Source organism: Typha latifolia, chromosome 8, assembly GCF_019914945.1.
Source record: "Typha latifolia isolate L0001 chromosome 8, TyphaL0001v2, whole genome shotgun sequence".
In the NCBI taxonomy this organism is placed as follows: Eukaryota; Viridiplantae; Streptophyta; class Magnoliopsida; order Poales; family Typhaceae; genus Typha; species Typha latifolia.
The window spans coordinates 6,402,996-6,470,970 of NC_133093.1; the positions used below are offsets into that span (position 1 = coordinate 6,402,996).

A 67,975-nucleotide genomic window follows, 5' to 3' on the forward strand; every position below is an offset into this window, starting at 1 on the left:
AACAATCATGAGAGAACCATGTCATTATATCGCTCCTATAATTGAACAACAGCTACATCGTTAGTCGGTTTTGAAATGGAGCCATCAACAAACCCGAGTTTACTTTTGGCATTTAATGCCATCTTCATGGCACGTTTCCATGTGGAATAATTTTCTCCATTAAGTGGGGTGGAGACAAGTATGGCTCCTGGATGATTTGCAGAATCAAGAAAATAAGGAGATGAGACATCACTAATTGATCGTGATGTTGGAGTTGTCATTAGATTAACAACTAAAGACCGATTGCCAGAATTTTGAGTCTACAAGGGAAGACAACATGGCTCTGATACCATGTTAAAAAATAAAGCACACGAGTTAGAAGAGGAGGAAAAGGGATTACTCTCTTTAATAATTGTCATAGCTATAGTTACATCGTATATATAGCTACATGGAAAATTGAAACAAGGAAAGAGAATCTGTAGTATCAACTACACTATGCAAGGAAAGAGAATATTGTCTGTTATGTTAGTAAATCATAATCTTGACCAAAAGATAATTTTCATATGGTGATCTATCAATCTAAGATATTATAATCAATCTTAATAAACTTGGTGATTTGTTCACCCGAAGGGCCGACCAAGGAAGATAATTTGAGCGGTTTGGTGAGGTTGATTTCGACACACACCCTCGCAAAGTGACCTATAGTGCACGCGAGGGTGTATCGGTCAATTTTTTGAGGTCTTGGCGCCAATACTCACCTGGCCAGTGAGCTGCACCTAGACAGGGGCGGAAACAATCTCCTTAGAGAGGAGGCTAGAGGATAAGATTAAGGATGAGAATGTGGAAGGTCCATAACCCTCTAGTGAGAACCCTAGCCATGTTGTCCTCAAAGGATAACTAAATAAAAATAAACCCGTCATAGTCTATAACGATTTCCATCTCCTTTTAGCTTCCTTACCGAGGTAAGAAAGGGGAGGTGGTCAATTGAGAAACTTACCAATTAGACTTAAATGCCATTAACGACTCTCTTTGACTTTCTTTGGGTTGATGACCTTAGAAGAAATGGCAACCTACTAGATTCTTTACAAAATGGTTCCATAATCGGCAGTTGCGATCGACGGGGCGCCTTGCACTTGAGAGGCTTTACACAGCTGCACCCAAGAAGTGAGCATTTGTATAGCAGGGCCGTTACCTTTGGGGACCGCTTTACTTTAAGTTGGGCAAGGATGGCGCATATTACCTTCATGGTGGGTAGCCACAGAAACTGTCACCGCAGAGATTAATTGAGCATTAACTTCATCAGCATTGGAGGGGTCAGCGGCCTTGGCCAGTGAGGGAAGGAAGATCAGGAGGGTCTGGAGGAAGCCTTGGGGGCAAAGGAAGCTTAGAGGCTTGCTGGGGAGCACTCATAGGCAGAGCTCCTAGCCTTTGAGTAGAGATCACCTACTTGCCAGGATGCCCCTTTCAAGCTTCTTCAACAAGTGCCTATTGTACACAATTTGAAATATGAGCGAGCCATTGAACATCTTATGTTGCGGCATACAGAAAAATTGTAATAAGGATAAAATAAGTACTTATCATGGAATAAGGGATGGTGTTACCTTAATTGTTTTTGATGTTTGGTTTTTAAAAAAATTTAAAATTTAAATTAACTCAAATAATTTAATATTAGACTAATTTTAAAAGTATGAGACATTTCTAATAGTATTATTTTTATTAAAAAATTAATTAGTAAAATTAATTATATACTCAGTTTAACTAATTAAATTATTTAATAAATAATACAAATAAAATAAAATTATTGAATATAATACTTATTCGGCAAATTTAAAATTTTTAAAAACTTTAAAAAAAGACTCCATTTTTCTTGTGGGGGCTGCTAGCTCCAAATTTGGAGCTAACATAATCACCAATAAATACTCTCAAAAACATAACTAGCAATCAACTCCAATTTCAAGTAAATTTTCTCAAAGCCACCGCGAGTAGTTCCCATTCAATACTCAAGTACTTGACTAAAGTATCTTTCGCTTTGCGATTAGATGTGTCGTCTTGCTTAGATACCTGAAAATTTATGGAGCCGGTTTTGCAAATGACAAAAGATGTCTTCCACAATAGGGAGCTTTTGTAATTTAATTACATTTAATTTTTTGATTTGGTATATAAAATTGAGTACATATATTTTTTACAGTCAATCCACATTTTGTTATAATAGTGTATACAATTTACATATAGTGTACACTAGAGTTAATTATTACAAATCAAAAAATTAAATTAAATTGCAAAAGCGACTAAAATGTAGGTGGTGATACGAAAAGAAAACCAAATAGAAAATAATAAATAGATGAGCCTTCTTCTAGTCAACGTACATACAAATCATTTTGTTAAAACTCGTGGGAAATTAATTATGCTATCGACAAAGAAAAAAAAAATACTCAGCATGAACCTTCGTAAAATAAAGTTAAGGTCTAGCAACAAGATATAACACCAGAAACTACAGATCTGAACATAAAACTACTAAGCTAGAAGCTTCTTTTCACCGCATCTATTTTTGCCTGGAGAACAAAATTTTATCACATCAAACAGCAAGGGACAGGTTTAAATTCGATTCCCTTGGATCTGCAAGTAAATCAATGGAGAACCAAATGCTACGACCATCAAACAAGGGCCTTTATGCAACTGCAAATCCATTAATAAAGTAAGTATATTACTTGCTGATCATAGTGAGATTGCAATCACGAGATAATTCTAAAATAATATTTGACTTGACATGGATTCTTTTATAATAAAAGTCAAGTATATGTTGAGATAATTCAATAGATGTAACAGCGTGAAAATGAGTGTAAATGAAAGTTTCTGAGGGTTGAATTCCTATTTTCCGTGCAAGACAGATACTATGGTATAGAACTAAATTATTTGATCATAAGAAGGCACACTACCAGCAGAAGCAGTCTTTCCATTAACAATTGCTTGCCCTGCAATTCACCCTTAAATAGTGAAGCAATGCAAGCGTCCAACCAAATATTCCACCACTATGTATTTGGTGTCCTTCATGTGCTGTCCACCTTCTCTTTTCTTAACTTATTTATATATAAAAAGTTTAAAAAAGAGCTCTATGGATTATTGAGGGCATCAGAATACCAACATTTTTTTTTTCTTTCTGACGTCCGTGACATATTAACATTCCAAAAGGCAGCAACATAAACGTGCAAATACTGCTGAATGAACAAAATGAGAACTTTCCCTTCTGTAACATAAGTTGCAGAAAGCAACATAAACTAAACCCAATGTAATACATTTTCAACAACTAAATCAAACCATCCAATTGAATAAATTACATAATAATATGATTACATTTCAATAGCAAACACTGACCTTTGTACTTTTTAGCCCCCAGAAGCAGTGACTTTAAAACAGTCGATATTGCACAACCCAACCGATCTCATCATCCCTCCAAAGCTGCCACGAGTCGATTACAAGTTAAGAAAAGACAAACTATATCTTGACAATCTGAATCCATAAGCAACTGTAGATATAGCTACTACATAACATATGATAAAACAGTAAAAGAAAGCATTTTTTTATATCAGACCGGTCAATGCTTTTCCTTGGCTTCTCCTGCTGATCCAAGCTCGCCCTTGCTTTGTCAGTACGATCTATGCTCTTCCTTGGTTTCTCTCTCTTATCTGCACTGACTCTTGGCTTCTCTCTCCAATCTGTGCTGTGCCTAGGCTTCTCTCTCTGATCAACACTTGGCCTGGACTTCTCCCTCTGATCGGTGCTTTTCCTTGAAAGCTCTATACGGTCAGAACTCGTTGAAGGAAGATCTGAGATAGCTGAGCTATCTACCAGTTCATCTCTAGTGAGAGGTGATTTTTCTATAGCTGATATGAATTTCTTAAGGTGCCTAATGTACTCTGGATAAAGTTCTAAATTACAATGGTTTCCTCCCTTGATCCAAAGAGGCTCATACTTATCTTTACAAAGCTCCCAAAGACGCTTTCCATGGGAGCAATCCACAACCTCATCAGCTGTTCCCTACAAAAGAATAAAATACTTCAACATCTTTAACAGCAACATGTGTGATTGTATAAAAGTTTCGCAATAATTCAGAGGCTATAACGCACTCCAGATACCCTACATGAACAAAAATGACCAATTCGAGTGAGTTTTAAAATTTCAATTCTTCAAAGCATGAATCCATGTTAACATGGAAACACAAAGAAAAAAAAAAACAATTTTGTACTTATTACGAAGGTTTCATACTTTACATGTTATTGTTTGGTATAATTATTAACTCACTTCTACATTACACAACCAAAGTTCTATCAATTATTTTATTGGGATTTGGCATTCACCAGTTAGCAGATGATTGACATATGGGTTATTCCAGTCATTTCTTACACTTGCTATTTATTTAGAGTTGACATATAGTGGCAAACATTCTTGTTTGAAGAATATTAGAATCCCAAAATTTAATAGAGTGATAAGTCCATTCCAATGGTGAATCTTCTAGCTCAAAATATTGAAGATCAGCTGTAAGAAATAGAAAAGTGCATACAAGGTACTAAAACAAGTAACCCTAAATAGTTGGGGCTAAAGGTGTGGTCATCGTTGTTGTTGTTGCTGTTGCTGCTGCTGACACAAGGTATTAGAATAAAGCATGAGCCGGCAACACAGAGTGATATTTTGACAGAACCTTAACTGCACTGCCACAAGGTTCAATAGCATAAAATGGACCCTACAAAATAATAGACACAGATACCGTAGGGGACAATTGGTTCCAATTCATTCAAAATTAGGAAGGGAAGGTTTAGAAATGACTGTACATATACAAAGAGAAAGAGGATGGAGGAACACCAAAAGAAAAACATCCATTGGGGATCAATTAAGTAAGAAAAACAAAGAGATTCTGAATCCCTGAAAGTGGAGATGCTTTAGTTCAACAATAAATGATGCCAGTTTAAAGATATAACCAGCATATTGATGTCCAATGAAGCATCTATTAACTGGATTTGCACTAGCTAAACTTAAATCCAGGTTGATTGACTTGACCAGTTTAAAGATATAACCAGCATATCAATTTCAATAATAAATAATCATATCTTTAGAAGTCTGATTGTGATTAATTAATTAGCAACATTTACTCCCAATTATTTACATAGTCCAGGCTATTCATCAACATAGTCATGTGGTAATAATTTCAAGTTTTCACCACAATTCAACCCTTTCCAATTGATTCTTTGTATAAGATATGGATTTTTCTGATACTAATTGATTTCTGACTTCGGATGTGCCTGTTTTCATCAACTTCTTACTGAATTAGTGCTGACTTGTTATTTGTCCCGTGCTCAATGGTTGGTTGCTTTTTTTTAGCAGAAAACCAATGTACTGTGTCACTACAGAATAGGAGCATGCCTTTAATCTAGGGGTGAAAACAGATCAGATTTTATCTGATCCAGTCTGTTTACCGGATATAGGTTAGGATTTCTTATCTGTCTTGATATTTGAATTCATATTCATATCTGAGTAGTCTATGTGGATATGGATATGGATATGGATATGCATTAAAGAATAGTATTCGAATCAATAGATGTATATCCATATAATATGATAATGAAAATAGTGATATAAAAGATTGTTTCTGTGCTTCTACAAATATCTCTAATCTATTTTTCATATGTGTTTATTGACTGTGCCATAGATTTCAGTAATATCATATGTTCTAATGTGTTCAGAAAACAAATAATGAAATGCAAATATATATGTTATCTGATCTAAAATCTGTGTCTGTATTTAGCGGATATAGTGATTAAATTCACAATATGTTTACTATCCCTATTTGTATTCACATTTGAGAAAAGATATGGAAAAAGAATATGATTTTAGTATTTTACCATTATCTAATCCATTTTCCCTCTACTAAATCCCCATAAAAATAGGACCACAATTGAACACATATTGACAACTTTGTGAATGATGTCATTTCCTAATGTTAGCCACAATATAGAGTGAAAGGTTCCTTTTGTTCATTTTCTTGTAAGCATGTCTAGAACATGATAGGAATAGAGAACTAGTCATTCCATTCCAATTCACGTATCAAAAGAGTTGGCACCATGCTGCCAATGGAAGCGGTATGATTGGCGTGCAGGGTGCGGCATCCCGTGTAAGGGAACAGCTAGGGAAGATTGAAGAGATGGTGGAGAATCTGAAGATTAAGTCTTTAGTCATCGAGTCGATCTTTAGTTAACGTGTCTTTAGTTGGTTTAGCCTGTTAGTTTGGTTTATTATAAAAGGAGTTGTAATCAGATCTGTTAGTTGGAGTTGTAATCGGATCTATTAGTTTGGTTTATACAAAAGAGTTGTAATCGGGTATTAGGGGCTATCAATCAATTATTCTTCTCTCTCTCTCTCTCCCCCCAAGGTTGACCGAATTAGCCAGGAGGCTAAGGGTTGTCGATTCATCTCTTTCTCTATCCAATTTACAGGTTTGGGTCAGATTCTATCATAATACCACTATATATATATATATCTTCATGATATCTTGGCAATTTCATTTATGACCATGGTTTCCAAATATTCATTGACCACCTGGGAAGCACGGATACTCCAATTTGAGTGGAGTATCCGTATCCGAATCGGATACGGATACGGGCCGGATACGGGTCGGATACGGCCCAGATACATATCCGATACGTTTCGGAGTATCCTAAATTTAAATAATTAGTTTTTATTTTCGGATATGGGGTGGATACGGCTGGATACGTTTCAGATACGTTTTGGATACGTTTTGGGTTTAATTGGGTAATCGGGCGAGTTTAATTTTATAAACCTATTAAGAAACCCGTTAAGAAATTTAACTCCCCCCCTCTTCGTTCCACCCCCAATTCGATATCAATCAAACCGTGCCCTAGCTCTCCCCCTCCCTCTCTCTTGACGACGTCGCTCCCCTTCCTCTCTCGACGACGCTGCTCCTCTCTCTCGACCACGACGACGCCGCCGCTCCCTGTTCTCCCCTTCTCTCTCGATGAACCAGCTAACAACGTTGCCGCTTTTCGTTCTTCCTCTCTCTCTCGACAAGCCAACCGACGCCACCACCGCTCTCCCTTCTCCCCTATCTCTCTCGACGAACCAGCCGACGAAGGTATGTTCTGTTTATTTCTTCTCTCGACGAACTAGCTTTTTTTTTTCTTCAATATCTTCTCAGTTTTTCCTCGATTTCTTCTCTGAAATTTTCATTTGATTTCTTCCACTTCCCCTTCCCCTTCTTAAATTCTGTTTTAAGTTACTTTTCTCAGTTTTTTTTCTTTTTTTTTCCTTTTCTTTTCTCAGTTTTTTTCTCCCTTCTCTGAATTTTTTTTCTTCTTCAATTGTGCAGATTTCTTCTCTGATTTTTTTTCCTTTTCTACTTTGCCTTATTTACAGTTTAATTAATTTTGTATGATCACTTAAGTATTGCGTGTCTAAATATTTTTTCTTCTTCGATTGTGCAGATTTCTTCTCTAATTTTTTTTTCCTTTTCTACTTTGCCTTATTTACAGTTTAATTAATTCTGTATGATCACTTAAGTATTGCATGTCTGAATTTTCAAAGATTTATTGCTTTAAACCTTCTCTAGTTGCTTAAGTATTACAATTCTGAATTTTCAGATTTATTCCATTATTAGATTCCTAGATTAGCCGGTTATATTTAATTTGAATGACATGAATTCATCTTCTTAAATATTAGTATATCAATTAGAACTAATATTAATAGTTAGATTAGTACAGTGTAAATGGCTACTAAAAGTATGAGTTCTAGTACTAATAGTGTGGCGGTAGATGAGAGTGCTCCGCTTTGAAAATATGTAACCAAATTAGAAAAGATGGGAGAAGGAGGGAATATGAGGTTTCAGTGCAATTATTGTCAGCAAATATACAAAGGATATTATTATAGAGTAAAGGCTCATGTGATGAGAATTAGTGGATGTGAAAACAAACCATGCCCTAAAGTATATAGTCAGCATATTGTGGAGATGAAAAGGATAATAGAGTAGGCTGAGTTAAAAATAAAAAACTCTATGCCAAAGTCAGTACCATTGTCAATGTCAACTCAATATGGAACTTCTAGTATGCCCCTTGCAACTTCTTCTTCTAACATGCCCTATGGATCAAATAAGAGAAGGTCTGGAGAAACAGCTCTTGAGAAGTCATTTAATATGGCTTCTCGTAATCAATTACACAGTCAAATTGCTAGAATGTTTTACTCTGCTGGGTTACCTTTTCATCTTGCTAGGAACCCATATTATGTTAAGTCTTATACTTTTGCAACTAACAGTCAAATACCAGGTTATTTGACTCCTAGATATAATATGTTGAGAACCACACTTCTGCAACAAGAAATGACAAACATTGAAAGGTTATTGGAACCCATTAAGAGCACATGGAAGGAAAAAAGGGGTTAGCATTGTGTGTGATGGCTGGACAGATGCACAAAGAAGACCTCTTATCAATTTTTTTAGCAGTGACTGAGAATGGTCCCATGTTTTTGAGAGCTGTAAACTGTGAGGGGAGTATAAAGATAAATTCTTTATATCTAGCTTGATCAGTAAAGTAATTGAAAAGGTTAGAGCACAAAATGTGGTGCAAGTCATTACTGATAATGCCCCTGTTTGTAAGTCAGCTGGGATGCTTATAGAGGCTCAGTATTCAAATATTTTTTGGACTCCATGTGTTGTCCATATCCTCAACCTTGCATTAAAGAATATATGTGCATCAAAAAACACGGAGGGCAATGAGCTTGTTTTTGATGAATGCAGTTGGATATCCATTGTGGCAGGGAATGTGATGTGCATCAAAAATTTTATCATGCAACACTCTATGTGACTTGCCATTTTCAATGAATTTGTAAATTTGAAGTTGATTGCTATTGCTAATACACGTTTTGCCTCAACTATTGTAATGCTGAGGAGATTCAAAACTATCAAACGTGGGCTACAAACGATGGTTATTAGTGATAAATGGAATTCTTATAGAGAGAATGATGTAGGAAAGGCACAATTTGTGAAAGAGAAGATTCTTGATGATATATGGTGGGACAAAATTGAATATATATTATCTTTTACTGAGCCCATTTATTCAATGCTGAGATTTGCTGATACTGACAAACCTTACCTCCATTTGATTTATGAAATGTGGGATGATATGATTGAAAGAGTGAAAACAGCTATATACAGACATGAGGCAAAAAAAGAAGATGAAGAGTTAACTTTCTACTCAGTTGTGTATAAAATTTTTGTTGATAGATGGAATAGAAGCAATACTACTCTTCATTGTTTAGCACACTCATTGAATCCAAGGTAAAGTTGATGCTTAAAAATTTATTACATAGTTAGTTGTTTTTTTTTTATAGTTTTGTTAATTTAACTTTTGTGCTCTTCTTACTAGGTATTATACCAATACTTGGATTAGTGAGGATCCAAACCGCACTCCTCCACACACAGATCTAGAAATTTTTCGTATGAGAAACAAGTGTTTGAAGAGGTTCTTTCCAAACGGAGAAGAGAGGAGAATTTTAAATAATGAGTATGCCAATTTCTCAACTGCAACAGAGGGTTTTGATAACCATGACTCTATTGAAGATAGAGATATTCTTGATCCAAAGAAGTGGTGGGCCATTCATGGTGCTGTTGCACCTAACCTTCAGAATTTAGCATTTAAATTACTCGGGCAACCGTGTTCATCATCATGTTGTGAGAGGAATTGAAGCACATATTCATTTAGTCACTCAATGAAAAGAAACAAGATCACTCCACAACGAGCAGAGGATCTAGTTTTTGTTCATAACAATCTTCGTCTTCTCTCTAGAAGATCGACCGAGTATATGGAAGGGGAGACCAAAATATGGGATGTTGGAGGAGATTCATTTGATTCATTCGATGGAGCGGGTATTCTTGAAGTTGCTGACCTCTCGCTTGATGAACCTGATTTGGAGGCTATTGTATTCACTGATGAAGGCAATGAGGAGAATGACTTAGATGGAAATGAATAATTAATGTCATTGCCAATTACACTACTAACTTATTATTACTCTCATTTTGGTGTCATACAAATTGTGAAATGTTGGTGGATACTTTATAAACTTTAGTGCTATGACCTATGAGTCTATGAGTTACTCATATGGAATGCAATGATACTACTATTCTCATTTTGGTGCATTATTTGTTAAATGTTGATGCATTCTTTGCCTAATTGTCTTTGATATTTATTACTCTCATTTTTGCTACTAAATGCTTATGTAGATAATAGATGTATTAAAATATTGAATGCAATATTATGTATATGTTGTCATTAGAATATAATATTTTTATATAATTTTTTAATTGCCGTATCCTAAACGTATCGTATCCTGTTTTTTGAGAATTTGCTGTATCCTCATATTCGTATCGTATCGTATCCGTATCCGTGCTTCATAGTTGAGCATGCATGAAACATCATATTCAGCCTCAAATTATTCTCATGAATTAGGAAATGTGATATATGTCATCATCTCAGGAACAAGGTACGCATTTGAATTCAGCTTAATTTAACATGCAACTTATCCAATGCTTTCTTATGTTTTTGGAGAAATTGATCTCTCTCGAGGAAAAGATCAAGACCATCCTACTTGCATCTCGTCCAAAAAGTCTCAATCTTGTCTATCTTCATCCTAACATACGCCATTTACTTAAGAACTAACCGACTTCTAGTCAAAGCATGCTGCAACATTTGATAAAAAGACACTTGAATAGTTGTAAATCATGGCTTAAAGTTCCGATTTTGGTCTTGGTTTCAGCTCCATTAAAAAAATGAAACAATTCAGTTGATTTTGTATCTAGTTTCATTGTGTCAATTTCAAACATCTTTTGCTAAATAATTTTTTTATCTTATTTTCTAAATGTATTACTCAAGATCTAATAGCATGTAAGCAATGAGGTTGATACTTGGTCAAGTACAAGTTGGATTCAAGTCAACTCTAGCTTGGAAAGCTAAAGCATACTTTAAAAAAGTTGTTAATAGGGTCGTTTCAGTTGGATGCTGGTTTTGGAAAGTTTTAGATTGGATAGAAGCAATAAACATTTTGGTGAAAACTTTAATGTTTCAGCGAAATGTGTCAGTTTCTGACGAAACTTCAAACCATGGTTGTAATGGACAAAGTAAAGACTTGATCTATTATACAATATAATGAAGTGTTGTCAAAATTCTAATCCAACAACAGCAAGTTAGTCTAAAAAAGGACTGCATTTGTACTAGCATATTCCAAACCTGGGTGTGGTGCCCCAACAATGGTAAAATTCGTACAACAATGATTGATTTGGGTAGATGCACAAACGTTGTTTCAGATAAGCAAACTCATCAAAACCACATCCAAATCCGTACAAAATTGACTTGGGTCAACAACACTAATTTGAAGGTCCATGAAAGTTGCCTTGTTACATATAGGACACTTAATTGACACTGTTCACTCTTATGTACTTCCAATTAAACATTGTGGTTTGCCGATGACATATCTACCAGGTAAACATTGTGTTGAACTCAAAGGTGATGTTATTTTGGGTCATTTCCCCAACTCAACAGGATCAGTTCTTTTCAAAAGGGAAGAATTGATGGTGCATCAAGAGAGGATCGACTTTTTCATGGCAAAGGATGTTGCAATGAACGCAAGTCAAGCTACGAAGCAAGCTCTTCCTTGCACACAAACATGATGGGCTTGATTACATAATCTAGTAACTGGAAAGGAGTGTTATGGCCACATTGGACTATCTAGTTTGTTGGTCAAGCTGGTCAAGCTTTTCTTTAGATTATTGGTTTGAATTCTAGTTTGAGGATATTTGGGGAATTAATGAATAAAAATTCTATGTGAAATTATTATTCATATCACTGTAGCACGTGAACAGTGATCAAGGGTCAAAAGTAACTCATGGTACTCTTCTAGCCGTACCAAGGTGTGCACCGAACTACAGATAAATTTGAGAAAAGTAAAGGCTCAAAGATATGCTTGCATCTTCTCCCATCGTAGATTTTCTTTCTTATCGTTCAACCCATACCAATTTTAGACACTAAAAATGTATTTTCCTTTATGTCCTTATTTCCTGCAGTAGGACATCCAAGAATATTGACTCAAAATTCTAGATTTCTTCATCCACAGGCCCATCATCACATTGTAGGACATCCCCTATTATGTTCTGCATCAATGTGACATGGCAGTACCTTATAGGAACAGTGGAGTACTACTATCTAAGCTCTTTGATCATCATCATTTAAGATGAGCTAACCCTGTTTACAAATAGTGGATATACTCCTAGACATCTTGGTAATGGCAGAAAGTAACAGCAAAATAAGAGGCAAGGATCATTAGTTCTCTGCAATATGAAATAACAACATATATAAAACTAGAAGGGACTTTGTGAAAGTGAAACTACAAACATCTAATAGCATCACAGAGATATTGGCTGTTGTGTGTGAAAATTGGCAAGGTGAAACTCCGTATTATTCTTCTTCAGACTTATTTTCCTTGGAAAAGGTAGACAACTTGTATTTTGGTGTTGGCTATATGAATCATTTCATAAATTCATCTCTATTTAGTGCATGGATTTGCATCAAATAAAGTGCTATTATATCTTTCTTACTGATTGTTCTCACACTAGCAATGTGTAAAAATCTGCACAATCCTTTCACAGAATTTTTTGAGCCAATCTGACGTGATACAAAACAATGACCAACCATTTGACAAGAAGGATTAAAAAAGAGAACCAATTTTTGTAAAGAAGAAAAAAGGAAAGGCTATTCAACTAGCAAAGAATGTTTTGCTTCTAGTAAATTATTACCATACAAATATTTCCATAATTAATTTCATTCAACTCTCATCACTTAAATCTAGAAAACACCAATCATTAGATAATACAATATAAGAGAAGTGATTTAAGTCTCATGAGATATACAAGGAAACAATTAGTACTATCAAGTATGAACTTTCTCACTAATCTTCCTTTCAATTCCCAAACCAAATATCCAAAATATAACCATAGCTACAATCTTGTTATTCTATGTGTGGACAATATTTAACTTTTTTCAATTCATAGGGTGGGTGAACCACTAAATGAAGCTATAAATTACATAATTAATCAGATTATAATTAATTGCTTACAGAACTTGAAATTTTTAGCATGCAACCAAGAAAATTCATTCAAACCAAATAAACCAGGATAAAAAATGAGCTATAAAGAAGTACGCTGCTTTATAAGTCTTCAGAGCAAACTGCTGCAAAAGGGTACCAGAAGTAGAATAAGACGGAGTACTTACATGAATAACCAGCACAGGACATTTAACCAACAGAATTTTATCAATGTTCTGTAGGAAAAAAGAAACAGTAATCAGGTAGTAGTAGTAGTAAGAGGGAGATCAGAATGTATCTGATAAAGTACAACATAATAACCTTATATATGTCAAACCAATATGTATGCTTCACAGGATACATGACGCGCAGGCCAGACAAAATTGGGCTATGTAGAACTACTGCTCTCAAACGAGGAAACCGAGAAGCTAAATCCAAGGTAGGGCCACTACCAACTGACTGACCATATAGAATAATATCCTCCTCGCAAGCTCCATAAGTTTCTATAAGGCACCGATAAGCAGCCGCTATATCAGCATATGTGTTCTGCTCAGTTGGCTGTCAGATCAAAGACGAAATGACGAGATCAGTTATTTTCTTCAGAAATACCTTTAATAAGAGGCAAGATGGTCATTAAAGCTCTACCTTCCCAGAAGATTGTCCATATCCAGAATAGTCATACCTGCCGAAAAATATATAAATTGCAATAATTACACACAACATGATTAGGACAGAGCAATAACATAATAAGAATACACTTAGAGAGGGAGGAGACATTTATCCATCATATAGGTCTAGTTAAGACATGTCATAATTTTTTGTCTGGTCAAGTTCCAAATGGAATAAGTCTTAGTCTTACTTTTATCTAGATACTTTAGCTACATTATTTGTTAATAAAATTTAATATTTCTTCAATGTTGTGAGTATTTTCACAATATGGACGTCACATTCTTCATAGCAACGATGACCGTGCCACAGGCACGGACCGTGCCAACCACCGGCCGTGCCGTAAGAGAATGAGAGAAAGAGGTAAGGGATACTCACCTTTGCCATTGTAGTCGTCGTCGCCATCTCCATCGCTCGCCGATTGCCGCCCGATCTGAACCCGCAACTTAAATTTTAAACCCTCTCTCTCTCTCTCTCTCTCTCTCTCTCTCTCAATCTCTCTGTCTCGATCTCTCTTCTCTCTCGGAGGCTAGGACACGAAGCAGACGGCGATCGGCGATCAGCGACGAGGTCGATGGTGAGCGACGATGCATTAGGAGGAGTGTCGTGCGGCACCCTCATGCCATATGCCGGTACGCCACCAGCACGGCAAGTGCCGACCGGCATGCCCCGTGCCAGTCGGCACGGCCATCCTTGCTTCATAGCACCCATCAACAGCATAACTTCACATTTCAAAATAACTTTTTAGTTACACACTTCAACAACATTGTAGGGGATTGAGAATTCTTCATGAAGAATAGGATATTGTTTTTAGCAATCTATCAAGTGCATTCAGCCATTCCTCCTTTACTTACAAGCCTAGGTAGTTTCTTGGTATAAAAAAAATCCCAAAATTTATTGATATTTGGAGCCTCTTGCCAACTTTCATCACTTTTTTCTCTCAAACAACACTCCATTTATTTCCGCTTCTCTATATCTTTTGCAAATCTCACTAAATAAAACATTAACCACTCACTGAATGAGATATCAACAATCAAATTATAGTATGTTGTTTCATGCAAACACAGAAGGGTGAAGATTACAGAAACAAGAGCAGTAATTGTGTTGATTGTGAATCTTCTCCAAAAAAAAAATGTATTTATTGGGAACATAAAAAGATGATGCTAGACCTTTAATCTGGAATTTAGGAATTAAAGCACTTTAACAAAGAACTTCTCTCATGTACCTAGTCACAAAGGAGAACAGCTGAACAGAATCAACAGATACCTCTACCAAATATGTTAATAAATCTGGCATCATAAAAAAGGTAGATGGATGAGGATTATACAAACGAGAGCAGAGATTAAAAAGGTAGATGGATGAGGATTATACAAATTTTATGTAATTAAAAAGTTTGATCTGGTCCAGACAACCGATACGACCGATTTGGCCGAATCATATTATTTTTTCGGAAGGCCAATCCCAATCCCGATTTTTCAAACATTTCTTATAACACAAAGCATCCTTTAGCATTTAATGTTTTATAATTTTATATCACAAGAAATTCCTTCCGTTTGGCACTCTACATTGTTTAAAGGAATGCTTAAAAGATGATAATGATAGTAATGACGATGATCATCCTTGGTTATCATCACTCATCAATATAGCAAACAAACAAAACTTGATTAAGTCTAACAAAGTTTTGAGGACCGTCAGTGATAGACAGGTAGACAAGGGATCATGTAGTGTCTAGACACTAGGCAGGTGCCGAGGTGCACGCCTACAATACAAGACAGCTAAAAAATAATAGTTAGAGAAAAAGTTAAAATTAATACATACAATCAAAATAATATACTAATACATTCTTGTTAAGAACTATAGTAAGCTATTAGAATCAACATAATAATTTTGAATTTCAGAGTCAATCTACATATTAAAATATGATACGAGATCGTAAGATGGTTACATAAGCAGGATCTAAGTGGAATCTAGTTATATTCTATCTATGGCAAGAGCCTAGGCATTAAAGACAAAGTTCTTTAAAACAATGAGTCTAAATGGAAATGGCTCTCCCATCATATCAAGTTTTATCAATGTATACTACTGTCCTGTGCTACTTTACTGTTCCTTTGGCTCATCTAAATCACTTTTCTGATTTGAGTGAATAAGATAATATAGGTCGTAGACCGATATGAATAAGGTGATTTTCCTTATTGTACTCTCCACTTATCTGCATACTTCAACTTCCATCACAAATAACTTACAAAATGTCTTCAAATTTATGCCTGTCTAGGTGATTCCCCAGAAGAGGACAAACACTTCGGCCTAAAACTTTATAAGAAACCTAACAAACATCTCAGTAGCCTTTAACATATTATGTTTTTCTGCTCTTTCATGCACACATAAAGGATGTTCTCGCATTGCATTTGCATCCTCCATCACTTCATTCTAATAGATACTGGAATGCCTTGATTAAAATATTGTCACTATAATAGAAGACCACAGAATCAACTTTTGTTCTTTGCCCAATTGAAGCTGCTTCAGGAAACATAGTGCTATCCATCAAACAGAATTTCTTATTCTGACACTTAGATGAATATTCCAAAGACCATTGTACATAAAATGCATTAACAGTTAGACTAACCTATCAGGACACCTTTGAGCCATTAATTCTCTAACAGAACAGATATTATCAGCTGCAATTCTTACTTGCATGAAGCAAGACTAACCATCCAAACTGATATTCAGATTGAAAAAGTTTCTCTTAATCTTGATGAAGAGGAAAGATGAAACATCATAATTTTGAAATGTATTTCATACTCATGTAAAACACCATAATGAAATAACAGATTGTGTCATGTAACACTGTTTTAGTATACGTGATGATCAAAGGACCCTGTGTAAATGGGATATGAAAGCTGTTAGTGCAAAATGCTGAATTGCCCCGAGTAGTAGCCAGAGAAAAGTACCAAGAACTTGCCATTCGTAATAATTGAATAACCACATGAACCACATTTCCTCCATTACTTCACACAAACCCTTGACCCTTATTCCGCTATACAACTAACAGATTTAACAATTTAACCCTAATAATAAAGAAAAAGGGTTGCCCAATATTACAGAAGATAACACAAACATTTAAAGGCTTCAAAAGAAAATTGACCATTGCAAACAAATCAAAAAAACTTTATAGAACCTACGAATCATCTTCTAGACCCGTGGCTCACAACACAGAAGTTTAAACTAGCTAAGACTGAATCAACAATTAGACTGGGCCCTCCCTCCCTCCCACAGACACACAGAGATTGTTTCTAATGATTGATCCACCACATCAAGATCCAGAAATCCAGATCACAAGAGCACAGAGATTATCAAATCAATCTTATCTCATAGCTCTATCAAAATGGCTTCTACAGCAATGGCAAAAAGAATAATCTAGACACTGTACCATAAAAGAAAACAATTGAGTCAACTTTCCCAACTACCAAATTATTCTTATCCCACGCTGCCAAATCCAAAATCCCGCCTTTCTCTCAACCATAACCCCAATCAAATAGAACTAAAACGCAGAACAGTCCCAAAAGAGAGAGAGAGAGAGAGAGAGAGAGAGAGACGTCCTTTACCCCATGAGATTGACGCCTAGGTGGGAACTGAGCTCGATGAAGAGCTCATACATCTGTCCAAGATCAGCAGCGTTGCCATGGGAGTAGAGCACGGTGAGTCTAGCGGCGGGATTCTTCACGTACATCGCCACGATCTCCGTCCCTCTCTTCGTCGGGAGCCGCCGCACCTCCACGTTTCTCCGTCCCGACACCTCCGTCATCTTCACCCTCCCCTCCTCCTCCGTCTCCACCAATCCGTACGACGGCGGACTCGGCGGGAAGAAGGCAAACTTCGCCGCCACCGACGACGCCACCCCTCCCATGCCCTAATTATCTTCTTCTCCCCCTTCGATTTGGATCAGATTCCGCAGCGAGAGTTCAAATTCGCGGTGGAAAGTGATGAGAGTCGGAATTTTTGGTCGTGGACTCGGTCGAGATCATGTTAAGATTAGGGTGGATTTCTGGGACCGGAGGAGGAGAATGGGGAGAAATGCATAGATTTGTTGCTAACTTTGAAAAGAAAAGAGAGAAAAAAAGAATGGGCTCGTTAACATAATACTTTAAAAGGATTTAATTGAAAAATATTATAATGTCTGGAGGGGATCACGGCGGCGGAAAGGAGAACTGTTCACGTGAATTGGATCCGTTAGATCACGTGCAAGCCGGTCATTACGGTAAATCTGCAATAGTACCCTTTTTTTAGTTCTTAACCTCTTAGGAAGTGAGAATTTGCAAATATTTCCTTCTGTAATCCATATTTTTGGATTGATATGCAAGTTTTGATCCTTTTGAGGCTGCAGAGTATGCCTGTCAAAATAATTAAGCCAGCTCGAGTTCGGCTTATTAAAACTCGATTCTAAGCTCAGTCAGATATATAGCCGATTCAAGTGAAGTTTGTTAAGCAGGCTCGATCAAACTCGAAAATAATAATAAAATATATAATATATAAAATAATATAAATCTTTAGTTTTATTGGTTATCAAATTGGTGTTGCTTGTAACCGGATAATTCTTGGTAAAAATCTCATTTTGGGGCTTGTCATATAAAATGCATCTGTACTGAGATCAATCATTTAATATTTTTAATGTTTGCCACAACAACACAGTTAAATACAATAGATGCTCTTGTATTTACATTTTCTGTAAAATAAGCATGATAAGAAGTCAACTATAAAGTCATTGCATAATAATTCTTTTAATAAATGGATTTATTATTTCACTACTTTTAATACAGATGTTTTCATTATGAACTTCAAATTTTTGGCATAATAAATGAGGATGACAATTTCTTTCTAGAATTTGGTACAATAAAGTTTGGCCAATGAAATTTTTTGCACAGCATACTTTGTTGTGCACTATTTCCTTCTTTGATTGCATTTACTTATGTGAATCGATTACTACTGCTTTCTTATGGTTTTTTTTTTATTATTGCATTTGCTTCTTTAATTGCATTTGCTTTCTATTATTACCTCGGGGCAACATAATTTTATCAATTTTTCTTTCTTATGAATGTTATATTGAGAGCTAGATTATTTAAAATTTATGTTAATATACTTTGATCAAGATACTATGTAATTAATATTGACTAAAGATGTCGAGAAAAGAACAGGATTCAAGCAAAGTCATAATTACTCCGACTATGACAGTGTCGTGCTACAACAACTAACATCTCACTTGATAATTATACTTCCATAAATAAAAAGTAATTGATGAAATCAAAACCACATCCTAATTTATTATAATGAAAGCTAAATTTGTAAAACAATGAAATTATATTTGGAAATAGAGTTCTAAAATAACGAAACTATATTTTGCCATACAATGGGAGAGTATTTAAAATACAGATCAATATGTATTTATTTGCTTACAACAATGGAGTATTTTGATATATAATATATATAATCTATAGATGTTATTTTCTAAAATTCATAGATGTTTGTGTACAACAACAAGTTGTTTTAATATATAATTTATATAATTCTATAGTTACTATTTTCGGATTTCACATATACTAATTCTATATTTTATAGATACTAACTCTAAATTCTAGTGTTACTAACTATGGATTCTAAAGATACTAACTTAAGATTTCATAATACTAGTTATAGATTCTTTACTTATTAATTATGGATTCTTAAGATATTAGTTACGGATTCTAGAGATAATAATTTTAAATTCACTCTATTATATATAAATAACTCATTTCATTAAACTCAATTTTATATACATTGACCAATAATTAATTACATAGATACTAATTGCATATTTCATAGTTTATATCTTCAGATACTATATATCCTAACTCTAAATTTTCTAGATACTAACTCAAAATTTTATCATTATTAATTATGGACAGCAAATTAGATATTATAGATTTCTAAGATATTAAATATTGAGATACTATATATTACTTATGAATTGCAAAGGTATTATGAATTCTAGAAATAATAACTCTAAACACACTCCATTTCATTGCATTCAATTTAGCAAACTGAGAATTAATTAAGAAGTATAAACCTAACACTTAATATCAATATATATATATATAAGAAAATCAGAAAAACATATATCTATAAATACAAAATCTAAATATATATCTACAGAATCCAAAGCAGAATTTTCACAAAATGTAGAAATTAATATTTGATCTGTAATTATATTTATGACATCCATAAATTTAATCTTAGTTCATCTCCAAGCTTGTATATTTTTATGTAATAGTAATATTGTATTTATTTGAATGTTTTTATAAATTCACCTTTAGTTCTAACATGGCGAAATTATTTCTAATGTATAAAAGGTGAATACTTGCACATTCATAACAAAAAAAGTATTGTATACTCTTTTACTAGTATAACACCATATTCATAAAAAAATAATGCAGCATAATTGTATAGAGGGAAAGTTTTTTAGTTGAGAATTCTATTGGAGATGTGAAAATAAAATAGAGAGTTTGTTAAAAAATAATGTAAATAAAGAGAAGATGATAGTTCTTTGTTGCTACTGAAAAATATATTTAATAGAGTAGGGGTTATTATATTACTGTTTTGAGAATAATGGAGAAGTTAATCACACACATTTCGTCCATTTCTCTATATTGTCTTTATTTTTAAGAAAAAAATACACATGACTTTTTAGTAATTAGTACACCATTAGAAAATATAAAAGTAATATTTAATGTTGCAAGTGATGTTGACTTTGCTCACTTAAATATATATAAAAGACAGTATGGTTAATTTATAGTTAAAATGTATGAAGCTGCAAAAGTAAACTAAAATGTGCAAATATGCAAAATAATAATTTATATTAGTTTATGGTACAAATTGTCCAAAAAATATTACACATAATTACTTAATATATGTTTACATCTACATCAACTTTTTGTATAGGAAAGAGAACTATCGATATGAGAAATTTTGATGCAAAGACTATAAAAAATTAATTAAGGTTACTCCAAAGATCATACATAAACCACTGTCTCAAAAAAAAATTTACTAAATTATTTTTAGGTCAGAGACTTATTTAAATTCTTATTTACTGACATGATTCTTACATAATAGCAACTATATTATTTTAATAAATAATTTAAAAAGCTATAATTAAATAATAGTATGTTTGCAAATGATAACATATTGTAAATAATTTTTAAAACCTTAGCTTATGCTAAGTTTTTGTTTTGTCATTTTTCTTTTTTTTCTAACTAAAAGATATGTTTTCTCTAAGACCTATATTTATCATCACTAATCCACTATTACCATCACCTTTCAGCTCTACTAACATCCATAATTATTATTACCACACCATCTCAACAACCACCATCACCACAAATGTACCACCCCAACATCACAACCACCATTTTACCTATCTACTTTCTCATTTTATTCTCACAAAAACTATCACTACTCTTTATCACTTACCATGACTAGTACTAATTTTCACTTTCAACATGCACCCATCGCCAACTTTACCTGCACATCACCATCACTATTTTTATCAAGGCCACATTTGTCACTACCTCCACTTTTATATCGACTATTATTATCTTTATTACTATTTCATTGCTACAATTCTCATTACCTTCATCACTTCTAACACCTTCACTATCACTCTACCATCATAGTTATTATTTTTACAATCACCCAATCACCATTATTATCAACAGCTTCATAATCACCATATAATAACCACTTATACTACCCCACCAATATCATCACTATCATTGCCACTATCTTTACTTCTAACTCCACTCCACCATTATTTATATTATCAATTCGTTACAATTACTATATTTCTTATCAAATTACCACCACCTCACCACATTTATTACTATCACTATCACTATCACCACCATCACCACTATCACATTCACCCAAGCACTATCTCCAACACTCGCTTTTGATACTATCACCTTAGATACTACCCAAGTATTAACATCACCACCACATATCATCATCACCACCACATATCATCATCATCGCAGCGATAATCACTACCATAACCACTACTCTATTATCTTTATCACTACTATCATTTTTACCTTCAACCAAGCATCATCATCACTATGATCCTAATATTTATTACTATTCTAATACATTGCATCACTATTACTTTCACTATAACTACCACCTTCACTATCACCACTACTATTGATGCTTACTTATTAAAAATTAATGTACATATTTTAAAGTAACAATACATACAAATTGAATAAGTGATGCACATTAAAAATAAAACTTTAACAAATGTCAATATTCTACCAAAATTTATGTCAATTAAAAATCAAGTTAATGCACACTTATGAAAATTTGATGCATATTTTTTAAATTAACAATGCACACATATTCAATAAGTGATGCATATTATAAATTTAATTTTAATAGTCACTAGCATTTTATCAAACAAGTCAATGTATATTTATAAAAAAATAATGCACATAGATTGAGCTAACAATGTATACAAATTGATTAAGTGATACACTTAGAAATAAATTTAAAAAAATTATACTTTCACCCTTATTGTTTGACTTAATATCACAAAAGCCTCATGCATTTTCAACTTAAACACTTAACCCTCATAAAATTTTAACTAAAGTATAACTGTTATTTTGTTATCATATTTGACTAAGTGAGAGGTTGAATTTGAAAATCCTCAATAGAGACAAAGTTATAAATGATTGGATAAACTTTTCAACACATCTAAAATAATACTAATTATATATATATATATATATATATGTGTGTGTGATTTTGTTATATCTTTGCCATGTAAAATTTGATCAATATTAATTTATATGTATTAAAGGATTATCCAAACCTTTGTAATTTTGTTTGTAACAAGGATCTTCAAATTTAACATCTGATTTAGTCAAATATAATGAAAAATATAAGAGTACATTTTCATCAATACCACATGGGATTTTAAGTAGAAAGTACATAGAATTTTATAAAATTGAGCCATACTAAGGGAGCTAAAGTTTAATCTGATAAAATTTTAGGATGCTAATATTTTACCAAAATTTATGTTTAGTAACATAAAATTGATGCACATTTATAAAAAAATTGATAGACATATCTTAAATAAATAATGCATACATATTCAATAAATGATGCACATTAGAAATAAAATTTTGATAAATACTAACCTTCAATCAAAACTTGTATCTGTATAAAATTAAGTTGATACATACTTACAAAAAGTTGATACACAAAGTTTTAAAAAAATGATGCATATATATTAAATAAGTGATGTATATACATTAAAAATAAAATTTTAATAAATTTTTTTGTGGTATATTCTATGAAAACACCACTATAAGTTAACTTTTTTTATGGGGGGTTATATCAAATGACAGGATAAAAATCATCCTTATAGATAACTTATGGCAATTCTATCAAATGCCAGCATAAAACTCACCACAGAAGACTTATTGTAGCATATTTAGCAAATGAAAAACACCATAATATGCTAATATTTTTATAGTGCTAGTCTTCTATCATACAAGTCGTTGCACACTTACGATAAATTAATATATGTGTTTTGAACTAATAATCTACACAAATGGTATAAGTTATATATTAGAAATAAATTTTGATAATAACAAGCTTTCTATTAAACTTTAAATCTTATATAAAATTAAATTAATATATATTTATGAAAAATAGATCCGCATTCTTTGAAATAACAATACACCCAAATGAATAAGTGATGTAATAGAGTTTAGTCTTTTATCATACAAATCAATTCATATTTACAAAAAAGAATTGATGTATATATGTTTACCTAACGATATACACAAATTGAATAATGGCGCTTATTAGGAATAACTTTTTTATAATTTTATTAGTTTTTAATTTTATTAGTAACTTATAAAATAGTTAAATAGAAGTTTTATTAAACTTTTATAGTATTTTAGTAGGTACTGTAATCTATAAATATTTATATAATAGATTCTCTTAATTATATAAGTTCACACTTTTGGCATTGCAATTATTCTTCAACAATAGTGGTTAGAGTGGTGGTGTAGTGCTAGTGGTGAAGGTGATAGTCATGGTGGTTGGGTGATAGTGGTGGTGATGAAAGTAATAGTAGGTTAGTGACGGTAATGATATTAGTGGTGTTGATGTTGATAGTAATAGAGTGGTGATTATGATAGTGGTAGCGGCTACAACGATAGTGATTGATGGTGGTCAAAGCAAATGGTGGTTATAGGTGTGACGATGGTGCTTAGGTAGTGACTAAGGTGATAATAAAAATGGTGGTGAGAGTGCTTGTGTGAAGGTGATAGTAGTGATGGTAGTGATAGTGATGTTAGTGTTAGCATCAATAGTGATACTTAGGTAGTGGTGGTCATTGTAGTGAGTGATAGTGATGGTGCTGCTTAGATGTTGCTTAAAATATTACTAGTAGTGAGTATTGGTGAAAGTGATAATGTTGGTTGTGGTGTTTAGTTAAAGATAATAATAATGGTGATAATTGTAGAAGTAAAATGGTGGAACTGGCAACGGGATGGTGGTGGTAGAATGATCACACTGATAGTGGTTTGGTGGTGAAAGATGTGGTAGTAATAACAAGATACACAGTTGTGGTGATGATAGGAAAAGAGAAAAAGAACAAAAGAAAGAGTGAAAAAGTACGAGAGACTTGATTTATGATATATATGTATATCATTTTATTATTTGTTAGGGGTAACACTGTAAACACTAATTTTGTCAATTTAATAGCTTTAGAGTCTAATTGCACAAATTTATAAAATAAATATAATTAAGTTACAAAATATCCATTCTTTTCTCTCTACTCTATTTAATTTACAACGAGTGAATATTGATCTTATGAAATGATTGTCAATATTGATAATCAAACGTGGCTTGTCCGATCTCAATCTGAGTATAATTTTAATTCAAAACCGAGCTCGAGCCTTTAGGGAATTGCTTGATAACATGAGAAAATTATAATAGCACATTTTATTATGAATAAAATTATTTCTTTTCACTATGAAGTTATCTCTTTTTACAATTTATAAATAGAGACTTCAATGTTTTAAAAATTAGCAAGTTACACAGGAACGTTGATATATAGATATAATTTAAGTAAACAAATATGATGCTCTATTTATAAATACTAAAAGAAGATGACTTTTTTTTTTATAATATATTAAAAGATATAAGGTATTATCTGCAATTTTCTCTAATAACAATAATGCAGATGAATTTTGAATTAAAAATTATATTAAATTTTGCTCAATCTTGATTTATAAAGCTTTACTCGGCTTATAGTTGAGTAAAATTCATGTAAGCTTTAGCTTACCAAGCATGAATTTGAGATAACTTTACATTTTTTATTATTCTGTAATTAGCACCTATCATTGAGCTATTTATAATTTACTCCTTTCTTTTTTTATATAATTTTCGCATCACATCGCTATTGTTACTTGAATTTAAGTATTTTTAACCTAGACTATGATTTACTTAGCTTTATGGTTAAAGTTACTAAAATACTTTTTAAAATGTTAGATATTTGAAGTTAAATAAAAGAGAAGAAAGAAAAAGAAAACAAGAGTATTGCTGAATTTTAAAGGGTCATTTGCATAAAAAAATATTGGATTTTATATTTTGTCATTTGCGCCCACTTTATTTTTTCATTTCACATCAAGTATTTTTCTATTTTTTCTTTCAATTTTATTAAATAGTGAAGAGAGAAGTCTGCTATGCATTTAATACAATCCAAATTTTTTTTAATAGATTGTACCAGTAATAAATATTTATCCTTACACATATACTTATGTAATACACAAAATATTTACGAATTACATAGAGAATTTAAATATTTAATAACTAATACAAGTAAATTATGAATTACATAAATTAACTATGATCTACAATACAAACTAGGAACTAAATAAACTAATAATAAAATTATAAAAATAAGTATTCACTAATTATGAAGTATGTAATAAAACTGTAAAATAAAATATATAAGTGATCAATAACTATGAATTATGTAATAAAACTAAGAAACTCGAAAAAATAGAAGTATTTGATATTTACAACTTACATAATAAAACTATAAAATAGAAAATATAAGTATTCATCGACTGTGAATTACATAATAAAACTATATATATCTTAAAAATACAACTGTTCAATATCTGTGATTTACATGATAAAACAATGATACAAAAAATAAAAGTGTTTAATAACTGCGAATTACATAATAAAATTATGAAACAAAAAAAAATACATTTGGAAATAACACTCATTAATTAGTAACAACAAATAATATTCAATAATCACGAATTAGTAATTAGCTACAAGAACAAGAAGAAATTTTTTAATTAACTACTTATGAATGAATGAGTAGAAGAAAATTTTATATTATTATGGAATATCGGTATATCTAATCGAGTGTAATATGTACGTTAATAAGTAACTTATACAGTTCTTTCTCTCATTTCATATAGGTTAAATGGGCAAGTTAAAAGAAAATTGTAAAACATGTATATCATGCAAGGAAAACTAAAAAATGTTCGACTTATAAAAATGGAAATCTAAGTGTGATTTTCATGCAAATCACCATATTTTAAAAGCTATTTAGCATCCATAATGAAGAAATTATAAAATTAATAAATCACAGGGTGTTATTTAGAATTTTTCCTAATATTATTGTGTAATATATATGATGCAATCTAGTCAGATCGGATGACATTATGGGAATATTGGAATCAATAAATTGAGTCTATTTATTTTATTTACTTATTTTTTATTTAGTTAGAGCCTTAGTAGTTTAGGATTTTATTTTAATTAGCTAAATCTAGCTCTGTAGAGTTTCTAAATAATATTCGCAGAATATTCTATAAATTCTGAATAATATCAAACTAGTTGAATAAGATTGTCAATCTCGTTCTCTATATTAATCGTCTCTACCTCCTATATGGTTTTTATATGGTTTTCATCTTTATCGCTACCACAATTGTGGACCAATTATAGCCTTCAACCATCTATCACATCTCTACCTCCTATATGGTTTTCATCTTTATCGCTACCACAATTGTAGACCAATCATAACCTTCAACCATCTATCGCATCCACAAACCACATCACCATCATCTATTGCTGAACCACCTCCATCAACTGCTCGGCCTCTAATCTATCATCACCTCCATTATATACCTAGGAATCTGTGTCTCCACCTACGGATCCCAAATCCCGGTAGACTTGAATCTCGTAGGTCTAACCATCCGACTTTTATCTACCTTTTTCGAAGATATCTCAAGATTTAGCCATCGAAACCTGTGATCTTGGATTCGTTGGAATGCTCTTTTCAAGAATGACAACATATCAAAAATAAGTAAGATCCAACGACTAGATTATCCGCAGATTCTTTCGAAAGTCATATCCTCAAACCGGATCGAATCAAGCCGGTTTGTAACAATATAATTTATTGAGTATGTAATTCGGGTTTCTAGTATCCAAGAAATATACGGTGTTCTAGAACATTGAAGCTTCCTATCGTTTAAAAAAATAGTTTATCTCATCTCTCTAAATACAACTTAAAAAAAACCTTTTAAAAAATTAATAAAAAAGAGAAAAAAAGTACAAACTTAATATTTAAATAAATTAAGAAAATGGAATTGGAATGTTAATTTTAAAAAAGAATAAATAGATAAAATTATCTAAATTTAGAGAATTTTGGCTAAGAACTGATGCAAATGCTCTTGTAATGAAATAATAAGAACATCAAACACTAGTTATAAGTTTTACAATTGCAAATAGAAATACGGGATAGTTACACTAGACCTTATATCTATTACTTATTTTTATATAAAGCATTATTTATTTTTAATAATATATCGACCCAATAATATATGGACCGTTTTAATTATATAAAATATCAGTAATGCTCATTTTGTCGGTTATGCATTAGATTTTTTATATTAATGTGATTATTACGAAATCAATTTTACGCTTTGTAAGGACCATTGTACCCTTAAATTTTAGATGAAAGAACAAAAGTTAATTGTAAGATTAACATTTCACAATATTTGTTAACGCTGAGAAAAGTGTCACAAAATGTAAATTAAGAGAATTATAATTCCGGGTCCAGTATAGTTAATTAAAGTTTGTGTCAGTGACTTGGACTTGCATCTACTTTCTTTAATATTGGCCCGCATGGATCTTGAAAAGACAATGAATCAATTTGATAAAGCCTATCAAGATTGAGGGGAATCTTTTAATAAATCATAGTGGCTGGTTCAAACACCCATATCCTGAAGCACACCTAAGGATATGCACAAATAGGTGAGTTTCAAACTTATTCGCCTCACTAGATTATTTTCGTCTAGGTGGATGCCACACAAGGTAATATGTACATGCGTAAAAAAAAAAAAAATCAATTTTCCAATATGCAATTCTCTGAATTATTCACCCAATGGATTAACAATTTATTTTTATAATTTCCTAATTTATTATGTGTATAAAAAATCTCTCACAGAGTTGCGCCATATTTAATGAATGAAATAGCTATCATAGATAGCCATTTTCTTTTATATTTGTAAATAAAGATCGCGGTCATAGAGAACCATATATATATATATACATATATCTACGAGACAATAATGTACATTAGTATTTACCTACTTGAATAAATAAATAAATTTTAACCCGCCTCTTCAGGTACAATATTTGGTACATTCCGAGACATCTTTAGCATTATTCAATCACAAATAAAAAGTTGGGGAGATGGAAGGCCATGCTTTTGTTGATTTAGTTTATCTTCATGCATTGCGTATTGTAGTGATTATAAGCTAGTTGGTGGATATGTTTGGTATGATGTAACCTATCATTTGTCTGAGAGAGGTGAAATTATAGATGCATGCAGCTCTTTTAACTTTGCCAAAGAACTGATGCAATATTATTTGACAATGAAAAATAATGAAAAGCATTGGGCCCTTCCTTTAACGACTTCATTAAATCAAATATTTCCTCTCTTATTTTTGAAAGGTAAATTAATTTACACAAAGTGCCTCAGTTGAAGTGTCCAAGGTGTCCACTATCTCAAACTATAATTGATATTTTTTATATCTTTGCTAATCGGTTTGCTAGTAGATTAACTTCTCTATAAATATTTTTAAATTTAGATATGCTAGAATTTTTTTATTTCTATCGTGTCATTTTAAAAAATATAATTTTTAAACGAATGTTTTGGACAAAGCATTTTTTATGATTATAATTACTTTAACTAATTGTTAGTCAATTACCTTGCATCCATTTATCTTCATATTTAACTTTCCTAATTATCTTTTAATGATAGTTTCTTTTTCACACGTTGAACTATCACTAATTTCTACAATGACCTCTTAAAATGGGTCCCATGGTATATCATAGCTTTAATTTATGCTCCTCTTCGACTGACTAGATGTTTTTCCATACTTTTTGTGGTCTCATGTAATATAATGTGATTTAGATAGTTAACGTAAGGATATTTTGTAATGCCCGCGCTCAGTAGGCATGTGCACGCCTATGCACTCACACTCGGCACGCGCGGCGCATGTGATAGGACGGGTGGGGCTCATTATCTACAAATGTACCTGTACTTACATAATTCATCTCATAGTAAATCATACTATTACCTAAATAAATATGTTAACATATCAATATCCAAATTTCCAATAATTAAGTTGGATCACTACATAATTTGGTAGAACCTATGCAAACCATGACAAACCATCAAGATACATCAAATACAATAACTCAATACCGTCTAACCTAGAGATCATTTCCCATTATACAAAAATACAGTCTAATATAATGGAATACAAAAAGAAATATCGGTACAACCCAATTTCTAAATAAGCTACCTTCTATAAATCTCCTAAACCCATTTTTCAACTAGGTTAAAATAAAGAAGAACCACTCAAATTAGACCGTCTTTGGCAAGTGTTCCCTGAACTCTTTTTTTTAACATAATAACCCCCCTAAACTTTTATTTTTAGTACATAATGACTCCCCTAATAGAAGAGCTCAAGTGAGGTATTCTGATAGTTTAGGGGGTCATTATGTACCAAAAAAGTTCAAATATCATTATGAAAAAAATGTGATAGTTCAGGGGATGAAAAATGAAATTATCCCTTTTAATAATCAAACGAAATCTTTATATCATGATTCTTCCAAAGATTCTTTTGAAGACATGACAATTAGGAAATCCAAAAGATCATAAACAAATATTGGTCATAATTTTATGACATATCTTGTGGAAAATATTTTTAATCCTTTTAGATTTGATGAAGTAATGAAATCAAGAGATGTAATTTCTAAAAGGAAGCTATTAATGATGAAATGGAGTCCATTTGTCTAATAATATATGGATTTTTGTAGATGTACCTTCGATTCCTAAATCAATTGGTTGTATATGGATATTTAAAAAAAAAGCCTAAATCCAATAAGGCTAGGTTAGGCAACTAAAGGGTATAGATAATATAAGGGCATTAATTATTTTTATAGTGCCCTTTCTGGGCGATGCACGTGATGAGACGGACGGGACCACTCCATAGAGATAAATCTATATTGAAGATAGTTCGTTCTAGAGATAAATCATGCCATAATCCATAATCTGACAAGACCCACATAAGCTATAACAAACTATCAAGTTACAACTAATACACAATTAAAATATAATCCAACCTAAATTATATAAATCATCTTTTAATATAATGGAATACAAATATATACAACATTAGTAAAACTCAATTTCTACATAAGTTATCTTTTATGCTATTTCATATCTAGTTTACCTTACTTTTGCTCTTAAATATTTCTTTACGATATCTTACATCTCTTTTAGGTACTATATATCTATGGGTTAAAAAAAAGAAAGAGAGTAATGAGCTAAAGACTTTGTGAATAGATCTTACTCGAATCAATGATGCCAAATAGAAAGTAGATTATGTACTAGATAGTATGAATCATAAAAGAGTATGATTTCATGAATGAACATGTAAATATTCCTCAATATACATAAATACGCATTATATCATGAATGGGCATGTAAATATGTCCTCAACAATAATATATATATCTCTTATGATAAAACCATAATATATCATCAACAAATATTACAACATATGCTGTATAACAATCATGGTCAAGTGATAATAACTTCAAGGCAACTAGATATGATGCACGCCAACCACTTGATAATTATATATATTAGAATTTGATATGATTAACGTATTTCTCTATATCATAGTCATTAGTTTCAACTCTGAATATCATCCTGTTACGAACCAGATCTGGACCAATTTGGACATAAGAAAAATTAAAAAAATTTATGTGGAGGTAGCCTCGTGAGTTAGGGTTCTAATGGCTCTGGTTTCAGCTAAATCAATGTTAGGATGAGAACCTAAAAATAAAATAGTGGAGATAGATCGAGAGGGGTAGATCGGTAAATATCCGACGTTGCGGCAGTCGTCGGAGGGTGGCGGACGGCCAATGTTGGTAGTGGATGGCCGTATTGTAGGGTGGCTGCTGGAGGTAGGAGGTGGCTAGGGTTTGGAAGGTTATAATATTTCTACGGCTATGATATACTCTTAGAAAGATAAAGCAATCTAATGGCTAGATAAAGATACAGATGAAGATAATAATTTGGCTAAACTCAGATTCATTCCATTCAATTCCATTCCATGATTATTATCAACACATGTCACTCCTATTTATAGGAGTAAAAATCCTTAGCAGATCGGTTCCATATACAGATTATCTGATTTATTTGAAATTCAAAATAATAGGAGGTTGTAGATCTAGAGGTTGACGATCTTATCTAATTGGTTTGATATTATTCTAACATTTATAGAATATTCTCCGAATATTTTTCCAAAACTGCGCAAAGCTGAATTTTCCATATATTTGGAGGCTAGCTTGTAAAACCTCTATCCGACACCAGCATGTGCACGCCCACGTGCCCACATGGCACGCGCAGCGCACGTAATAGGATGGGTAGGGCCACCACACATAGATAAGACCTGAGCTCACATACTCAATCACAAAATAAATTATGGCATCATCAAATAAAACCTGCTAACATATTTATATCTAAATCCACAACAATCATACTACACAGCTACATAATCTGGCAGGGCCCACACAGGCCACGATAAACCATCAAGATACAACTAAAATAGCTAATACATGAATACACTATATTTTGACTTCTATTATATAAATCATTGTATAATACAATAAAGTACAAATATTTACAAACAACATACAACTTAGAGTTTCTATATAAACTACCGTTTATACTGTCTCACATCTATAGCGCATTTCATTATTGTTCTAAATATCTCCTCAGGATATCTTAAGTCGCTATCATGTACCACATATATGAGGGAGTTAGAAAGAAATAAAGAGAGTCATAAGTTAAAGGCTTAGTGAATAAACCTTACCTCGAATTAGTGATGTCAAATAGAGAATAAATTATGTACTGAATAATATAAAGCACATAGGAGCATCTTATCATGAATGAGTATATGAATGTATCTTCAATACTATATAAATGAAATATAGATATCATATCATAAATTATTAAAGTATATAATTTTTGATAGTGTACAAACAAATCTCCATGCCATACCATCATCATAACTCTCTTAAATATGACACATATGATGCATGCCAACCATGACCATATTATAATATCAAATGCAACCATATATGATACATATTGGCCTTTAGATAATTAGGTATATCAAATGATAATGAAATCATATGCATTTCTCAATATCTTAATCATTAATGTCATATCTGAATATCATCATTATACTAGACTACTATGCACAATCAACACCCGGTACCTGGTCTCATCAGCACGCCCGAAAGCTCAGAGCATATCCTGCTATCTGCAAAGGGCGTCTCAATCATAATCATACCTTGCCATTCGCTAAGGGTATCAACATCCATTCAGACCGGGCTCTAGATGATAGAAACTATGTGAGGATAACTCGCCACATATGCCCTAGCGAATGATATGTGTTCGAATCTTTGTTGCGGACATAGACTAACGATCTCGAACGTAAGGCCACAGGATCGCGACTATGTCGAGCAATTAATCATCCACCAAGCACGTCCTAACCGTCGCATCCATTCGGGTATCTTCATGCTTTTAAATGACAGATTATATGTATTTTATCTAGTACTACAGCAAATCATGTAACTTAGAAATTTCGGTGGTAAAGAGGCTAAGAGAAAAAATGATGCAATGTAGTCTCCGACCATGTATCTAACACATGCATCCCCATATTAGTCTATCACATACATACTCATGTTGGAGATTATCTTGATATAAACTCATAATAGTATAGTCATCTCTATATATCCTCAGTATACTCATATCGTAGATCAGTCTAATCAAATGTATGATAAAATATGCTCAACTGAAATCATCTCTAGATAAGATCATATAATCATCCCAGAGGCCAAAACATGTATATATATTATATAGTAAATTCTAATTTGAGAAAGGCGTCTAGGGGATAAGACTACTCATATCTGATTAGAAGACTCGAACCACGTATCCCTCACATCCGTTAACTGAGTGTCAACTCGTCCCTAATAGGATTTATGGGGTCTCAAATAAGGAATTCTGGATTTGAAAATGCTTAGGTAACATAAAATTAGTATCTAATTAAAATCCGTTCGTGTAAACTATGATGATTTATTAGGTTTTAGAATTTCTACTTATCTTTATAGCTAGTTAGATTTACATTATAAATAAATGTCTAATGTTAAGAATATACTATTATTATAAAAGGTCAGATATGAATTGAGAATAAAAAGGTTGCTCATTTTCAGATAAAATAGTCTAAGAATGACATTATAAAATAAAATAAAATAAAAGGCTAAATATATAATTATATATATACTTATAATTAAAATAAACATATAACTATAGATAAAAATATCCTAATTATAACTAAGTTGTGGTTCTCACTCTATCTTGATTAATTATAGACTATGTAGTCTTTACTTTATAAAATAATAAATAAATAAATAAACCTAGTATTTCATTTGTTACAAATAATAATTTATAATAAATTATTATAATTGCTTAAAATGTATATCATAAAAGTATTAGTAATTAACTAATCTTTCAATTAATCTAATAGAAATATAAATAGATAAATAAATATAAGTATTACCTATATTTAAAAGTAATAGCTTATAAGATAATTAATAATTAATTGTACTAATTGTAATGAATAACAATCATATTGATGAGTATATATTATTAATAAAATAATTAATGTCTAAATAATCTATTTGTATTAATTAAGAAAGAAAATACCTAAATAAATAAATAAATAAAATAAATAATTGAAGAGAGCATTGCTACTAGTGTTGGGACGAGCCAACACTGTTGCAAAAAGAGGAGGAGGAGAAACCAAGGAAGAAGAAGAAGAAAGGAAGAAGAAAGAAGGAAGAAGAAGAAAGGAAGAGAAGGAAGAAGAGGAGAGAGAGAGAAGTGAAGGGAGGAGAGCTGGGCCAGTAGGGGAGGGCTCGGCTGTTGTTGGCCAGCCAGCGGCCGGCCTCTCGTCGGCGGCTTGGTTTCGACAAATCCGAGGGAGAATGAGGAAGAGAGAGAGAGAGAGAGAGAGAGAGAGAGAGAGAGAGAGAGAGAGAGAGAGGAGGAGGAAGGCTCACTGGCGCTTGGTGAAGGTGGCAGCGGTGGGTTCCAAGGATGACAGCGATAGCTACGACAGTGGTAGGTTGGCATCGGCAAGAGAGAGAGATTGAAAGAGAGAGAGAGAGAGGAGAGGTTTAGAAGGAGAGAGAGTGAGGCGGTGGAGCGAGGATTGTGGCGGCGGCCTCGTTGCCGTAGCTAGCTGCCCGAACTAGCAGCGCGTGGTGGCCCCATGGCTTGCCATGGCAAGTGGGAAAATTTTCTCACTTGCTAGGCTTGGCTTGGTCACGAGGTCAGCCACAATGTGGCCGGTCACTTCGTGCCCAAATTGTTTAATTTTTTTTGGCTAGGTTATTACATAGCCAGTCATCCAAAAACCCTAGACAAATTCTATTATGACTCAACTTTCTTGTCGCGCATTCGAGTGCACCCCGATCGTGTATGAACGCCCTCTAAATTTGCGAACGTGACTCAAGCATTTGAACACCATCCATTTGCATTCGAACACACTTGCCAGAAACCATCTTATTTCCCTAAACATATGGGCTGACTAAACAGCAACTAGTAAGCAATAAAAAAGGCTTCAAGGCCGAGAAATGAAATACAATTCATAGTTAAGCAAAATGTTACGAACCACTAGAGATGATCCACAACAAGGGAGTGTAAGCTTTGATTAGGGTGAATTATGGTGGATGGAGAGGGTGGAAGGAGGTATGATAGAGGTGATGATGGTGAGGAAGATGATGGGCAATGATGCTGGTGATGAAGGGATATTAATTTACTTCTATTCCTAGGTTATCTTACTCTTACTCCTAAGATAAACTCAAGGCTAGAATACTTCTCAATGCTTAGATATACTTGGATTATTGGATGAATAACAAAAGAAACCCTACCCCTCTATATATAGAGGTGGGGTATATTGAGTCTTACTCGGACTAGTCCTAAATGCTTATATGACTCAAACTAGGACTTACCTTAGACTAACCATAAAGGCTTATACGACTCAAACTAGGACTTGCGTTAGAGACTTACATAACTTAATTGAACTTGCCTTAGTGGCTTACATGACTTAACTAGACTTGTCTTAAGTGCTTACATAAGAAATAAACATGATTTAGCTAAATCAGCCTTTCCTTATCCTTCTCGGATTGATTCTTCGTTCTGCCACAGATAGAGTCTGAATATGGAGAAATCTTGGATACGAAAGTTATAGATCAGGACATCTTCGATCTTCTCCAGCTGGTTCCATAATATGATCGCTTGTGGAATATCTTTCGAATATTTTTTCAAAATTGCGTAGAGTTGAATTAGTTAACTAACAAATTCTAACCTAATAAGACTCTAATTAAAGAAAATAAGCAGATAAGATAACTAGCTCAATCCATTGAGCCCAATCTCCCCTTGATGTGATCCGATCTGACCCGATTCGCATCACAAAAGCTGAAAATTAAGATAACTAGGGACTCTAATGCCAAGAGCATTTTGCTCCCCTCCTTGGTGCCGAACCCAAGGCCTCCTAAGCTGGTTTGGTTCGGTTAGGAATGAACCATCACAGCCCACTACACTATCCAATCTTGTCCTCAAGATGTGAAGTCTGGAAAGTGCTCCATGATGTCCGCCTCAAGCTCCCACATCGCCTTGTTAGATGGCTTGCCAAGCCACTCAACGAGAACCTCTGTTTCTAATCTCCCCCTATGTTGACAGCGTTGCTTGGCAAGCATACGTACATGTTCAACCCTTTCAATCTCATCCTTGGGCTCAGGCAAACATCTCCCAATATTTGATTTGCACTGATTCTCGCCCTTAGTAGCGAAATATGGAAACGGGGTGGACTCGTGTTCCTTCAAGTAACTCCAAACGATAAGCCATTGGTCCAATCTCTCCAGCGCCTTGAAAGGACCAAAGAAATGATGCGATAATTTCTGATTTTGCACCGGTCTCAAAGTAACTTGGCAGTATGGTTGCACCGAAACATAAACCATATTGCCTATATCATACTCCACATCGCTGTGTCCTCTATCATACATCTACTTTTGATGGTTTTTAGCAGTACTCATGTGTGTCCTCAACCGCCTAAGCATCTCATCATGATCAAGAAGTGCCATGTCTACCTCCGTATGATCCGAAGTGGCTGTTCTGTCGTAGACGCTCAATACTGGTGTGGTACAGCCATAAACCGCCTAAAACGATGACATCCCGGTGCTTCTATGCTCCGCTGTGTTGTACGACCACTCCGGCCAAGGTAAGTACTCCAATCAATGCCTCGGATGGTCGCCTACAAAACAGCAAAGATATTGTTGAAGTGTCCAATTCACCGCTTCCATCTGTCCATCCGATTACTGGTGATAAGCCGAGCTCATGTTCAAGCAGGTACCTTGAAATTTGAAATACTCCATCCAAAAATCGCTGAAGAACACTCGGTCATGATCTGAAACGATGGTGCAGGGCATGCCATAGAGTTTGACGATGTTTTGGACAAAGCATTCAGTGACAGTCTTTGTCGAAAACGGGTGCGCCAACGCCACAAAGTGAGCATACTTGCTCAACCTGTCCACTACAACAAATATCACTGAAAAACCACGTACCAGTGGTAGACCTTCGATAAAATCCATTAATATATCTTCCCAAACTTTGTCCGACACTGGTAAAGGCTGAAGAAGTCCTGCCAGTTTTGTCTCCACCTTCGCCCGTTGGCAAGTCTTGCATGCCCGCACGTGCTCTCTAATATCCTTTCTCAATTCGGGCCAGGTACAGCTCTTGGTGAGTCTTTTGTAGGTCCTCAATATGCCTTCATGTCCAGCCTCCGGGGTGTTATGGAAGTGTTCCAACACCCGAGTTTGCAACGAGCTAACCACGGGCACCCAGATGCGCCCTTGATCGAGTAGGATGCCGTTTTGGTTCTCCAACTCTGAGTGTCTTGTCGGATCTGCTGCTAAGTCTTGCATAAGACCCTTAACGCTTGGATCATCCATACCTTCTCCCCTCAGCTCCTCAAGGAAGGGAAAATAAAAAAACTGCAAACTTAGTCCCATCGGTTTGGCACGATAGTGCATCCGCCACCCAATTTTCAGCACCCTTCTTGTATTGCAATTCATAATAATATCCTAGCAATTTTTTCACCCACCTCTGTTGGGCCGGGGTGTGATTCCGCTGACTCATGAAGTAGGGAAGGCTTCTCTGGTCCGTGCGGATGGTGAAGCAACGCCCAATCAAATACGGCCTCCATTTGGTGACGGCGTGCAAAATAGCTAACATCTCCCTCTCATAAGTCAATTGCTGCTGCGATTTCTCTAACAAAGCTTTGCTCATGAATGCTATAGGTCTTCCTCCCTACATGAGAACAGCACCTATACCAACTCCCGATGCGTCACATTCAATTACAAAAGTTTTGGAGAAGTTCGGCAATGCCAATACTGGCGTCAACATCATAACAACTTTCAAATCTTCAAACGCAGCAGTGGCCTCTTCGCTCCATACAAATGCATCTTTCTTTAACAAGGTTGTGAGAGGTGAAGCTATCTTCCTATACCCTGCAATGAACCTCCTATAATAGCCCGTCAAAAAATAAAAGAAAGCCTCGAAGCTCCCGCACGATCTTAGGAATTGGCCAACCGAGCATGCAAGAAATCTTGCTTGAGTTAGCCAAAACTCATTCTTTGGTGATTACATGGCCCAAGTGTTCCACCTTCTCCACACCCCACAAACACTTTGGCATCTTGACCTTCAATGAATGTTCCGCCAAAATTTTCAGCACCTTGCGAAGATGTAAAAGATGCTCATCAAAATTACAACTATACACCAAGATGTCATCAAAGAAAACTAAGACGTACCAATGTAGGAGAGGTCTGAAAATGTCATTCATTAACCCTTGAAAGGTTGTTGGAGCATTGGTTAAGCTGAATGGCATAGCCACAAATTTTATAATGGCTGTCGTGGGTGCGAAACGCCGTCTTGTGAATGTCGACGGCATCAATTCTTATTTGATGATACTTGGCGCTTAAATCTAATTTGCTGAAGTATGTCGCCCCCACCAATTCATCAAAAAGTTTTTCTATCAGACGGTGACTGTGTTCAAGGCCCGGTAGTCCACACAAAAATGCCAACCGCCGTCTCTCTAATATTTCTCCGTAATTTCTTCCTTCTGCACATGTGGGTACCTATAAGATCTCAAATTGGTAGGTTCCTCCCTCAAGATAATCTCAATTCGGTGGTCCGAATCACTTGTTGATGGCAGCCCCTTTGGTTCTTAAAACACAGTAGAAAACTCATTCAACAAATCCTTTAATTTTGGACTTATACCTGAGCTAGGGTCAATCTCAGGGTTGGTGGGTGTCATGAGCAACAAGTAGGCTGCAAACTATTGGCAATCCCACCATCAGCTGCAAACTAGGGCTAGTGGGTGCTACAACTCCATCAAACTAAACAACCCGCCCATTGTGTCGGAATTTTATCCACATTGCTCCAAAGTCAAAAGTTACCAGTCCTAAGCTCTACAACCATTGTGTGCCTAGGACGATGTCAGCTCCTCAAAGGACAAGAGGATACAAGTCAATGTGGAGCTCATGACCTTGTATCTGGATTCCTACCCGTCGGCACAAACTACCCGCCTGTAGCTTTGTGCCATCTCCAATAGCTACTTCGAACATAGTGGTCGGCTCTTCCTCAAGTCCTAGCTCAATGACTAACCTCTGATCTAAGAAGTTATGTGAACTACCTGAATCGATAAGGATATGTACACATTTCTTCTTAATCAAGTCATCCACTCTAATGGTCTTCGGTGTTGCAGTTCCGGAGTAGGTGTGTAATGATATCTCCGCCGACATGTCTTCTTCTTCATACTCCACTACGTTCAATTCATGGTTCACCTCTGTGCTCTCTTCCTCTATAGCAGCAACATCCTCCTCTACGTCCTCTTGGCCATCTATAAGCATCACACTACTCATCGCCCACGCGGAGCAATGTTTTGGAGTGTATTGCTCATTGCACCAAAAACAAAGACATTTTGCTTATCGCTCCTCCACCTATGCAGGTGTGAGAGTCCGGACAGCAAGTCTAGTGGCTCCCTTTACATCGTTAGATGGTGAAAGTGGGGCTCTCTAACCTGGTGTAGCTCCTACCGTCCTCGATGCTGATAAAGATTTAGCACCTACACTCGTCAGTCTAGCCGGGTAGTGGCTATCCCGACCGATTCCAAACGTCCAACTATGGCTCCGCATCTACTTGTGTTTTCTCTCCATGAGGATAACATACTGGAAGGCATCTTCAAGAGTCTCTGGTTAGAGGGCCTTTACATCAGCTTGGATCTCACTCCGTAGCCCTAGCATAAACATGCTCCGAAGAAGTGAATTCGGCCACGTCGTATTACATCTACTGCAAATTTTCTCAAACTCTTCTTAGAATGCCCCTAGTGTAGTTCGCTGCACAATCTTGGTAAGTAGAGCATCAAAGTCTTCATATCCCTCAGCCCCGAAGCGTTGAGAAATTGCGGCATTAAACTCCTCCCAATGCTCCAATCTACCGTTGGTGGAAGTCTATCTATACCAATAAAGAGCAGGCCCTTCTAGATGAAAACTAGTGATCAATACCTTTGCATTTTCTTCCATATGTTGGAAAGCGAAGAATTGCTCCACGTGGTATAGCCACTTGACCGGGTCTCCTTCGTTGAACTTGGGGAAATCAATCCTTGTTGTGCGTGTGCGGATCCCCCTATCATCCATCGATGGGGGGCATTGGATTGATCGAAACAGGGAATGCTCATGGTAGCCTCCATGGTAGCCCCTCATGTAGTCCAAGTCACCATGATGTTCATCACCTCTAGGAGTCTCCCAATCATCCTCACCCACGAAGTGGGCCGGTTGCTCACGGCAGTCCAGTCTAACCAGTGGTTGCGTAGGGTGTTTCTCTTTATGCATCCTTGGTATGTTTGGTGTTGGAAGGAGAGGCTCATTGTTTGTAGGTGACGTCTCCTTATCTGGAACAATAGGTGGTGTGCTAGGGAGAGGTGTTCTTGAGTCAATTGAATCAACCAACAACTCCATCTTGCGTTCTTGTGATACCCCAGCAGCTTCTCTCTCCGCCATTGCTGCTGCCCTAGTCGCACGCATCTCCTCCATCATCCGCAGCAACAACACCTTGGTCGTGACTTGCTGCATGGAAGTCTGGTCTAGACTGGTGGTGGTTGGTTTCGGCCTACTAGTATTGGCCGAAGAAGTTCCCGGTTGATGAGGGTTGTCGACAGCAACTTCTAGACTAGTAGGGGTAGATTCATCTGCCAACCTTCGAGTCCTTATATGTGGCATTAATGGTGGCTCAAGTTTGGTCCAAGGACCAAAGTGCTATGATACCACTTTAAGGAATAGATTAGGGATGTAAGGGTTGATCTAGTGGTGTGGATGGAGGTGGGGGATGTCGTTGAATAAGGTGGAGAATGGCTAAGGGTTTGGTAGGAAGTGGAAGGGTGGTTTAGGGCGTAAGGAAGGTCACTAGGTTGCTAGAGAAGGATAGAGAGGGAGGTGGGTTGCTCCTTAGGGTCAAGGGGGTACGACCAGTCGAGGAGATGGTCAGCAATGGTCATCCTAGGGAGATCTAGATCAGCCAAGCTTTGGAGGAAGGAGAAGAGAAAGTAGAAGAGTCCAAGTTCCTTTGACTAATCCACAATGAAAAAATGCTGTTTTTCTACATATTTGGAGGCTAGACAATCATCCAAAAACCCTAGACAAATTCTATTATGGCTCATCTTTCTTGTCGCATGTTTGAACGCACCCTGATCGTGTTCAAATGCCCCAAAACTGGTGTAACACCGAACCCTCAACACGTGCATGGCACGAGCCCACACGGCACGTGCAAAGCACCTAATTTGGTTAGTTGCCGACAATCAAATAAACTTGTATCAATAGCATAATTATATCCACAATATCTAAACTAAAATTAACTCAAGTCTAACTGTTAACAACATACAAATAACCCTAATAGGGCCCCACACAACGTCAAAACTGGGGCTGAAATCAAAGTATATTTTAATTCTTCAAAGGCCGTCGTCGCTTTGTCGCTCCACACAAAAGAATCCTTCCTCAAAAGGGTGGTAAGTGGTGCTGCAATTTTACCATATCCAGCAATACATCTATGGTAGTAGCCTGTTAACCCAAGAAACCCACGCAGCTCGCGGACATTCCTCGAAATCAGCTAATCGGTCGTACTCTTCACTTTGCTAGGATCGACCGCTGCACCTTCTACTGAAGTGATATACCTCAAATATTTCACCTTTCTCTCACACCACAAACATTTAGGCATCTTGACTTTCAAAGAGTTTTTCTTCAAGCATGTTTAGCACTTCATGTAAATGTTTCAAATAATCTTCAAAACTTCTACTATACACCAAGATATCATCGAAGAACACCAACACATATCAGCACAAGAGTGGCCAGAATATGTCATTCATTAAGCTTTGAAATGTTGCCGGAGCATTGGTCAATCCGAAGGGCATGACTAGAAACTCATAATGGCCATCATGAGTTCAAAAAGCGGTCTTGTACATGTCTTCGGGATGAACTCGGATTTGGTGATATCCAGCTCTAATGTCCAATTTGCTGAAATAAGAAACCCCTGTCAATTCATCCAATAACTCTTTTATCACTGGTATTGGGTACCGGTCTTTGACGGTTATGGCGTTGAGTGCTCGGTAGTCAGCACAAAAATGTCTGGTGAGGAATAAGCACTATTGCTTAGTTGAATGATTCCTTGTCCAGGCATCTCGGCAACCAACTTTGTTATCTCTTCTTTTTGGATATGAGAATACCGATAGGGACACACATTAGTCGGCTCAGCTCCTGGTACAATGGCTATTTTTTTGTCTGAATTTCTGCACGGCGACAATCCTACCATCCACAGACGGATGGCCAAACCGAGGTGATCAATCGAGGCATTGAGCAGTACCTGAGGTGATTTGTTGGAGAGATGCCGAGACGATGGTTGGAGTTCTTACCGTGGGCGGAGTGGTCATATAACATCGCCTACCATAGCAGTATTGGCATGACTCCATTTGAAGCGGTGTATGGACGCAAAGCTCTAACATTATATGCTTATAATCCAGTGGCATCTACAGGATCGGACGAGGTGAACTTAGCTTTGATAGATAGAGATATTACATTGAGGAGGTTACGTGTCCATCTTAAACTTGCTCAAAACCGCATGAAGCAAGTTTATGATCGCAGCCATAGGGAGCAGGAGTTTGACATCGGCAGTTGGGTGTTTGTGAGGGTGCAACCGTATCGACATGTGACCTTGCGTCTGATGAGTAACCAAAAGTTAGCTCATCACTACTTTGGTCTGTTTCGAATGTTGGAGCGTATTGGTCCGATTGCATATCATTTAGAGCTGCTGGAGGGGTCGAGAGTGCATCTTGTCTTCCATGTTTCATTGCTTAGAGAGCGGATTGGAGATCATGAGATCGTTGGATCAGTTCTACTAGAGCTATTGGAGGAGATAGAGATTGTAGAGCCAGTTCGTGTACTTGCTAGACGCCGACGATGACATGGTACCAGATTAGAGATGAAGATTCTAGTTGAGTGGCTTGGCAAGCCTTTCGATGAGGCAACTTGGGAGTTGGAGACTGACATTTTGGAGCGTTTCCCCGACTTTAGATCTTGAGGGCAACGTGGGGGAAGCGTGGTGGGCTGATACACTTAGTTAGGATCTTTTCTTTTTGCATTAGTTATTTATTTTCATTAAAATAAAATTTTTGCAGGTCGCGTTCGAACGCAGGTGGGGTCGTGTTTGAACGCTCTTGCGAATGCCTGCATCAGGTTCGCAAATACAGAGGACACATAATGTGCGTTCGAACGCGGTCGAGCGGGTTCGAACACGATCAGCAGAAATCCTTTAGAATTAGGGTTACCTATTGTTATTAGGATTTGTTGGCTAGCATCTATAAGTATGTGGATGGTAGCCAAATTCATTATGGAATTGGATTATTAATTTCTTGCCTCCTATTTTCTCTTTAGACTCTCTTCCTCCTCCCTTTTCACTAACCTTTCACCTCTACCGTTGGCAAGGTTTCTCCTAACTTCTAATCTTTCTCGACTGTCAAGTCACCCCTCTTCTTTGGGATCTCGACCACTCTGTTCCCTTCGTCTATATCCCTTAATCATATCCACTATCCACCTTCACCTCCATACCCATCTATAATCTTAACATCCACTCCATCCGTCACCACCACCATCACCCATGTTATTTCATATTTTCGTCCGAGTTTAAATTCGAATCTGTGAAGGGAATAAATACAAAAGTTGTAGATCAGGAAGGTATAAATCTAATACAGTTAGTTTCGTAATTTTCTGACAATGGGAGAATATTTTACGAATATTTTCCCACGATTGCGCAGATTGATTTCTGCAATAAATTCATATCTTAAAGGAATTGTTCTGTAACCTATCTTTTGGTACCGTAACCCACCACTCGCACAAAGCAGCCCCACCATCAGCTGCATCATTAGAATTGGCAAGGACCGAATGCCATCACGCCGCACCTCTTTGTTTTCTTGCTAAAATTTCATCCTCATACTTTAGAAAATCAAATATGATGAGTCCTAAGTTCTGTAACCACTGAGTGCTAACGATAATTTTCACTCCTTGCAGTGCCAACGAATACAATTCCACAATGATGTCATGTCCTTGCACTCATATACCGACTCAGCAACACAAGCTCTCCACCTAAAGCTTCGTGTTGTCTCTAACAGCAACCTCAAACCCCACGATCGATTCGGCCCATCTTCTTCACCAACCTCCAAGCCCATCTTCTTCACCAACCTCTCGTCTAGAAAGTTGTATGTACTTCTAGAATCGATAAAGATATGCAAACAATATTTTCTAACGAGTCTGTCAATCCGCAATGTCCTCGGCGCAGAGGTACCCAAATATGCATGCATCGATATCTCATCTTGGATATCTTCCTCCACGTCCTCCTCCATGTCCTCCCCATGAACCTCTTCTGTATACTCTCCATCACCAACAACCTCATCATCCCCCTCGAGACCGTCGATGAGCATCACACTCCTAATTGATTTGGAACACCAATGACCGAGGGTAAAACGTTCATCGCATTGAAAGCAAAGCCTCTTCGCTCTTCGCTTCTCCACTTGGGCAGGTGAGAGAGTTTGAACGAGGGGTCTTGTGCCTCCTCTAACATCGAAAGATGGTCTCAAGGGTGATCGTGCCCCTATACTAGCAGCCGGCGTTTTGGCGCAAACAACTCATCTCGGCTGCCCCAACTTGCTTTTGCTGCCATTTTTTGAGCCTTATATTTTTGCTCTATCCTCACGGCTTTCTCAAAGGCCTCCTCAAGAGTGGTAGGACAGAGAGCACAAACATCCACCTAAAATAAAGATGCTCATCAATGTTGGTTCGGAGCAAGGTGGCTCGCATCGGCTACTAACTCGTTCAAATTCTACTTGGTACTTCGACACAATTGTCCTCCAAATTATTTTTCTTAATGTGGCAGAAAATCTTTATGTACCACTTGTTCCAAATCTGTGTGTAATCCTCTTATAAAATTATCCCCAACTAGTAAATCCTCCATCTCAAATGGCCAATCGGTACCAATGCAACGTCATTCCTTGGAGGTGAAAGCTTTCCATTGTCACATTTGTTCCTCCACTATCCCTTGACAATCAAAATACTACTCCACTTGAAACAACCAATCCGTCAGATCCCCGCCTTAGAATTTTGGAAAGTCCAAGCGTGCGGTTCTCCCCCGAATAGCATTGTCGAGCTCTCGAAAGATCCTTGGTTCAAGTCTGAACCGTCGTGGTTGTTGCTCTCCTCGAAATCCTCGAACACGTCCCACACCATCTCCAAAGGGATCGACATAATCATTAAAGTTCCAATCTTCTTCAGCAACGAAACGCACCATTGCCGTGTGCCTCTCGGGTTCCACCACCGCCGACCTTGGTTGGTGTACTAGAGGTAGGGGATGTTGTGTAGGAATAGGTAAAAGTGGCTTATTGACATTAACATGTCGTACTTGGACCTATGGGGTATCGGTTCGGTGTGGTTCCATCGCTGGTCCTTCCTGCGGCACTGATCTTCATTGAGGAGATGATCAAGTCGACCGATTCATGACATATTCTTTCAAGGCATTATGATCGTTATGCATTGCGTCTACCCAATGTAGCAACATTTGGAACATGCCCCTAAGTTCATCCTCCAAGCCTATACTCACACCTACGAACGTCAGTTGACTCGGTCCTACCACGGCCGCACCAAGGCGATCGACCTCTCGGTTAGGGTTTTCGTGGGTCGAATCTTCCGTTGTCAGTATGCCCTCCTCCATTGATCTCCTTGATGGTGCCATCTTCCCTATCTCCACCATTAATGGAGGTCCGAGGTCAACCTAGCTTTGATACCACTAATAGGAACGAAACGTCTCCTTCAATATCTGGATCGGTTGCAAGAAAGCAGTTCGTACAACTAAGGGAAAATATTCACTAGATATTCTCTAGTAGTTAGAAAATACTAAACTAGGGTGGTCGATCCATAACTTCCTAATCTACATTTTTGGTATTTATGCCCTTCATAGATTCGGACTGCAATTCAGACAAAAATACGCAAGAGTAGGGATGATGGTGGTCGTGACAAGTGAAGGTGATGAAAAGTTTAGGAATGATAGTGGAGATGAGGGTGGATAGTTTGTGGAGTTTAGGGGATAAGGATGAAGGGGGAGAAGTGGCTGAGATCCCAAGGAGGAGAGAGGACTCGACAGATAAAGAAGGTTAGAAGAACACCAACGTCGAGATGGCGGACGGCTAGGACTTGAAGGAAGGGGAAGAGAGATTAGGGTAGAGAGGATAGAAGGAGATAGAAATCAAGATTCATTCATCCTAATATTTTTGGTTACCATTCACACTTTAAGAGGCTAACCAAACAAGCCAAAAATGATAATTATTAACCATAGAAATAGTGGATTCTCGTCGATCACGGTCGAACGGTGTCGACCGCATTCGAACGCACAAATTGCATTATCTATCGATGCAAACGTATGAAGGCGTTCGCACACCGGCGTTCAAATGCAACCGAGCGCATTTGAATGCATAATCTGAGTTCTCTGTCAATGTGAACACCTGTAGGCGTTCACAAGGGCATTCAAACATGCCCCCTCCCACGTTCGAACATGACATACAGAAGCCTTATTTTTTTCTAAAATAAATAACTAGTATAATAAGAAAATACTTTAGCAAAGTGTATCAGGACTCCAAGTGTTCATAGGGGCAACGAAGGGTTGACTACTTGGCCACATCATATCTAAAGATGGCGTGGAAGCTGACCCTAAGGAGATCCAAAGCATGATGGAATGGCTGCTACCAAAGACTACCAAGCAGCTACGTGGCTTCCTCGACTTAACCAGCAACTACAGTCGGTTTGTAGAGAACTAGGCAAGGTTGTGGCTCCCCTCATGGCCTTGCTCCGGAAGGGTGCATTCACATGGACGGACAAAGCAAAGGAAGCATTCGAAGCCATGAAAAGGCGATGATCTCAGCCTTAGTCCTTACTTTAACAGTTTCACCAAACCATTCACCATTGAGTGCGACGCGTTTGAAGTCGATGTTAGGGTTATTTTGATGCAAGAAGGTAGACTCGTGGCTTACATGAGAAAGGCTCTTTTTGAGTGTTCACAGCTGCTATCCACTTATGAGAGGGAGATGCTCGCCATCATCCATGCTATCACCAAGTGGAGCCTCACGATCTGCATCGATCAAAGGAGTTTGCCATACTTCCTTGGGCAGCGCATACACACACCAGCCTAGCAAAAGTGGGTGTCCAAGCTTCTTGGATATGATTACGAGTTGGTGTACAAAAAGGGGAATAAAAACAGCACTTTCGATGCCTTATCAAAGCATCGAATCTAGCCGAGTTGGCAGCGATTTTGGTATCGATATTTCTTTTTCTTTCAGCAGCTATGGGAGGTCTACAAGAAGGATCCAGAACCATGAGGATATTGGATAACTTTGCTGCAGATCCCAGCTGTATGCAAGGAGTAGTGGTGAAGGACGGACTCTAGTGGACCAAGGCAAGATAATTGTTCCAGCTGATCGCCACTTGCGCTTGGAGTTGGTGCGCCACTTCCATGACACCCCTATGGCTGGACATGAGGGGGTGTTGCGCACCTATAAATAGCTAAACCAGAATTGCACATGGGCTGAAATGAAGAAGGATGTACAAATCTGTCTCAAGGCTTGCGAGGTGTGTCAAAGAGCAAAGACGAAATCAGCAAAACTTGCCAGCTTGCTACAACCGCTTTCGATTCCAATGAAGGTTTGGGAGGATGTCACCATGGACTTCATCGACAATCTACCCAAGGCCAAAGGTCATTCTGTGATCATGGTGATGGTGGATTGCCAGAAATTCTTTGCTCTCCAAGGGACTACCTTTTGTATGAGTTCAGCCTATCACCCTCAAACGGATAGCCAATTTGAAGTACTGAACCGATGCTTAGAGCAATACTTGCGGTGCTTTGTCGGCGAGCGACCGCTGTAGTGGCTGTCCTATTTACCATGGATAGAATGGTCATACAACACAACCTTCCACTCGACCATTGGCATGTCCCCATTCGAGGCCTTCCATGGTCAGTCGCCTCCGACCTTGCATACATACTTGCTATTGGCCCAAGCCGACCAAACTGAGGTGGATGTGGTTTTGCGACATCGTGATGATGAATTGAGGAGACTCAAGATGCACCTAGCAGCTGCCCAGAACTAAATGCAAGTCTATGACCAGTGGCACCAAGAGAAGTCCTTCTCAATTGAGGACTGGGTCTACATCAAGCTCCAACCATATCAGCAAAGCTCGGTTAGGCCCATTCCTAATCAAAAGTTAGCTCAAAAGTTTTAGGAACCTTACCAAGTGACCGAGAGGATTGGACCCGCACCATCTAGACTTACCTGAGGAGGCGCGGATACATCTAGTTTTCATGTCTAAAGCCTTTAGCCTTGAGTTCCCCCTGCCGAGCCGATTGGAACTGTTCCACCCAAGCCAATAAAGGCTGATCTCGATGAGTCAAAAGCTGAACTGAGTACTCTTATTTCAGTTCGGATCCTAGCTAGAAGATGCACTCGAGTCCAGGACAAGTGGGTGACTGAGATTTTGGTAGAGTGCCGCAGATGCACAGTGGATGAGGCGACTTGGATGCCTTAATACGACTTCATGGACTGCTATCTAGAGCTGACACCTTGAGGGCAAGGTGAACGGAAGAATGGTGGAGTGAGACGACTCGGTCCATATTGGTTCCACTCACAACATTGGGTTTATTGGGATGAGACTATTTATCTAGTTGATTTTTGTATGAAGAAATAAAAGAATTTTTCAAGGGGGCATTCGAACGCAAGGACCGCGTTCGAACGGGCCATGCAAACGCCTGCACGCGTTCAAAAAAAAAAAAAAACGAAACGTGATTTGTGTGTTCAAACGGACTCGAGCCACTCGAACGTGATCGTACGAACGTCTGCACACGTTCGCAACAACAGAGAATTGTAATTCCGCGTTCGAACGCAATTGGGCACATTCGAACACACCGTAATTGATGGATCCCTAAGGTAAGCTTTTATAAAAATGTGGAGGTATAACAACCTGCCCTAAAATAATAATAATAAAAATAATAATAATAATAATAATTTGGGCACGACGTGGCCGACCACAGTCCCATGCAAGCTGCATGAGCAACTTGCGTGGTGAGGCACCACGCGCCCACCGCAGGTACCGCAGCCAACCGGCTGGCCGCGACGGGCCTCGGCGCCACCGCTCCTCCTCATCCACCGCCTCTCTCTCTCCCTCTAAATCTCTCTCCCTCTCTTTTGGTCTCTCTCACTTATTCTCTCTCTCTCTCTCTCTCTCTCTCTCTTGCCGACGCTGACCTACCAACGCCGTCGCTGCCCTTGCCATCGCAACCTCCTCCACCGCCTCTCTCTCTCTAGCTCTCTCTCTCTAACCCGCGCATTCTCTCTCACTCTCCCTCTTACCCTCCTCTCTTTCTCTCTCTCTAGCACCTCTCTCTTTCTCTCCTCGCTGACGGCTTCTTGCCACCTTCTCTCTCACTAACTCTCTCATTCTCTTTCTCTTACTGTACTCTATCTCTCTCTCTCTCTATCACGTCTCTCTTTCTCTACTTCTCGTCGACGGCTTCTCGCCGTCGCCGTCACGATCGTCGCCGCTGCACCCCTTACCGCCTTCTCTCTCTTTAGTGCTCTCTCTCTAACTCTCTTGTTCTCTCTCTCTTACCCTCCTCTCTCTCTATCACCTCTCTCTTTCTCTCCTTCTCACCGTTGCTGTCGTCGCTGCCGCACCCCTCTCTGCCTTCTCTCTCTTTAGTGCTCTCGCTCTAACTCTCTAATTCTCTCTCTCTTACCCTCCTCCTCTCTCTCTCTCTCAATCACCTCTCTCTCTCAAGCTCTCTTTCCCTTCTCTTACTGACGCCAACCTGCCACTGTTGCTGTCGTCGTTGTCGCCGCCTAGGTGAGGCTCCCTCCCTTCCCTTCTCCTCTTCTTTTTCTTCTTCTTCTTTCTTCTTCTCTTCGTTTTACCTTCTCTGGCAATAAAACACGTCTAAATTAATTATGTTATTTAGTAAATCTAAATTAGATTTTTAGTTTAATTTTTCAAGAATAGATATATTTAGTAACATGGTTATTAGATAAGTGTAATTAATGTAATTTTAGTTAATTATAATTATAAATATTTGTACATAAATATATTTTTAACTTCATATAGTTTTCTTATATTGATACAAGTCTTTATAATTAGGTATATATATATATATGTATATGTACAACTTATTATACATTATTATGCATGTAATATAATAGTAGGCTTACTTAATATTTATATTACATGATTAAGAAAATATTATTTTATATGCAACTCTTAATTTGTTTAGTAAGGGTAGTAGTGACAAAATAATTAAAGTATAATTATATAATATTATATAATATAGGTGCTTGTATTTTAAATTATATTATTGTACATGTAGCTCTTTTATGTTTTTTTTATCAAAAGAGATTAACTATTATATACTTAATATATAGTTAGCAAACTATGGTTTTATAAATAAATCTACAATTAAAATAATAACATATTAATATTATTATAATTAGATATATGATGTAGATCAAATTATTTAATAAAAATAAAAGAAGAAATTTTAAACCTAATAAATTATCATATGTTACACAAACGAATCCCAATTGGATAAATAACTAACTTTATATTACTTAAATATTTTTAGATCCAACCACCTTATTTGAGACCCCGTGGATCTTGCTAGTGATTTATAATGATTAATTGATAGACGTGAGGGATACGTGTATTGGGTCTTCTGATGATACGATTCGGACTTCACCGACGTCGTCTCGAGCATGAATTCACTTTAGGAGTATTTTTATTTCATGTTTTAGTGTTTACTTTCCATTAAAATAAGTTTTCTGTAAGTCGCGTTCGAACGCGGGTGGAGTGAGTTCGAACGCGGTCGGCGAAAATTGTGTTTTCGGGTTAATGTGAGTTATTGGTTAGCCTATAAAAGGATGTGTAGGGCAACCAAAATTATCATTGATTATTGAGATTGAGTTTTGCCTTGCTTCCTTCGTCTTCTTCGCTTCCGTTCTCTCAATCCCCGGCGACGCCGCTTCTAACCTCCCTCGTCCGGCTAATCACCCTAGTCCCTTAGGGGTGGCCCTCTTCTCCCCCTTCGTCCAATCTATCCAACACTTTCCCTAATCCTTCCATCAACCACAACCGTTCCACCATCACTTTTCACCGGTGCCACCACATTAACGTCGGTCCACCACCATCCACCATTACCTAGGATCTCGTGCCTCCATCCACGAATCCAAAACAGAGCATCCTGATGTTCGTCCACTAAACGAACAATATCTCGAGATCCCCAACTCCGATTTGCCTGTAACTAGATTTGTTGGAAAGCTCTTTTACGAGGCTACAACATATCAAAATCTCACGTCGATCCGACGACAGCATATTTTGGGATCTAATTTCAAAGTTCCGTGCTAGATCGTAACAATCTGGTATCAGAGCCTTAGCCCCAAAGAGAAGATCGTATCAATCTGGTATCAGAGCCTTAGCCCCAAAGAGAAGATCGTATCAATCTGGTATCAGAGCCACCTTTCCTCGGACAAGCGCTTCCAATGACGACAACCAGATCCATGGCTGCACGGCGAGATGATGAAGAAGAGATTCTCCCAATAGAGGAGGGAGAAACGATTGCAAAGACTTCCACCCGTGGAACCGTCCGATCTAATCAGAATACGGAAGAACCTAGTATTCAAGCCGTGTTGGGGTCTATTTCAGAGCAATTGGCCATCAATAATCAAAAGATGATGGAGATACTGCGGGAAATTCGGGCGTGGCCGAAACCTTCTTCAACAAGCAGGGCAATCACAAGGCAACATGGGGAACCCTCTGCAACATACCCAACATCCTCCACGGCCTCCCCGTTCATCACAAAAGTAGGGGAGAGTTCGGCTATCAGGCAAGATCGAGCTTCTACACCTCGACCCATGGTTAACCGCAATGAACGGTTTTCCGCTACAATGGGATCCTCGACCATTGTAGCAGCCCTCGGAACCTCCACATCTTCCCATGCACCGGAGACCTCGTCAACAAACTGTGAAGGGCTGGCTGCACCATTCCCGATCCCTGCAGAAACGGCGAGGAGTCTAGCTTCAAGGCAGCAGTTTCCTTCGGCAAGCTCAACGGTTGGAAATGTTCTTTTGACGTCAGAACGGAGTTCTTTGACGAGTCGACAACCGTGCGAACCACTGTTGAATGGAGGAAGACCACACGTGGCCGCTGGATATTCCTCATCAGTGGTGAGGGAGATGATCCAGAACCGCAAGTTCCAGCATTTGGGCCGCCTAACACCACCTTCATTTGCAACCACAGCGAGTAGGGGTGGCAATCGGGTCGGGTTAAGCGGGTTCGGGTCGGGTCAGATTCAGGTCGGGTCAACTTTATCCTAACACGAACACGACCCGATTAATAAACGGGTTGTATTTATTAGACACGAACACGACCCGATTATTAAACGGGTAACACGACACGACCCGTCTAACCCGTTTAATAAACGGGTCGTGTTAACACGACACGGTAACACGGCCCGTCTAACCCGTTTAATAAACAGGTCGTGTTAACATGACACGATAACACAACCCGTCTAACCTGATTACCCTATATAAAATTTAAATTTTATTCTATAAAAATAATGCTTTTAAGAAACAAATTAACCTACTTTCATCATCAAACTCATTCAAACATAAAAATTACAGTTCTATTAATTTTAGCTAGATCCCGAGCAAAAAGAAGGGCAGCCGCCGCTTCGAGAGGAGTGCCGACGACAGCCACCGGGAGGAGTTGCTAGATTTGAAGTCGACGGGGAGAAGGGAACAGAGCTCCCAGCTATGCGATTAACAAGGCGGAGGCGGCAGACCGGGGCGGAGGCAAAGGCGAGAGGGCGACGAGACGGAGGTGGCAGAGATAGGGGCGAAGGCGGAGGCGGCAGATGGAGGCTAAGGCTGAGGCGGCAAACGGAGGCGAAGGCGGCAAACGAAGGCAGAAGCGGTAGACGGAGGCAGAAGCGAAGGCAGAGGCAGTAGACAGAGGCAGCAGAGATGGGGGCGAAGGCGGAGGCGGCAGATGGAGGCTAAGGCCGAGGCAGCAGACGGAGGCTAAGGTCGAGACGGCAAACGGAGGCGAAGGCGGCAGACGGAGGTGAAGGCTGCAGACGGAGGCGAAGGCGGCAAACAGAGGCGAAGGTAGAGGCAGCAGACGGAGGCGAAGGCAGAGGCGGCAGAGACGGGGGCGAAGGCGGAGGCGGCGAAGGTGGAGGCGGGCGAATTTTTCCCCCCCTTTTTGTTGAGGCGGCTGGAGAGGAGTGAAGAGTGGAGAGGTGGTGTTAGGGAAATGTAATTAGATCTAGGGTTTTAGTTTATATATATATTAAACGGGTTAAACGGGTTAGCGGGTTGACCCGACCTGATCCGATCCGACCCGTATGCTTAAACGGGTCAAACGGGTCAAAACAGGTCAGTAGTATAAACCCGAACACGACCCGATTATTAAACGGGTTAGACGGGTTGACCCGTTTACGACCCGAACCCGATTATACTAAACCCAAACCCGATTAAGAGCCGGGTTATCGTGTCGGGTTATCGGGTCGGGTCAAATTTTGCCACCCCTAACAGCGAGTCAGCAACTATGAAGAAATCATGTATGGCCTCTAATGATCTTCCACCTTTCTCCTCGGTCAATCGAAAGTCGACCGCGATAGCGCCATCACCGGCAATAACATTGCAGCTTTCCACCGAGCTACAACTCGAAGGAGAAGGCCACAATCTTCCAACCACGACAGCACCAGCCTCTGACAGCCTCGTAAAGACCTTGTGGGCTAATGCTTTTCTCACCCCAATGGTCGAAAGCTCCCTGCCATGGCTACGACAAAATGAAGAAGAAGGAGATGAAGATTTAGTTTTTGTCAACATCAGCCTTCCACAGCAGTCAACCGTCGCCACCCTAAGAGGGGCCTCACCAGCAACTATTTTAGTATTCCAGATGACCAAAGGCTCCTTGCCATGGCTGCAACGGGACAGAGAAGGACCTGAAGATTTTATTTTTTGGGCCAACTTCGGCCTTCCATCGCCGCCGACTACTGCCACACCGTCGGGAACCATACTTAAGCAACTACTGGAGGTGGTCACTACTCAGCCAAGGCTGCCACATGCTAAGGCAACTCCTATGGCAATGGCTAACGGAGATGGAACTAAGAGAGAAAGATTAGGGATTTCAAATTTTTTTGAAGACTCTAAGTGGTTAGAATTTCAAGAAGGCTACATTGTTGGGCTTGACCAGGTGGAATTGCTAGACATTAGTTGGGTTGGACCTAAGAGCCAAAGGGGTCAAGTCAAGTGGGAGTCATCTCTGGACTTCGGGACTCAGTTAAGTCAAATAAGGGACATGATCAGAAACCCTCTACTTGACTTAAGACGAGTTTGCTTATACCATGATACATTTGACTCGGATCCTAATCCATGGAGTGGGCAGAATGATTATGAGCACAACCAACAATCAGTTTGGCTAGCTGAACCTAACTTGAGTCACTGGGAAAACCTAATCTGGATCCACCAACTGCATCTAACTCGACCTCCCGAGCGCAATCGGATGCACCAGATTTCTATTGCTGAACTGACATTGAGTCAATTGGTTCGACCACCCGAGACCAAGTGGACTCAATGTAGATGGACCCGAATTTCACCTTGGACTAGTTGGAGTACGAGTATCCAAGCTCGACTGAGGATGAACCCCTTTGAGGCGGTTATGGTCGCACTACCCCTATCTTGTGTGCCTACGAAAGACTCGCGGCGACGGATCGGACCGAGCTTGACTTGGAACTTGCTGATCGAGAATCGAGCGGCTAATGCCCTTTTGCTCCAACCTGACACAAGTGAGCTTGCCTCTTTCTCAGCACCAACATTTCCTATATCTTTAGATAGGTGGGGAACCAATGCAGAAGATCATACCCTGGAGGAGCTTGAGTCAGAGTTCAAAGATCGCTTCCCAAATTTCAAACCTTGAGGACAAGGTTGCGGAAGCGTGGTGGATTGATACGATTCGGACTTCACCGACGTCGTCTCGAGCATGAATTCACTTTAGGAGTATTTTTATTTCATGTTTTAGTGTTTACTTTCCATTAAAATAAGTTTTCTGTAAGTCGCGTTCGAACGCGGGTGGAGTGAGTTCGAACGCGGTCGGCAAAAATTATGTTTTAGGGTTAATGTGAGTTGTTGGTTAGCCTATAAAAGGATGTGTAGGGCAACCAAAATTATCATTGATTATTGAGATTGAGTTTTGCCTTGCCTCCTTCGTCTTCTTCGCTTCCGTTCTCTCAATCCCCGGCGACGCCGCTTCTAACCTCCCTCGTCCGGCTAATCACCCTAGTCCCTTAGGGGTGGCCCTCTTCTCCCCCTTCGTCCAATCTATCCAACACTTTCCCTAATCCTTCCATCAACCACAACCGTTCCACCATCACTTTTCACCGGTGCCACCACATTAACGCCGGTCCACCACCATCCACCATTACCTAGGATCTCGTGCCTCCATCCACGAATCCAAAATAGAGCATCCTAACATTCGTCCACTAAACGAACAATATCTCGAGATCCCCAACTCTGATTCGCCTGTAACTAGATTTATTGGAAAGCTCTTTTACGAGGCTACAAATATCAAAATCTCACGTCGATCTGACGACAGCATATTTTAGGATCTAATTTCAAAGTTCCGTGCCAGATCGTAACAATCTGGTATCAGAGCCTTAGCCCCAAAGAGAAGATCGTATCAATCTGGTATCAGAGCCTTAGCCCCAAAGAGAAGATCGTATCATCTGATTAAATGGTAAGTAGTCTTATCCCCTAGATGCCATTCTCAAATTAGGATATATTATATCTTATGTACATACATATTTTGGCCTCCAGCATTATTATATGACTTTATCTAGAGATTATTTCAGTCAAGCATATTTTATCATGCATTTAATTAGGCTGATCTGGGATATGAGTACATTGGCGATATATAGAGATGATTGGAGATGATTCTACTGTTATGATTATATACCGAGATGATCTCTAGCATGAGTGTGCATGTGATAGACTAGCGGGAGTATACATGTGTTAGATACATAGTTGGAGACTACATTGCATCATTTTTTTTCTTGATTCCTGTTCCACCTAAATTCTTATTATGCATTGACTTTTTATCGTACAGGATATATGCATATGATCTGGCATTTAGAGGGAAAGCATGAAATGTGATTTATAGGATAGTTGATAGAAAGCGTGAGGATACCCGAGTGGACGTGAGGGTTAGGGTGTGCCTGGAGATGATTGATCGCTCGACATGGTCACGATCTTAATGGCCTTACGTCCGAGGTCGTTAGTCTGTGTGCACAGTAGACATTCGGAAACATGCCGTTCGCTAGGGCATATGTGGCGAGTTATCCTCATGAGGTTTCTATCAACTAGGAGGGTGCCCAATCTGGATGGATGTTAATACCCTTGCGGGTGGCGCGGTATAGTTATATTTGAGATACTCTTGCGGGTGGCGGAGTATGCTCTGAGCCTTCGAACATGATGTTGAGACCGGGTACTAGGTGTTCACTATACACAGTGGTCTAGTATGATGATGACATATAAAGATGACATTGATGACTGAGATGTTGAGAAATGCATATGATTTTATTATCATCTGATTACCTGATTATCGAGTGGTCAATATACATCATATATGGTTGCATTTGATATCATAGCATGATCATGATCGACATGCATCATGTGTGACATGGAGATTTGTTTACTCATTGTCGAGAATTATATACTTTTATCAGTTATGACATATTATCTACTTTTCATTTATATATTATTGAGGATACATTCATATATTCATTCATGACATGATGCTTTTTCTGATTCATATTATCCAGTACATGATTTACTCTCTGTTTGGCATCACTGATTCGAGGTAAGGTCTATTCACTAAGCCTTTTGCTCATGACTCTTTTTATTTTTTTTCTAACCACCTCATATATGTGGTACGTGATAGCAACTTGAAATATCACAAGAAGATATTTTAGATTGATTAGGTGAGCTATAGGTGTAAGATGGTATAGATGATAATTTATATAGAAATTGAGTTGTATCATTATTTGTAATATTTATACTTTATTGTATTAGACGATGATTTGTATAATACATGTCAGATTATGGTGTACTCATGTATTAGTTATTTAGTTGTATCTTAATGGTTTGTTGTGGCGTATGTGGGTCCTACCAGATTATGCAGTGGTTTAGGTATATTATTGTGGACTTGGATATTCATATATTAATAGGTTTATTTGGCTAATAGTATAATTTATTTGGTGTTGGATTATGTGAGCATGGATATGTTAACAGGTATTATTTGATGATGTCATGACTATAAGTGCACAGGAGTGTATCTGTGTATGACGGGCCCCGCTTGACTTATCGCGTGCATCGCGCGTGCCCTATGGACGCGTGGTCGTGCACGTGCCTGTGCCAGGCGGGGCCATTACAATTCAGGTGGTATTAGAGCCTAGGTTTAAGGATGATCTGGTAAACCATCAAGTACACTAATTGTCGATTTGGTTTAGGGTTACGCTAGTAGTCGATCTCAATGAGTTTGATATTAATTAGTTGAGATAGAAATCTAGGTTGTGATGTTGAGATTATTAAGTTTTGATATTTTATGATATTGATAGAAATAATTTGTGATATTGGTAGATTTAGAATTTATCTGAGCGACTAATGAATAGGAAGAGATATTACTAAATCATGCATTGATGTTATCGATGTCGAAGTGTTATAGTCTGTGGAGCATAATATTGGAGATGTTGACATGTTCATATGATGTGATAAAATGTAGAAATTTCTAAACATGTGGAGATATTTATTTATGCAGAAGAATTATTATCAGTAGATTGGAGGTTACTCTAAACAAATATATCATATTTTTGTGATTTTTTATCTTTTATGGATATATTTGAGATTAGGAGATTGATATAAAGAGATATATGTCCAGAAAGACTATTTTGATTTTTATGAGGATTATAATTATGGATTGTGGATGGATGAGTTAGACATATGATGATTTTGTATAGTGAAAAAGATATTAGGTGATGTGATATAGATTATTGTAGATTGTATATAGAAAAGAATTTTTAGAATGACTGGTATGATAAATTATGTTTGCAAAATACTTGTGTTAGTAGGTATAAAATTTTAATTATACCGACAAGATAGATGATTTAATAGGGATGTGTTTGTCCAATAATATTACTAGAGGATTAACATCTTGTTTAAATCTTTAAGTTGATGATTACTAAATAGGGTAATGAGTATAGGAAATATGACATGGATATAGCTATTGGATTATGAATTATTTCAGTAGTGGAGACTTAATGTATATCTTTTCGGATGACATGATAGTAGATTTAGTTTAGAAGTTGCTGATTGTGTGAATTTGATTAGATGGAAAGAACGATAATGAAATGAATTATATAGGGTGATGATAGTTGCTAAAGTTGATAGTCTCATGATCTATCTTATATGATAGTGAAAATATATTTTGATTATTAGTTTAGTTTTAGACATTGATTTAGAGGACAAGAATATTATAGCATGAAGATCATGTATTTTTGGTGATGAATTTTAATTACAAATATACAGACTTATTTTTTTTATGATATTAATGATGTTATGGAAAGATTTTTGATGATGCTATAAGATTAAATCGTTCAGTATATGTGGTGGATTTTAAATAGAGAATGTGATAGAATATTAAGTTGAGACTCTTGATGAAATATGAGGTTTAAGTGATTTAATTAAAAATTAGATATGTTGGTTTTTAATCATAGATGTTAAATTGAGATATTATGTGCTTTGACAGGTTAGTTGTATTGAAGAGATAGTTTGATAGAGTTATTCATAGTGCCTATAGATGTGATTATTTATTATGACTGATAGATGATTTGGAAGTTGAATTAATTACTTCATAGGACGGTAATGAAGGGAATACAGAAGCCTATGATATTTCATATACAGTGTATCAATAGATGTTTATTATATTGTTAGATGATAAACAGATAATTATGTATAGGAAAGTGATTATATTAGCATTTGTTTAACCGTTAGCTTACATGCTCGATTATTGCTAGAGGTTATTGAGCGAGCCTTTTAGAATGATGAGATTGATCTTAATAATTGTAAAGATTTACAGGTTTGCATTTGAGTCTTAAAATAAAGATACATGATTGGGAGTTTCATGATTGGTTCTATTATAGTTTGTGAAAATTTGATCTTCTAATGAATTGCAAAGTTAAGGTTGTGAGTTGATCTAAAGTAAAATGGAAGATATACTAGTTAGGTTGTAATTTATATTTTTGGATGTCTTCTGATCTATATGAATCAGTTAGTGTCAGTTATTTTATTAGCAGATCATAATAGCATTACCAATTCGGGAGATTAATCTTAGTAGCTTTAGTTCATGTACAATGATTTTGTGGATTTGTCTAAGATATGTTTATGTATTCTTAAAGATCAAGTGTGATGGATTAGTAAATATTTGTGTGGCAATGGATTAATATTATGAATTAAATATTATATCTATCGAGATATTGAAGAGATTATTGGATTACTTAGTAGAACTCAGTAGATAATCTTTGGATTTGAATATCGATATCATTAAGTGATATTGTGGTGGATATACTAGTAGTGATAGTAATTAAATGGATAATGATCAAACTGAAATTTGTGAATCGAGGAATAAATAGTTTGGATAAAGAAAATGATTGATAGAAAGACCATTATAAAGTCTATCATGCATGTTTCTTGAGATAGTTTGAGATAGTTTGAATTTAACATTTCAAATGTTGCAGTTTAAGAAGGAAGATAATGTAGAGAATCAGAAGAGTGTATAAATTTTGTTTAAGGTTGCATTAGGATTAACATTGATAGGTTGGATTTGATGAACTTTATATTAATTTGAAGAATGTATTATGAATACAAGTTGATATTGTAGTCTTATATAGATAAGTGTGATATCTTATATTGATTTATTTAGTAATTGTATAATGGTTTAAGCATATGAGCAGTGCATTTTAAATAAGATAGTTGGTGATACCACTTAAATTTAATGAGGATATCAGATGATGCTGAGTATGTTTAGATTAGTGACATTATTTGTCTAGAAAAAGAAGCATGAGTTAAGTATTTCGGTTGTTCTTGAAATAACTTGTATTTATTGTTCTACTTGGTATTAGTGACAGTATTGAAGGATAATCATTGATCATGTTTGGGTTCGGAGTATACATTCAGTAGATTGAAGATAATTTACTTAAATAGATTGTATTGTATTATCATAGGTGATCATGGCATTACGTTGTTATATTGTTGCAGTTAGCAGAAAAATTGATAGATTTGGACAGCTTGAGGTATTTTTGAGTAGGATGTGATTCAATTAATAGGTGACAATGCTTTTTATATTGTAGAATGAATGTACTCTTTCTTGCAGACTAGTGGTATTATTGATGTCTATAAACATAGTATGATTACCTGACTGAGCTAGATTAAGGAATTTTATCCTTGTAAGGGAGTTACTTGTGGTTGTGTAATGTTAGGAGTTAATGAGTAAGTTAGTCAACGAAATATGAGTTATGAATTTGAAAAAGTGAGATTACATAGTTGTTGATTTGATTAGAAGGTACTGGAACTAGGTATATGGATTTTCTTACAATACCAGCATGATATAAATTTCGGGGTCAAAATTTTCTTAAGGGGGGAAAGAAAATATAACAACCTGCCCTAAAAAAATAAATAAATAAATAAATAATAATTTGGGCATGACGTGGCCAGCCACAGTGTGGCCGGCCTCGTTCCCATGCAAGTTGCATGACCAACTTGCGTGGTGAGGGCCCACATGCCCACCGCCATTGCCGCAGCCGACCAGTTGGCGACCGGCTAGCGCGGTGGGCCCCGGCGCCGTCGCTCCTCCCCCTCCACCACCTCTCTCTCTCCCTCTAAATCTCTCTCCCTCTCTTTCTCTCTTTCTCTCCTTCTTGCCGCCGTCGCCGCACCCCTCACCGTCTTCTCTCTCTCTAACTCTCTCGTCCTCTCTCTCTTACCCTCCTCTGTCTCTCTCTCTATCACCTCTCTCTTTCTCTCCATCTCGTCGTCGCCGTCGCACCCCTCACCGCCTTCTCTCTCTTTAGCGCTCTCTCTCTAACTCTCTCGTTTTCTCTCTCTTACCTTCCTCTCTCTCTCTATCACCTCTCTCTTTCTCTCCTTCTCGCCAATGGCTTCTCGTCGTCGCCACTGCACCCCTCACCGCCTTCTCTCTTTAGTGCTCCCACTCTAACTCTCTCATTCTCTCTCTCTTACCCTCCTCTCTCTCTCTCAATCACCTCTCTCTCTCTCTCTCTCGAGCTCTCTTACCGACGCCAACCTGCCGCTGTCGCCGTCGTCATCGCCACCGCCGTAGCCTAGGTGAGCCTCCCTCCCTTCCCTTCTCTTCTTCTTCTTCTTCTTCTTCTTCTTCTTCTTCTTCTTCTTCTTCTTCTTCTTCTTCTTCTTCTTCTTCTTTTCCTCTACTTGTTTTTCCTCTCTTCGTTTTACCTTCTCTGGCAATAAAACACGTCTAAATTAATTATGTTATTTAGTTAATCTAAATTAGATTTTTAGTTTAATTTTTCAAGAATAGATATATTTAGTAACATGGTTATTAGATAAGTGTAATTAGTGTAATTTTAGTTAATTATAATTATAAATATTTGTACATAAATATATTTTTAACTTCATATATTTTTATTAGATTAATACATGTATTTATAATTAGGTATATATATATGTATATGTACAACTTATTATACATTATTATGCATGTAATATAATAGTAGGCTTACTTAATATTTATATTACATGATTAAGTAAAGATTATTTTATATGCAACTCTTTATTTGTTTAGTAAGGGTTGTAGTGACAAAATAATTAAAGTATAATTAGATGATATTATATAATATAGGTGCTTGTATTTTAAATTATATTATTGTATATGTAGCTCTTTTACATTTTTTTAATCAAAAGAGATTGACTATTATATACTTAATATATAATTAGCAAAATATGGTTTTATAAATAAATCTACAATTAGAATAATAACATATTAATATTATTATAATTAAATATATGATATAGATCAAATTATTTAATAAAAACAAAAGAAGAAATTTTAAACATAATAAATTATCATATGTTACACAAACAGATCCCAATTGGATAAATAGCTAACTTTATATTACTTAAATATTTTCAGATCCCAACCCTCTTATTTGAGACCCCGTGGACCTTGCTAGTGATTTGTAATGATTGATCGATGGACGTGAGGGATACATATATTGGGTCTTCTCATCAAACGGTGAGTACTCTTATCCCCTAGACGCTTTTCTCAAATTATGATATATTATATCTTATGTACATGCATGTTTTGGCCTCCAGCATTATTATATGACTTTATCTAGAGATGATTTCAGTCAAGCATATTTTATCCTAGTTTGATAGCCCACCAATGGCTAGATAGATGTTAGGTTTAGTTTTTGGTATGAAAGGGGAAAAGGTGTTGTAGAAGAGGGAGGTTGGAATTGAGAGCTCGATAGTCTACACAAAACAGCCACGACCCGTCCTTCTTCCACACGAGTAAGACTGGTGAATAAGAGCTTCTACTTGGCCTTATCACCCCGCTGGATAGCATCTCTTAGACCATCTTTGTTATAGCCTCCTTTTGGATAAATTAATATCGGTATGGCCTCATATTGGCCGGACCCCTGGCATGATCTCGATGCGATAGTCTTGCACCCTGGGTGATGGCAGTCGATGAGGGTGTTGAAACACATCTTCAAATTTCTGTAAAATAGCCTTTAAATAAGCGAGTAAGGGTGCTGAATCATCCACGTCTTGGGTCCCTTCGATGAGTTGCATGAGGAACCCGCGGTACTTGGGTTTCAGCAACCCTTGTAAGGACTGCAGTGCTCCAAAGGTTTCTACGTTTGATGCAGTCATTAACTAGATCGGTTTGCCTTCGTATCTGAACTTCATCGCCATGGTGGTGAAGTTGAAGGTGACCGGTCCAAGATTCTGAAGCCATTGCACTTCAAGCACCATGTCAACTCCTCGAAAAGCCAACAAGTAAAGGTCAATTCAGAAGCCATGGCCCTGAATTTGTAGCTGGACCTTGTGGCATATGCCCTCAATTCTCAACATGGTGTTATCTCTGATGATCACATCAAAGCCGTTAGAAGGCTCCAACTCTAATCCCAACCGCCTCACTATCCGTAAATCCACAAAATTATGGGTGCTTCCTGAATCAATAAGAATTAGCACATTTTTCTTCCTAATTATACCTTCGACTTGAAGAGTTTTTGGAGTCGATTCGCCAGCAAGCGAATGAAAGGAGAGTTCAGCTTGAACTTCCAGCGGGTTGTCATCTTCGGTATGGCCCACTTCTTTCACCTGCTGCCCACACCAATGCGAACCGGGTCAGATCGGATCACATCAAAGGGAGATTAGGATCAATGGATTGAGTCTAATTATCTTATTTGGTTATTTGGTTTAGTTAGAGTCTTAGCAGGTTAGGATTTTGTTTAATTAGCTAAATCTAGCTCTGCGCAGTTTTAGAACAATATTCGTAGAATATTCTACACATATCTAAATAATATCAAACTAGTTGTATAAGGTTGCTAACCTCTAGATCTACAATTTTTATATTCATGACTTCTCCAGATTCGGAATCTATTTATAAAAAAATAAAGTGTTAATCCGTGAAGAAAAGGAAGACTAGTTTTGTTGGTTTGTTAGGGTTTTAACTTAGTTGTTAGAGTTATTTAATTTAGTTGATGAGTCTCTAAGGTGAGCCTCTATATATATGTGGAGGAAATCATAATTGGAGTATGATGATGATGATATTGGAATTGGCTTTGGCCTTTATCTCCGCCTCTACTTGTCTCTAACCATTGGCGCCCTCTCCTACCTCTCTTTTTCCACCGCCCAAGTCTTTGGTCGGCCTCTTCTATCTTCTGACCTCCCTCTTCTACAATAACTTCTCTCCTTTTACATCAAGAACTAAACCTAGCATCTATCTAGCCATTGGTGAGCTATCAAGCTAGGATCTAATTGATCTTCGTCCATTGTTTGGTCGATATCTAACCGTCCGAATTCAATGATCTTGAATTCGTTGGAAAGCTCTCTCCAAGAGAAACAATATATCCAAAATTCAGGAGGATCCGTTGGTTAGATTATTCGCAAATCTCCTTAGAAGTTACGTGCTTCATTGAGTCCAAAACTATTGCAGATCAAATTAGGCCGGTTCGTAACAACTGCCATAATGGTCCGAGGAAAGTTGACTCTAATACCGGTTGGTACGAACCGGCCTTTCGTTCGACCTCACGAGCCCTATTGAGATGGCGATCTTGACGGAGCCGTGTGGTCTGTCTCCATGCCTTGTTCGCTTGTTTGCTGTGCTACCTTCGATCTTGTGGTAGCCATGACGGTCCGAGAAATGTTGGCTCTGAAACTAGTTGTTACGAACCAACCTAATCCGATCTGCAACAGTTTTGGACTTGATGAAGCACGTAACTTCCAAGGGAATATGCGAAGACCAATGGATCCCCTTGAATTTTGGATATGTTGTTGCTCTTGAAGAGAGCTTTCCAACGAATCCAATATCACAATATTCGGACAGTTAGATCTCAAGATATTTACCAAATAGTGGCCGAAGGTCAATTAGATCCTAGCTTGATAGCCCATCAATGGCTAGATAAATGCTAGGTTTAGTTCTTGGTGTAAAGGGAGATAAATTGTTGTAGAAGAGGGAGGTTAGAAGCTAGAAGAGGCCGACCAAAAACCTAGGTGGCGAAAAAAGGGTGGTGGGAGTGGGTGAGAGAAGTAAAGGAGGAGATTCAAAGCCAATTCCAATATCATCATCATCATCATAGGACTCATCAATTAAATTAAACAACTCTCACAAATCCTAACAAACCAACAACTAAGTTAACCCGAACAAACCAACTAAATCAGTCTTTCTTATGTTCTCGGATTAACCCTTCATTTTAACGCTTATCTTCTCAGATTAAATTTTAGTTTCGTCATAGATATATTCTGAATCTGGAGAAGTCATAAATATCAAAGTTGTAGATCTGAAGGTTGGCGACCTTATCCAACTTGTTTGATATTATTTGGATATGTGTAGAATATTCTACAAATATTTTTTTCAAAATTATACAGAGTTGAATTTAGCTAATTAAATAAAATCTTAACCTGTTAAGACTCTAACTAAACCAAATAACCAAATAAGATAATTAAATTCAATCTATTGAGCCTAATCTCCCTTTGATGTGATCCGATCTGACTCGGTTCGCATCACAATAACTCTATAGAGTCCCTCTAATTCGAGAAGTGCATCAAAGTTTTAATTCTCTCTTTTTTATTTTCCAAAATATTCATATGTAAATAAAATGAAATACACCAAACAATTTAAACCAACAAAATCTTAGAAAATCAACTGCAATCACCCAAATCCTAAAAAGAAATTAAAATAAAACAAAAAAATAAGATATATATATATATATATATATAGAGAGAGAGAGAGAGAGAGAGAGAGAGAGAGAGAGAGAGAGAGAGAGAGAGAGAGAGAGAGAGAGAGAGACACACACACACACACACAAATTCTGCTAGGGTATACAGATAATCAAGTGAGCTCCTTCAAGTCAAGAAATCCCAATAGGTGATCACTAAAGAATATAACCTAAACTTATCAAATTTTAAATTCTTAATAGAAAAAATGTTTATGTTCTAAAGAAAATTACAATGCAACCTAATGTATCAAACTACACCGTAGTGAAAGAAGGGAGGAATAAATCTTAGTTCAGTGTGAGTTTCAATATTAGAATTCCTCCACCTTCGCATATACGCGGCATCACGTATCTTCTTGGCATTCCAAGGTACTTCAGCTTTAGTCTTGCTTCTTCAGCCTTTTGAAAACCTATAGATACAAAATAAGACAGTATTATTACTAGATGTATTATCTGCATAATCAAGACCATACTTGTCTTTGCGTGTAATTGGGCATTGGGCATTCCAGATTTTATCAAGCATTATTTTCCCTTCTAGGAAGGTCGCTTATTTTATTAGACACTCTCAATTCTGCTTAGCATCCTCTAGTTTATTTTCCATTCATTAAACTAAAACCCGCCATTACTAATTGTTTGTGATCTATTCTAGCCTTGTCCTCGGCTTTTAATTATGTAGCTTCTGACACCCTTTAACTTGGTCAAGAGCTTTAGTCATCTTTAATCTGTATGACTAATGATATGTTCTTTGTATCTCTGAATCATATTCGACCTATCCGAGTCTCCTTCTGTCTCGACATATATTAAGACATAATTCTTCAAAATCTAATATGGATACAATAAGTAAAAAGCCAATTCAACATGTTAAGTCAAGTGTTCTTTAAAAGTCTCTCAAAAAGATAATACAACGACTCTCGAGGATTAGTTTAAACCTCATTTTATACCTCTTCCAAATAATATACAATAAGCCATTCAAAACTTTCTACGAAAGTTGCAGATTTGTAAAGATCCATATATGTGTTCTCATTTTCGTACATTTATTTCTAAATTGATTAGAATATGTCTTCCAACTACTTCTCGGACTATTTGGTTTGATCTCTTTTAAAGGCATGACTTTCTCCTAAAATTATCCATATTCTTCATCCTAAAATTTCTCTGTGCATACTCAGCACACAAAGATTGGGAGCAATTTAATTTACACAATCCGAATATTTTAAAATACATTACCAATAAAATAAAACCTCACGGTGATGTAAAGAAATCACAAGCTCGGAGGCGAGCGGTCTCGAACTAATAAATCATTGCAAGAGAAGAAGAAAAAGATGCAATTTGGTGTACGGAAGCACGAGAGGATGTGCGCAGTTGGGTTGGGTTTAGCATAATTTGCAAATTCCAGTAAACTTGCAAAAAATATCTCATGGTTTCTGTTGCCTTTTGAAGGGTTTTCTTTTCTTTTCCTTTTTTTTCATTTGGATTTGATCACTTTACATGGTGTTCTATCACCGGATCTATTTTATTGACCTATTTGTAAAGTACCATCTTGAATGCTGGAAGTATATATTTAGTGATCAAAGAAGGGCTCTTAGTTGCAATAAATTAATAAGAGAATCCGAACTTGCAATTACATCTGGTTATGCATGGATAAAATATGATTGCACATGTAATTTATAAAGAGACTTTTTCATTAGTAATAGTTTTACTTAAAACTCTTTAAACTATCATAGGTTTTCATGTATACTTTCTTTAAAATCTTTTTTTTTTTACTATATACACCCTCCGAATTAAAAAGTTTATAGTTTAGAGATCAATATATAAATGCATTTTTTTTAATTCAAAGGGATATATGTGGATATTTTTTCTTGGTTAATAAGATGTATGCAGGTATCAAAAAAAGCTAAGAAAGTGTATGAGAAAAACATATATAATTCAGAAAGTCATAAGTTGAATTATCTCTTAATTTAAATTTACAAATAGATTATGAAAATGATAACTAGACTTTTTCATTAGCGATTTTCCTGATGTATAAAACATTGACTCGGCTATATCTTTAAGCGAGAGCAGTAGCAAGAATGCATTTAACCTGGGCATGAACAGTGCTGATTAGATGGCCTTTGCATGTCGAAAAGTGATCTACCCGGGGATTAAATTATAAAAAATGATTCAATATTTACTTTTAATTTCTCTCTTCTTATCCAAGGATTGAAATTGTATAATATTATATAA

At 36.9% G+C, this 67,975-nt stretch overlaps 1 protein-coding gene and 1 pseudogene across 3 annotated transcripts; one reads left to right on the forward strand and one right to left on the reverse strand.

Moving 5' to 3' along the window:
* Positions 1-359: 359 nt before the first annotated feature.
* On the reverse strand, positions 360-18,000 carry LOC140793652 (uncharacterized). 3 transcript variants are annotated; one of them, XR_012109997.1, is made up of 8 exons: positions 17,376-18,000; positions 13,753-13,789; positions 13,429-13,665; positions 13,296-13,343; positions 3,569-4,014; positions 3,352-3,435; positions 1,220-1,464; positions 360-1,130 (listed from the first exon to the last, which is right to left on the reverse strand). XR_012109997.1 is itself a non-coding variant. In XM_073145274.1 (7 exons), the coding sequence occupies exons 1-6, from the start codon at positions 17,675-17,677 to the stop codon at positions 3,363-3,365; spliced, it is 1,143 nt and encodes a 380-aa protein (XP_073001375.1). In that variant the 5' UTR covers positions 17,678-18,000; the 3' UTR covers positions 360-1,464; positions 3,352-3,362. The 3 variants fall into 3 exon arrangements, 2 of the variants coding, with proteins under 2 accessions (XP_073001375.1, XP_073001374.1); XM_073145274.1 differs by having other exon boundaries at positions 360-1,464; XM_073145273.1 differs by lacking the exons at positions 360-1,130; positions 1,220-1,464 and adding an exon at positions 2,294-2,655 and having other exon boundaries at positions 17,376-17,997.
* On the forward strand, positions 6,015-10,005 carry LOC140793667 (uncharacterized; annotated as a pseudogene).
* Positions 18,001-67,975: the final 49,975 nt, after the last annotated feature.

Bases quoted from the DNA above. Each gene is read 5' to 3' on its own strand.
- LOC140793652 (XM_073145274.1), bottom strand. From the start codon at position 17,677: ATGGGAGGGGTGGCGTCGTCGGTGGCGGCGAAGTTTGCCTTCTTCCCG. The intron at 13,344-13,428 runs GTTATTATGTTG...TTTTTCCTACAG, and splicing joins ATTGGTTTGACATATATAAG to AACATTGATAAAATTCTGTT. The intron at 3,436-3,568 runs GTCTGATATAAA...GACTCGTGGCAG, and splicing joins CCAAGGAAAAGCATTGACCG to CTTTGGAGGGATGATGAGAT.